General features: G+C 43.9%; 2 protein-coding genes across 2 annotated transcripts; one reads left to right on the forward strand and one right to left on the reverse strand.

The window, feature by feature from the left end:
• Positions 1-9,898: 9,898 nt before the first annotated feature.
• On the forward strand, positions 9,899-32,837 carry ASB2 (ankyrin repeat and SOCS box containing 2). Its single transcript, XM_030483019.1, has 9 exons — positions 9,899-10,143; positions 11,728-11,832; positions 16,852-17,018; positions 17,680-17,835; positions 19,347-19,592; positions 21,523-21,694; positions 26,521-27,082; positions 30,879-31,032; positions 31,790-32,837. Exons 1-9 carry the CDS (start codon positions 9,899-9,901, stop codon positions 31,924-31,926), a joined length of 1,944 nt encoding a protein of 647 aa, XP_030338879.1. The 3' UTR covers positions 31,927-32,837.
• A 5,307-nt stretch (positions 32,838-38,144) lies between these two features.
• On the reverse strand, positions 38,145-39,611 carry FAM181A (family with sequence similarity 181 member A). Its single transcript, XM_030484144.1, has 2 exons — positions 39,556-39,611; positions 38,145-39,230 (listed from the first exon to the last, which is right to left on the reverse strand). The coding sequence occupies exon 2, from the start codon at positions 39,157-39,159 to the stop codon at positions 38,290-38,292; it is 870 nt and encodes a 289-aa protein (XP_030340004.1). The 5' UTR covers positions 39,160-39,230; positions 39,556-39,611; the 3' UTR covers positions 38,145-38,289.
• Positions 39,612-71,837: the final 32,226 nt, after the last annotated feature.

Raw genomic sequence — 71,837 nt, forward strand, 5'->3', positions numbered from 1 at the left:
ATCCTGGATACTAGGTAATCCCCTTTGTGCTCGTGTCATATTTCCAAAGGAGAGAGGACTCCATTTTGACTGTTTCTGAAAGGTAAACATTTTCTGTGAGGAGCCACTGTGCAGAGGTGGAAGTCTTACACTGAGCTGCAGTCCACCCTGATTTGGGGTGTGAGTCAGCAGCCGTTAGTGGGACGAATTCCTCCTGAAAGAGGAATTATGTTCTTAGTAGAGAGATCTCAAAACACCTACATCTGTCCAGCACTGAACTACTTGGGCAGCAGAGTCAGCAAGAAATAATGTATATTGTATTCCTTATCCCCGGGCACGTGTGACATCCTGCACCTTTTCCCATACAAGTGCCTCTGGCTCCTTGCCTCTCTCAGAGTACTGTGGCCAAAGTAATCATTAGTTCTTGCAAAGGAAATTGAAACCATCTTCTCCTGTGGGAGTTTCTGTCTTCTTGTTGTTTGAACATGGGTTTTGTAGCAGGAGGCACAGGAGAGTTGGTTTTGGTTCTGGTGTTTGTGTTTAATCTTGGGACTGTCTGATGGGAGCAGAATATGATGGCAAAAGTACAGAGATGTGTGCCATAGGTCTGTGCTCTCAGTGAAATATGCCACAAAACATCTTGCTGTCTTTCTGAAGTGAAGAAGTTCAGACAACATACAACTAACAAGAGAAGAGTTACAGGTAATGGGTGTGCACAAAGCAGTACGCTGTTCTGTGGCAGAGTATTATGAGGATTTTCTGTTCAGGGACTGTTATTGTCACAACTAATCAGTATTTTCTTTCTTTCAGAACAGACATCCTTGAGCTAAGTGTTTAGATGCAGTAGAGTAGTCATCACTGATAGTTATATAGGCTATGGACAAAAATATAGTTCATGCTAATGTCCATTCTCACCTGTGTTTCATCATGTGAGGGCATATTTATGACAGCTTTACACAGAGAGTAAGTCTGTAACAAGCTTGTCAGTCTCCCAGGTGCACAAATGAATTTAGTTTTTTCACCAGCCTCAGTTGTCTGATTCAATTGTGTAGCCTAGTAGAGCTGAAGGGCCTGTTAATTCAACTAATGGAGGTAGAGACTCTGAACAAATCCAAAATGAAGGAAATGTTAAATATTCTTTCCTAAAATGACTTCTGCTGGCTATTTTGAGGGAGCAGGAAGCATAAAGTGAATCTTGCTGTTCATTTCACCATCTGTTGTTTTCACATGGTTGTCCTTCTTTGTATTCTCTCATATTCAAGTATCTTTTATTATGACCTGTTTGTGAGACCCTAGCTGACTCCCCATTAGCATGAGTTGGCTATTTCCATAATTTTCTATTTAAAGAGAAAGCAAACAGATCTAATATGCAGTGTCTGAGTTTGAAATCTGTCCCAGAAAATGGTGTAAATTTATGTATTTATTTTTGCAGGTGACATTTTGTAATCTCTTGGAATGTCTTGGAGTTAAGCTGAAAATGCAGATCTATAACTGTGCGTGCCTCAGGGGAAATATTAGCAAATCTGAAGCAATGCTAATAAATCATAATGATTGTTATTTTTATGCTTTGGATGTGTTGTAATAAAGACACAACATTGTTTTATTGGGGAAAAAAAATCAATTCCCAAATGTATGATTTCATTCCTGTATAGCAATATTTCTGTACTTAATACTTCAAACTTCTATGAGGTCTTCCTTTGAGTATTTCACAGATACTAATTAAATAAGGTCTTATTCAGCAATATCTATCCATATAAGTAGTATTGTTGGCTTCCCATCTGCAAGGAATGTTGGACTCTTCTCTGAAGTTAATGCATTTGATTATTTCCACTTCGCTAATGCAGAAAATGAGACACAGAAGAGTTAAATGATTTACTTCAGACAAAAGGGAGAGTTAATGGTATCTGGGAATAGATCTTCTGGAGTCCTGTGCTTTTGCTGGAAAATGGTAAACAGCATTCATAGGGACTCCAAATACATCAAAGAGGTGCACAGTGCTTTGCAAGGAAGCCCATGAATGTGGGAGGGAAGAGACTTGCAGTGTGCTTGATGTGAATGGCATGGGCAACCACCTGCAACGTTCATAGCCATGGGACCTTGAGTCCCAGTATCTTTTTTCTAATCAAAAAGTCCATCCTGGAAGACATAGGCACCCTTGCGTGAATCTGTATCACAGTTTTATTTTGGTGTTTTTCCTTGAGTTCAGTGGGACATCAAGCATGCCATGAGAGTGCCAAGGGTGTGGATCCAAAAAGAGTCTGACAAAAGGCAAGCAGAAGGGTTAAATGTGGGAGTATTCACTCCTGGTTTTAAGCCAAGCCTGATTACAATCTTAAAGTAATATCAGGAAAAAAAGTGCTGGGTGCTGTTTAAAAGTCAGAGATGGTTGGCTGACACGTTGTCAAGGGCATAAGAGCTTCACACCCTCTTGGTGACAACATCCAGGGCTTCTTTGCCTGCTGCAGCAACTGTTGAATGTCCTTAACTTTGGACAAAACATCATCCCTAGGACTAGTTATGAGGGGCAGATGGTTTTGCAGGCAGCAGGGAAAGGGGATGAGCCATGTACTGCCCATCCTGTCATGCCAAAGCAAGTTGGATCAAGGAGCAAGCATGGAGAGGGAATGATGCTGGTACTGAAAGACCCTACAAGCAAGGCACGTGAGTTGGAAGGGATCATGTATTAGTGGATGATATAGTCTTCCTAAATTGGTTCCCTTCAAGATTGCTCTTGCTAAGCCTTATGGGTGTTTAGGCACTGACAGGGTGAGTACAGCTAGCCTGAGGCTTGACAAGGTACTTGGAAAGGAAACCAGACCCATTGCAATCTAGGACTTATTCTCTTTATATGCAATGTTTTGCCACAGGACTCAGTGAAACAGGAGCTGAGGGAAAAAACACAGGCATCATTTTGGTACTGTAATGTAGTTCTTCTTCATTCATTATAATAGCTGGATGAATATATAGAAACCTTCCTGAAGTGAAAATTATGCCCATGTTTCAGCTAATCCAAGTGTCAGTTCTCCTGTATGTGCTTGTTTTCTTATAGCTCATCCCTGGATGAGTGCTATCTCTTCCTTGGCCAGCTCGCCCTCTGCTAGATGTGGGGAAGATGGCTACCATTTCACATTTACGGCCTGAAGGAGTTTGAGAGAGGGTCTGTAATTCACATTTACATGGTACAAGAGCAGTAGTAAGCCCTTACAAATACTATTTGGAACAGGTTTACAGCTGCTTTTGTCATCTCTTGGAATCCCGAAGTCTCAAACTTGCAGACTTAAAAATATACAAACCACTAAAACATCCGTAAATACCCATGTAATGTTTGGCTATTTTGTTTAACAATCAGCAGCTAAAAGAAAAGTAAATGGAGCTCCCTTCTCCCCAAGTAAATAAAACTCTCCAGGACAACATATTTTACTTCAAAATCATATGGCTTTTTTTTTTTCTTTCTTTAGGTTTCAGAAACATGTCCATATATGGTCTACTTGTCAGGGACAATAAATAATGATGTAATAGAAAGGTCAACTTTGTGTCATTTAGCTACAGGATGCTTGATGAAGTGAAGTTCTTCAGATAATGCAACAAAGAAGAACTTTAGGATGGGTAAAAGTTTCTGTCATGCATCTTCAAACAGGAAATCTGAGATTCAGAACAACTTATATTTTGGCTTGTATTTGCTGATCATGGGGTGATCCAGAAATAAACTCCAGGCTTCAAAGCAAGACTGTTTCAAAGCTGTCCTGCAGTTGATCAAAACACCCAGGCAAAGCAGAGAGATGAAGACCAGCAAGGATATTCTGAATTAAGACTTAACGAAGGAGATAACCCATTTCAACAGTACTATTACCCTTTTATTTCAGAACAAAAAGGTAATGCGAATATGCATGTTTTGAACTTCTTTAGCATTTTTCACCTGTCAGTTTGCTATTTCTATGCAAATATTTATTTGTATAGCAGTTTGTAACCTAACACCCTAACACCGTGCAACCATCTTGGGAGTTTTTGTGGTTTGCCTTTGGTTTGGGTTTTTTTTTGGTTTTGGTTTTGTTTTTTCAAATAAGCCATAAACCATTCACTGGTTGTTAAGCAGAACTGTAGCTCTGCCATTTCCTTATTTTTCTTTTACTTGCAGGTGATGCTTATATCTTTGTCCTTAGAATAGCCTGCTCAGAAATCATTGCTGTAGTTACAACATGCTATGGTACAATGTAGTGTGCAAGGCACAGTGTGAAGGAAAAACGTAACACCAGCAAACGATATCTTTCATTTATAATTTTCCGTTTGGTACGACATGAAGCTAATATTGCATTGATTGCTGTGTGAATTAATGCTTTCTGAGAAGCAATAAAAGCTTGCTGGTGTATGCATTTCCAGTAAAGAATTCACACAAAATCATGATTTAATGGCATCATAACATATGTCAGACTGATAGGTGACCTGTTTTGACAGCTGGGGCTGGACAAGGGGATTTGTTTGTTTGGAGGATTCCTTCGGGAAGCCTGGCTTTGCTCCTTCAGCACTGGGCTAGAACTTGAGCAGTTTGCATAAGCTGTCATTACAAAGTATGTTTGCCTGCTGCCGTAGCCAGACAGCAAGAGGTGTCATTCTTCTGATGCCTCAGCTCTGGCAGATCTGATGGGCACGGAAATCTCTCTGTTTTTAAAAAATCATTTGCTTCCCAGTAGTAGTTATGCAACGTAATATCATTGAAGAATAGCAAAGATTTATCTGGAAACCGATGTAAAAACCAGCAAAAATGTGAGTTCTTTAAGTGCTGTAATTTGGTCTAGTTTCCATTGCCAGCAGAAGATCTGGCCTGAAAAGTGCCACTGTAAGAGCTAAAGTGGAGGCTTGGTTTACTGTGAAGACTTCTAGCCATGTTTACCTACCCCTGTGCATGCTCCTGCTGCTTTCAGAAGTAACGGCAAACACATAGAAAAGCAAACATGTATTTGCAGAAGCTGAGGCTCAAGTATTCCTTCCAACAGGCAAATCGAGTAAGCTGCTCCTCTCTCTTTTGCAGCCTCCAAAGACTTGGTTTTGGTTTTAGAAATGTGGTTTATCACACTCTGAGCCATAAATACTGAGGTCCTGTATTGAGTTACAAGCTGTCTGGGGTAAACTCAGAGCAAAGGCAGGCAAAGTCTCTGGCTCTGCTCCCTTAATGACCTTGTCACTCACCTGCCACCTGCCTCTGACAGCAATAAGTAATTCTGCTAATTCTGCTGCCTGGGTTATATTGAAGGAGGACAGGCAGCCTTGCTAAGCTTTTCTTTAAGGAAGTGCTATCAATGGGGACCAGTTGTTTCAGATGCTAATGGCACTGAATAGTGCGGTTCTGCATGTTCAAAGCCAGCTGTAATCCTTGCTGTTTACTTATGTTGCATCAGGGATCAGCGGCCCATTGTCCCACTGTGTGTTGACGGAGATTGTAGTCCAAATATAATAGCAACCTAGTTGTGTTTGTCTGTAGCTTTTGCCATGATGTGAGTGGTTACTACTAGTCACCCGGGTGAGTGGTACCTTTGGTTTCAGAGCTCTGCCAGGTACATGCTCTGCCCTGCTCAGTTAACACAGGGCAGAGCATTGCAGCTTGGCCTTGGCACAAGTATTTCTAACCCTATCTTCTGGTCACTATATGCTGCCAAGTTTCCCCTTATGACAGAGGTCTGGTTTCTACATTTAAATAAACAAACTCTGACTGAAATCAGGATGGTAAAATTAAGATCAGGCCCTATGTGGAAATGACGGTAAATTTAGATCCAGAAGATCCTGTCAGACTGAGCTATTACATGGCAGCATAGGCAGCAGTATCCTAAGACGTGTCTCTGCCAAGAGAGATCACTAGTGAAGTGATTCAGAACTGAAGGCAAAGCAATCTCTAAGGATAATAAGGGCACTATACCCACAGTTTTAAAAATCAGGTTCTCTTACAGCAGATGTGATGCTGTGTGCTACCTGTGTGTGAGGATGGGCTACCACACAAATGCAGGGGACAGCCAACATTAAAACCTCTCTGAAAAACCTGAAGTTACAGTGAATAGTATTCCAGCCTTAAACTTATAAATCTGATTCCAAAACTTTAAACCTGCAGTAAGCAGGCTTAGAGCAAGCAAACAGATTCAAGCTGCACTTAGAAAGACCACTTTGGCCAGACCTGACTTATCCAAACTGGTTCCTAACAACATTGATTTTTTTTTCACACCTTGATTACAGAAGGTGGAAAATATTTAACTTACAGCTATTAGTCTAGTGGGCTTTCATAAAGCCATGGTTGGCAGCTCACCACTGTCCTCAGATGCGGTAATCTTAGCCCTGCTGTGTCAGCTGAGCCAGGGTAGGTCCGGGCGGCTGCAGCAGTGCCAGGCGATGCCACCGAGCTCAGCTGCAGTGAAAGAAGGTTAAACTGAATGAGGCTGTGTTGCATCAGGCTCCAGCTGACGGCATGCTCTCAGCCTGTCACCGCAGCTCCGCTGGCTCACCCTGGCTTGCTACAGAGATAACTCGAACCAGTGCCTCAGCCCTGTGGCTCTGCAGCTTCAAACAGAAGCATCTCCAGGTGGAAGGGGAGGGTGGTGGCTTTGCTCTGCTCCACTGGGGCCATCACACAGCGAGCTGTAGGGGAGGAGGAACACATCGTACCTCCTGCCAAACTCACCCACACCACACAGCTCTGTCTGAGCAAGGGGAGACAGGCAGTGGGATGAAGGAATGGCTTCAAACCCAACTAGAACAGCCTCTGCAAAGGTTCAGGGCAGCCAAGGCTGTCCCTGGATGTCAGGATGGGCTCAAAAGCTCCTGCAGGCCCAGGATGTGACCCTCACACCTTCATTGGGGTTGTGCCAGCTAGATGAGCAGAACTGAGAGCTTCCTCTGTTCTAGGCCCTACAAATTTTCTTCCTGCAGGATGATTCAGTGGTGGGAGCTGCAGCCAACAGTGTTGTTTCTGCATTCTGTGGGACTCCTGTCAAAATATTTAGCTTAGCAAGAATCACCAACACACAGGGGAGCTTCTCCCTTTTCTCTCTGAGTGGGTGGGACCCAGTTAACCCATACAAAGAATAAGAGGGTGAAATACGAGTGATCCTCAAACTCTAAATCTTCCTTTTCCCTCCATGTACCTTAACGAAGTTTGAAACAAAAGGAGGAGGGAGGAAAAGATGTCCATAAATGGCCTTTATACCCAGATTTGTTGGGGATTTAGTGAGGCAGCTAACCAGGTACCTCCTCTGTGCCAGCGTGGAGTTGTGCTGGCAGTGGTCTCAGGCCTGACTGCCCACAAAGGGACTCTGACACCAGCTCAGAAGCATGGTGAGGCTGGACCCACTGCCTGCTCTGCCTCCTGTGCCGTCAGGATGCCAACAGTGGGTCTGGGGAGGATCAAGAGGAGGGATCTGTGTCCCAGGGTGCACAGGTACAGGCTGCCCTCAGAGACGAGCAGTCTCGTCTCTACTCTTACCTCCTCCAAAGAGTCATTGTGCATCACCTCCATTAGGAGCTTACAATCAGATCCTGCCCTCTCCACTGACTGCTCAGTTTAGTGTCTGAGTCACCACTGGGGCCAGGTCCCTACGCTGAGGCTGGATGCTGCAGACAAGCTCTCTGACTCCAGCCCGTGGATTTCACACATCTGCAGCGCACCAGCTTCTAAGTGAGTACGTGGGCTGACAGACATTGTACGGCCCAGCAAGCCAGAGCTGTGCAAGCCAAGCACCAGCAAGAGCTGCTGGGACAACAAAGCTGTGTCATGGTTCGTGGCCAGACGCTGGCTGGAGCACAGCCAAGGACAGGTACTGGAGCAGCTGGGGTGTGGGGCAGGCAGCAGCTCCATGCAGGAGGTATCAGTAGTTTGGTGCCTGGGCTTGGTTCCCTGGGACAACAAGGGTCACAGCAGGGCACACCAGCTCTGACTGGAGAAGGGAACCAACAGCAGTCAGAAGAGGCCTGACTGAAATTAAAGAAGAGAAAACCCAACAAAATTGTGTTGCACTATTTACAGCAATGGAAGGTTTTATTTTGGCAGTTTTCATGGCTGTAAAATACAACCTTTGTTGTTAAAAGTCATAATGTCAATCTGAAATCCTCTGGGCTTCTCTTTACCCTGAACTCTTCCCACTTTTGGGGAGTGCTTGGAGCCTGAGGTGGCTGTTGATGTGAGAGATACCACCATTTTTGAAGGGGAAAGCTGAAATCCAAGATCTTAGGTTACTTATGCCTTGATTCAAGCTCTGCAATTTCTTAAAACTGTATTAGTTGTTTGTGGGTTTTTTTAATTATTGTTAAAGAAACAAACATGAGTGTCGTGACATACATAGATATTGCCATTTGGGGAACTGCTATTTCCTCTAGGTCAGGATGTGCACGCAGCAGCGAGGACTGCTAGAGTAGGGTGATTTCCTGCATGAGACTTGTGGCACGCTGGACCCCGCTGCCATCGAAGTGGGTGCAAGCCCCTAGGAAGCCAGGCTGCCCTGAGCACTGAGTGAACCAGGGCAGAGTACCAGCCTGCTCCAGAGAGCCCCTGCACAGGGAAGGGGAGCTGCAGGCTTCACTCTGTCAGCGGTGCTGGTGTGGTGCGAGGCAGGTCCTGAGCAGCAGGAAGCTGGGTGGCTGTGCCATCCTCATGCATGTGGCTCTGCCTGCCCATGGGTGGGCAGGGGCAGGGGCTGATAGCCCCAGGGAGGGCAGGCAGCTTTGTCAGCAGCCCCACTGGTGCCCGCTCTCCTCTCTGCACCTGGGAAGATGCCTCCACAGTCCCCCTCTGCTGGCTGCCTGTCCTCCCCTCTCCTGTCCATGCCCTCCTGGGCAGCTTGCACCCATTGTTCATTATTTTACAGAGTTCTTGCTCAGCGCTCATAAAAAGCAAACCTACTCCTCCCTGGCTGTCATCCTTTTAACAGAGGCAAGCTTTTCCATCTCCTATCATGAAATAAGACTTTGGCTCTTGAACTCTGGTGACCAGAGTGCTCTCTGGCATCCGAATGAGATCCTACTACAGCACCATGCAGTTCATGGCATTAGTACTTCCCTGTTAGTGCTGGAAATACTGCAGCATTTTGGGTTGTCTTTGCTTTGACTCCATGCTGTGGTGATGGTTCACAGTCATTCTGTAATTGCTGAATATGCCCTGATGTTTCCCCCTTCTCTCATTTCCAGATCTCAACCACCAGTTTTTAGAAGAGAGTCTGACTATTAAGATCATGACCTTGAACTTTGTTCTGTGCAAAGCAAAAAATCAGAAGTGAAACTGATCAGTGTGATCTTGCTGAGTGAAACAAAGTCACTTCAAAGAATAGATTTGCATGTTGCTCGAGAGATCTCCAGATAAGGTGGAAAAAATTACTCCATTAAGTCTGTTTGCACTTTGTGGAGAACCTGCCCTTGCAGAAAACCAGCAGACACACAAACCTCTTCCCTTAATTTTCTGCAATTAAAACAAGAAATAATCAAAATACAACAAACAAAGTCCACAAATACCTGCAAATCAAAACCAACAAACAAACAAATAAACAAAACAACAAAAAGAGATGTCCATTGGCATTCTCCTAAATAAAATAATTTCAAAGCTGTATCTCTTAAATCTGATGGGGATTTCCTTAACCTATTTTTCTCTTTAGCCATCGTAACCAGAATAAGTGGGTAAAAACCTGCCTTGCTGGTAGCAGCTCCCTTCCCTTTTTTAAGCTGAGCCAGTTACTTGTATGTGATAGAAAGGAGTTAGTTCATTAAGTTTTGCAGTTAAGTGCAGATTTTAGCTGATAATGTTGTTTCCCTGGTGAAGGACTTCTGAAGGGTTTTCTGGTCAGTCTAATCAAGAGGCAGAGCTGAACAAAAGCACAAGATGGTTGAGTTTCTTTCACTTTCCACATTTTGATGATCATAATTTCCTTTTACAGGAAAGCAAAATAAATAAAAAATGGCTACAACGGCAGCAAACACTCAAAGACAAACGATAGGCTGCGAGGAATACAGCCTGTACAGCAGCCTCAGTGAAGACGAGCTCATAAAGATGGCCATCCAGCAGAGCTTGGGAGAGGACCCTGTGTGTCAGCCAGATGCCCAGAGCCACCAGAAGTCGATGGTGGCACGTCCTAGCGAGGCGGCTGCCCCTAGCCACTCCAGCGGCCACAACCCGAACTACCACATCTACCCTTGGCAAAGGTGAGTGAGCACCTGCCCGAGCTGCGCCATCCCAACAAACACCCTGCCCAGCGAGAGAAAACAGCTTCCCCTGTCAAAACACGTGCTTTCTAATTAGCTTTACTGAGCGGCTGCTCTGCTAGTCTGTCATTAGTTTGAAAGCCAGAGTCTGCTATAAATACAATGAGGTCAACACTGTACGCCCTCACAGTGAAATGAGAATTTTCTTGATGTTGTCTGTTTGAAGCAACAAATAAAATAAAATAAGAAAAGGAACACTGCTACAGGCTTTCCTGAATGACAGCCCTGCTGAAACCAGTGGCTCCTTTCCCCCACAGGGGCACACTGTACACCAAGATTAAGTTTTTCCAGAGAGGGAGCACAGCACTTGTTATGGGAAAACATAGGAGAGAGGCCAAAAATAGGTATATAAAAGAGTGTGAGCTGGCTACCTTCTAGCCACTGCAGTCGTTAAAGGGTGTCGTTCTTTTAGACCAGAGTCTGACCTCAAGCACACCACTCAGCCAAGAGCCACTCCAGACACCAAAGTGTGGTGGCATCCTTCTCCCCTGCAATGCTGGGCTGTGGGTTGCAGAGACTTGCTGACAGTTTCAAACTCAGACATTGTTCTCCTTTCATTTTTTAAAAGGCATATTTCCCAAGGGGGGAGGGAAGAGGTTACAAAGTCACCCCAAAACCAAGGAAAAATGTATTTTTAAACTGATTTTTTTAATAAGCTGGGGGTAACTGAAGTTTTGTTCCTCCTTTCACGTAACTCCACCATCCTCTCTTGCCTCAGTCATTACCACCTGTGATTGGTTGGTTTCCAAGGCTGGGAAACAGGACAATTTGATGAGTAGTAAATGTGTTTCGTAGCTGCAGAATCAAGATGCTGTACAGCAGGCAGTCCTTCTCCCATCAAAGGTCATGACTTCTCTATGTTGTTACCATTCGCTTGTGCTGTCACCTTTGCCACGGGGACCCAATGCAGAGGAAATAAGGGCTTCCATGGCCATTTGGTCCTGTCTTTCTTGGGAGCCCTTTGACACCTGCTATTTTGGCAAAAGGCAGCATCTGCTCTTCTGTGCATCAGTCTGTCCTGCCTTTGCCTCAGCCCAGCAGCTTATGACCTCCAACTGGAGGGAAAACCTCTGCAGCTTGTAGCTCCATATCTGTAGTGGTGTTGAACTCTTCTGCCATAGGAATGCCAAGCTAGAAACAGACCTGTCACACGGGGACCCTGGATCCTCTTCCACCCCCACCTCCAACCTGCTTGCGTGGTGCTTCAGACGTGATGAATGTCACCTCACCTCGCCTTGTGCCTGCTTCCTGTGTGGTGGTGGTAGGGTTAACCTCGCTGTTGTCTTATATGGTCATTTGAATCCCCTGATGCTTCCTCAGAGGGCCAAAAATAAACTCAAGCCGAGTGAGCAGCTGAATCCAGCACGGAGCAAGCCGTGGCCATCTGCTTTTGTTCAAAGCCCCGACCGGCAGGCTTTCTTGCTCCGTCTCTGTGGATGTGTGTCTCTGTTTCTGCCTCAACATGACCTGTTTCTCCTATTCAGAGTATTTCTCTTTATTTCATTCATGCCATCGCCACTCCAGACTGGCAGCCCAGCCAAGGGGCCGTGCTCAGCCATCCAGCTCGGGGGCAGCCTGGGGGGTCAGGCGAAGGTACGACGGCAGCCTCTTCAGCACATCCCAGCCAATGTAAGTGCCTCTCTCTCCCTCTCCTACCTTCCCTCACAGTCAAAACAAGCTGTTTCTACCCACTCTCCCCCTATGCCAGCTCTTCTGGGTGGTGATGGTGTCTGGTGGGGGGAAATGGAGGTGTTCAGCTGGAGAATGTCTTGCTGATACCTGCACTGCACTCTCACTGCCTTCCCACTCCTCCTTCTGACCTCCCAGCTGCCCTGGATCATGGTCAGGCTCTTACTGGTGACCCACCTCAAACCTCCCTTGTCTTCTCCCTATTCATCCCTCACCATTCCTACAGTGCACATGTTCTGGGGACTCTGGGTCATTTGATAGCTCTGAGGTGACAGGGACAGCAGGGAAGGCATGCCTGTGCTGTGGTTTGTTTATATAGGCTGGCTCCCATATCAACAGAGTAGCTGAGGCAGGCAGGTGCCTATAGTTACTATATTAGTATTAAGTTTATAGTTCAAATATGAGGAAAGAGTGGGGGAAACAAATATTTTATTGCAGTATATAAACAGGGTGAGAAAGTCCAGTCCTTCGAAGTAGTTATTTTGTAAATGCCATGCCTGTTCCCAGCAATACCTGCACTGTTCTGCCACACTAAGGAAGGCTACTAGGAAGACATACCACATCTTACCTACCCAGAGAGGAAACCAGCATGAGTGACTTTGATCCTTCTGGCCAAGTTTTTCTGTTGGCCGAGACCATAGATAAGCTTAGGTGAAAACAAACATGGATGAGGAAAGCAGACAGGCAAGGGGGGTGGCCTAAGCTCTGCCCCAGTGTCTGCATGCAAGGGAAATGTTTGGACCGTGATGGATTTATTACAGCTTTCTGCAGGGCAGAGCAGATGCATGCACCTACCTTTAGCTATCAGATGGAGAGAGGAAAGTGTGGTAGGCAGCACTACCCTGAGTACTGCAGAAGACTCTTCTCTGCCTTTTTTATCTACCCAGTTCAAATTCACTTTATTTTATCCATCTTACAAGTCCCTCCCTGGATGCATGGTTGCAGTAACTACCCCTCCACCACTCTTACTTTCATCCCTCACCTACAGTACTCCCACCTCAGCCTGCACTGTGGCTGATCCAGGCTCTGTTCCTGGCTCTCCACTGACCTTCCTTGACATTGGAAAAACCTCATTCTGCTGGAACATGAAGTCTTCCTCATCCCTGCCACCTAGCAGCTCTCCTTGGCCGTACTGAAATCACATCCTCTGATTAAGTGCTCTGCACATCTTGCATGCCTCTGCTGCTCTGGGCGCAAAGACCAGAGAGCAGGCTCTTTTTTCTGCCTCATAGCTCAATAGAGTTCAAGCCACAAGAAGGCTTGAATAGGGCTGGTAAGCTGGCCCTCCTCTTCTACCAGGTGAGAGCAAAATGTGGCTGGGAAGCCACATGAGAGCATGATGGCATGACTGTTTTATAGCCCTGGTCTCAGAGCCAGGCAGGGATGATAGCTGGCTTCACCTGCGGAGATGACGTTCCTTCATGCTGCCTGCATCTCACCAGGCTGCCAGGAAGAGAAGGAGCTTGCTTAACCTTTCTGTGGTCCACTGAACACATTCTGCAGCATTCTGAACTGACCCCGCCATACATCTCACCTGCATGAATATTTATTATCTTGGCTACTGGCCTTTGAAATGCAGTAATTCTTTTGAGTCACCTCTAAGATTAAGATTTCATCAGATCTTCAGGCTTCTTCTATAGTTAATACTCTCTTTTTTTTCTATATCCGATGAAATCTAAGCAGCAGAATGTGTTGGTTTTTTTACAACAGCCAACTATGAACCAGGCAGAAAACAAGGATTTCACATGGAGATTCACTAAACTTTCTGTACTGATCTGGAATTTTCTTGGCTAAGGCACGTATAGCTTGGTCCAGCAAACCCCCTCATCTTACTCAGGAATCATTTAAGGTCAAGGAGCCTGGCAGAAGTTTGCTTCATTCAACATCCAAGGGCTTAAGTGGATAGTAACTGATTCTTCACACATTTTTTACCCTACCACACATCTGAGGTACGCTCTGCTTTCACTGAGGCCTCAGCTAACACAATTCACCTTGCACTTGCTGTGTGCCAGCCCCACGCACAGACTCCTGCCATGGCCCATCTGGCGTGCGGTAACTCATAAAGTGCTGGTAACTATTATGTGCCCAAATCCTGAGGTCTCTGCACTGCCCTGCATGTGTAACATGAACCTTTGTACAGAACAGCAGATGGCTTCAGCAGTCTTGTGCCAGAGGCTTTTAAAAACAAAGTTCTCCCACCTCCACCTCCTCTTGCAGCCAAGCATGCCAATTGTTGCTGTTAACTGACTTCAACAAAATGCTCGATTTCAAGTGCATGTATAAAAATCTATTATCTATACAAAACTAGTAATTTTAGGTTTAGTCCCCAGGGTACTCTAAACAATGTGGAGATACAGCAGCATCTCTGGGATCTCCACGTGTTATCAGAAGGTCGGTTGATTCCCCCTGGGTGGGCTGTGGACAGGAAAGCAGTTGCCTGCTTTAGCGATCTCATCAAGCAAAACACTTGCCTTTGTGTCCCACAGCTCCCCCTATTCCACTGTTGCTATTTTTGTGAATCTGATTTTGAGGTCACTGCTTCCATCTGTAGATAGGGAGCAAGTGGCACCAGATGCTTTTTCACCTGGGAAATGGTGTCTTTCCCACACCTTGGCACACGTGTTGTGCTCACCTGTTCTGCTCCAGGCCCTGAGTTTATCCTCAGAGAAGCAGCTTCACTTCTTTCAGTGCTAATATCAGTTTATGGCAGAGATTGGGTACCTCTGGGCAAGCTGAAATGAATGACACCTGCGTGAGTTTCAGGCTGTTCGTCTCTCCAGCCCCTGCAAGGCAATGAAATCCAGTGCTGCTCCTGTAACTTGCACTAAATGCAGAGGCTGTGCCAATGATGTGCTTTTTGAGGACTCCTCTGCTGAGCTGCCCACATTATTCTGTCTCTGATCTCACTCTGTTGTGTCATTTTAGACCTTCTGTCACAACCAGAGTTTCTGGTTGTTCTCATTGTCAATGCCCTGCGTGACCTTCATTACATACTGTATTCCTACCCAGGCGATGCCAATAGTCTCTCTGAGACACACACCTCCCTCTCCCATCTCTCTGCCTTCAAGGCTGCAAGATTTTCTCTTTAGAGTTAGTTCAAACCACAAACTCTCCCATGTTTTCAACATCCTCTTGTTCTCAGCCTCTGAAAAGATAGCCCATGTTAAGTTTCCGCAAGTCCCCATTAGAACTTAAAAAAATGCTTCTTCCTTGTGGTTTTTGCAGTCCTGGAGCTTAGCTGTTTGGTGCCTCAGAATAAGGAAGAAGTGGCTGCCTTCTCCCAGCACAGCTCAGCAGGAGCACAAGCAGATGCTAGTGCTGGAAGGCACAACCACCACTGTGCTCAGAGCTGCTGTCTGCCACTGCCACGGGCAAGGATCCTGCCTGCATTGGCTGCAGGGTACCAGCTCCCTGCCTCAGTTGTGCTGCCAGTTGTCTCAGTTGGGGCTCAAAGAGGGAGACAGGTCCTGCAGGCACTGCTGATCAGGGGTACAGTGACTGTCAGGCAGCAGCTCTCACTGTTTTTGTGCAGAAGGATTGGTGTGCGCAGGTCGGCCCTGCTCTGCAATTGCTCTTATACAGCTTGGAGAAATGGGTTGCTGCCCAGCCTCTGCAGAATGTTTGCTTGGCAAAGGCAATGCTTGTCAGAGCAAAGCTCACTTGTAGGCTGCTCCTTGTGTCTCACTTCTGGGTGGTATGGAGCACACTTCATGCTTTGTGTAGATTTTCACAGTGAGACTCTTCTTGAAAGCTTCAGAATTAGGTGGCACCAAAAAAAAGACGACTTTGATGTTATTTTTGTTTTCTCTGGTAGACATTGAAATACTAATTTACTTTTCAGCAATTCTACACATTTCAATGACTTTCTGCTCAGAAGAGGCTTTAAAGTATTCCCTCCTCAATATTTTTTCATAACTTTTACTCCTTGTGCCTAGAAGTCACTTGACCCTCTGGAGCCTGACAATGATTTGCTGGGTTCAAATGGACAGGAACGTGAACCGCTTCAGGGTTTGGCACCAGGTTCCAGCTGCAGTTCCAGAGGCCCCTGTCTGTTGCAGTTACTGGGGGAATTTCTAACTTGGCTAAGAGGCTTCCAAGAATGGTCTTGTCAATAGAGCTAATGGGTCTTCTCCCAAACAGGCTTTTAAGGAGCAGATTTTCAGAAATGTCCAGCACCTAACTATATCTTACTGGGACATCAAAGACACATTTTTTAAGGTCTATAATGTCTGAAGTAGTTATAATTTCTGAAAATGGGCATGGGTGGTTTTATTTTTTTAATCTTCCCTGGCAGAAGAAAGGAAAGCCCAGACCAGTACCCTAATGTTCACACAGTCTACCCAGACCTCTCCTTCCCTCATAACTGGACTGGCTAACTTCTGAAAACAGGCTGACAGAAGAGAAATAGGAAGTATCTTCAAAATACAAGAATAAGATTTATCAAGAATTTCTGCTTTGAGGCTGAGCCACCTGCAAATCAAATTTAAAATTTCCTTCAGGGATGAGCAGGGGCAATTCTCTTCAAAGCTGATCTTACTTAAGAGATCACATATGGGAACACCTTGCCACATGGGATAGCAAATGGCAGGGTGATGTAATTATCACAGCCATAGACACGCATGGCAGTGTACAGAGCAAATGCAGAGCTAGCAGCCCCCAACTCCAAATATCTAAAATATAAGTGTTTGTGTCAGAGGTTAGCCACACATAGATTTCCCCTACACTCTGAGGACAGAGATCACCACCTCCAGTGGTTCTTCTGAACTGTTGTGAATGGCCAAATTAGAGAAGGCAAATTTTACCTCTACAGTTCCTGTAGCAAGACACCTTAGGGCAACAAATACTTATTGTGTACCCTGTCGATGTCCAGTATTTTGGCCAAATGATACAGTGATGCTGCTGCCAAAAGCTTCTCAGTAATGAAGGAACTAGTAATCAAGTTTTAATCTTGTTTTAAAGAGAACTTGATCCTGTAGTGGCAGCAATCAAGGATGGAGATGAAAAAGCAGTAAGCAACATGATGAAATCAGGAAAAGACCTTTCTGAACCTAATAAGGATGGCTGGATACCCCTTCATGAAGCTGCATACTATGGCCAAGTGGGTTGCCTGAGCTTGTTGCAAAAAGGTCAGTGAAGTTAAAACTAATTAATTATAAAAGGGAAAACAAGTATATGAATTAACTAAAAAGCAGAATTAACAGCAGCCCAATCCTGATCTGGGACTGTGTGAAGTTTTCTTCCAGCCTTTCTGAGTGTATATTCATTTCACTTTCTTTTTGAGAATAGGTTTCCAGACTGAAGCCTCTCAAGTTAGAATCTTCAGGAGAAAGTGATAACTGGATAGATCTTGCCAAGCTCTGGGCTTCTCACAGTAGAGCCTTTTAGCTGAGCTCTTGGCTGTTGTGAGCTGCTCGGCTGCCACAGCTGACAGCAATTACCCCACTTCCCACTAACTGGAGATCCAGCCCAGCACTTCTGTGCTGGTGCTTGAAGGTTATTAGCTACTGTAGTTTGTTTTCAAACTGCTACTGAAGAGCAGTTACTCAACAACTTTCTGTATCACTAGTGGCCATAGCTAAACATTTTAACCTAAACTGGTGACTGATTTAGATACTTAATCAGAGTTATAGTAGCTTTATAGTATATTCTTAACTTTTCTCATGGAAAAGGAAAAGAAATAAACAACAAAAAACCACTAAAAACTCCAAGGATTTTGTAAAGTGATGATGCTGCAGGTACTTGTGCATTACACGCCACAATGACTTTGGGCTTGCCGTTTCTCCACAGCATACCCCACCACAATCGACCAGCGCACCCTCAATGAGGAGACAGCTCTCTACCTGGCCACCAGCCGGGGCAACCTGGACTGCTTGCTTACCCTGCTGCAGGCTGGGGCCGAGCCCGACATCTCCAACAAGGCCAGAGAAACGCCACTCTACAAAGGTGAGTGGCTGCTTTTCCAGGGATGCTGGTCTCTTCTGGCACCACCAAGGCAGAGCTGCAAGATACCTTGTGATGTGGGGCTGAAACTCAGCAATTAGCTCCCATTTTCTACCTCCCTTCAGTAGTCCTCTGTCTCCTATGTCTGATACCCTATGCCACGGCCTTTCTTCTTATTCACATCAGAGACAGGATCAGTGACTGCCCTGCAGAGTGCAGGCTGTGATGTGCTGCTGAGGGTGGGGCGTGAGATGCTTACGGGCCCTAAGCACAGAGTGTCTGCACAATGTCCCAGATGTATGGAAAGCTGGATGGTATAGAAATATGTATGCTTTTCTAAACAGTAGGACCTAAGTTGCTGTTAGATGTGGGAGTACAGTAACTGTAGATATGCCAGTGATTCTGTGTGGGCCGGGCCAGACTGTGTGCTACAGGAGATGCATAAAGCTATAAATAATTCAGTGAGGTAGTTGGTGTTTGACATGGACATATTACTTTGCTGTTGGTCAGAAAGAATACTTTCCTTAGCTGAACAGCATTACATCCATGATATCACAAAGATTCAGAGAAGGAGATGATCTCCCACACCTTCATGTTCATCCCCCTTTGACCGACTGCTCATGTCATGACTATTTTTAGCACTCTAAAACACTAAAATCACATATTACTGATTAAAACAGTAGTTTGGCCTCCAATTTTGGATACTTGTCATTAGAGCTGCTCAGGTTAAAATGCTTTCATTTTAAAATTCTGTCTTATAGTCTGCTGAAGGAAAGCTGTTCAACTATGCATTAAACACATAGTAGTGGTAGTAGTAGTAGTACTTAGTAATAATAAAAGCAATAATATGAAAGCACCCTTTAGCCACAGAAGAACTTACTAAGAATGTGCTAGTCTTAATGCAAAATCTTCTGGTCTATGATCATAACTAATTGTCATAACAAATTAGTCATCCCTAGTATGTACGCAAATTAAATTCTGCAGAGCTGTGCATAGGTAATTACAGAAGTGTCTAATCATGTAGTTGTTTTCAGTGCATGTGACTCCTGTGTATGGGAGAGGAAGACATGGAGGTATCCCAAAGGAAGAATCAAAACCAAAACATGGGTCTTCTGTGAGAAAAAGATACTATTATTTCAATGAAAAAAAGCCCCACAATTGCTATGGAATGTGCTAGCCTCTCTTTCTATAAATTGTACAACAAAAGCTAATTGGGGTTTGAAAACGTGGCTGCTTGTTCTAGGTACCTTTGTTTTGGGGTCCCACTGTAAAGGTGTGTAGGAAACCTCATGATTTGGGATTCAAAAAGCAATGGAGCAAATTGGTAGAATAAACCCAAATATGATATTATTAATTATCAAGAAAATATCTTTAGTCAGGATGGTCTTTGGTCTTACTCACTATGGCCTAGTTGTATTATACTGCCTTATCACTGTGGTACATGAAATGGGTACCACAGTATCCAGAATCTTTTCAAAAGCCTGTCCTAATCACTTCCCTTTTTTCCAAAACAGCTTGTGAGCGCAAGAATGCAGAGGCTGCAAGACTCCTGGTACAGTACAATGCTGACACCAACCATCGTTGCAATCGAGGATGGACTGCTCTCCATGAGGCTGTCTCCCGAAATGACCTGGAGATTATTGATATACTTGTGAAAGGGGGTGCCAAGATTGAGTCCGCAAATGCCTATGGGATCACTTCTTTATTCGTGGCAGCTGAGAGTGGGCAGTTGGAAGCTTTGAGATACCTAGCAAAATGTGGTGAATACAGTTTGCCATTACATGCTTTTACTCATTTAATTCTTAATATTTCAAAGATCCCATAATTCTCCCCATCTCAGTTTTTCTGTCTCTGGAGTCTGCAGAGGTGCTGAAACCCTGTTGCTCCAGGTGGCTGAATTGTGTAGAAGCTTTCAGAAAGCATGGTCTAAGTACATGCACTTCTTCAGCATTCTTTCAAGGTCAGCTAATTTGGGAAGTAATATAGGGCTCTATAATTGCAATATCTGACAGCTTTCAAAACCCATATTGCTGCACACATGCAGCCTAAAACCCAATCAGTCATAAAAGACAACTATACCTGGTAATAGAGGGCAGAAGTTGAATATTAGCCAACCCCATCTGCTCATGAAGATATGCAGTGATGGGCAAGGTTAGCTCTCCTCCACTAATGAATCCTGCTGAAAATAGATTAAGTACTATTGTACAGTTAATGGATTAACACTAAGGAGAAGCAGACAAACTGTCCCCATGTGTATATGTTCAAATATCTAAACAGAGTGAATTTGAATCTAGTTTACTACTACTCTGAGGCATATTTTATTTTCACTGTGGACTAATGTCTTGAATGTAGGTAAGAGTTGTGTCGTGCACTTGTGAAACAAGAGCTAAGCAGCGATGAAGAAAAACTTCTGAAGCAGTTAGTATGGCTAAGAAAGATAATGAGAATTGGGGAACAAAAGATGTGTTCTGCTGTCCAGCTAGCATTGTCAAGTCAGTTTTATATGACTAGTTAGTCCATCATACTGCATACAGTTTTAGAAACTAAGGCAGATTGTAATTTGAGTTTCAGCTTAAATTGCTATTAGGATTTCCTTAAAGTTCAATTTTGAGAAAAATACACAGGAGAAAATCCAATAAAACTGTCCAATTTTTTGAAGCCCTGAAAAGCTCCTCAGAGAATCCCAGGAATGGTATCACTGTATTTTTTTGTGATGAGCAATGTTCATCATAAAAAGGATTTATTTTTAATTTCTTTTTCGTTAGGAATGTAGTCCTGTGTTATGTTTTGCCACAGCAATTTCCCTGATGTTTCCAGCTACGACATCTTCAAAGGACCAAACACAACACATGTTTCAGTTTGGGGTGAGAGCACAGGGAAATGTTCTTTTTGGCAGGGAGCTTTCATGGTCAAATGGGAGACTTATTGGGAGACTTATTAGCATCCTTACTGGAGTTTAGAAGCAAAACTCCAGTGAACTGTCATTCCTATTTAGGATATACATAAGGCAGCCTTCCTGAGGATACGATGGTACAGTATATTACAGTTGAAACCCAGGATTTCATGCCTTAAATATCTAGCACAGAAAAAGCTAGATTCCAAATTGTTTGTGGCCAAGAATTATTAGGTCTTGGTTTGTAGTTGTATCATGTTTATTAAGAGAAGCACACAGTAGAGCTCAAGAAAAAATGACCCCAAAACCCCTAGAATCATAGGGTTGGAAGGGACCGTAAAGCTCATCTAGTTCCAGCCCCCCTACCATGGGCAGGGACACCTTCCACTAGACAAGGTTGCTCAAAGCCCTGTCCAGCCTTGCCTTGAACACTGCCAGGGATGAGGCATCCACAACATCTTGGGGCAATCTGTTCCAGTGCCTCACCACCCTCATCATAAAGAATTTCTTCCCAATGCTGAATGGAGCTTGGATTCATGACTGGGAGATAATAGTTTCCACCCAGGGTTAAGCTTTCCCTCATAAAATGCGCATCATACTAAAAGCCATTGGAAAACTATGGTAGAACTTTATATAACTGATATGACTGTATCACCTCTGATGACCTCATTCACATCTCCTTCCACCACACTTAGTAGCTTCAGTGTCATGGAGATTTACATGTTCATTCAAAGCATGTTACTTCCATTTGATTTTGACCTTTTTGTTTTACTAAGATTTTTTTCTTTTCTTCCTAGGTGCTGATATAAATACTCAAGCCAGTGATAATGCCTCTGCTCTTTATGAAGCTTGTAAAAATGGACACGTACCTATTGTGGAGTTTCTTTTGTCCCAAGGAGCAGATGCTAACAAAGCCAATAAGGATGGCCTGTTACCTCTTCACATAGCAGCGAAAAAAGGGATTTGCAAGTAAGTTTTAGTTCATTTCATAGATTTTTTAGACAAGAATCCAAAGTCCTTATGAAAAGAAGAATGTAATGTCCCACATCTAATTCTGAGCATCGCAAGCAAGGGAGCTGCCAATTGAGAACTGGGCTTTCTGCTTGAAGAGCTCAGGTTCAAAATTATAAACTGATGAGTGTGATTGTGTGTTGGGATTGGGTGAACAAGAATGTGAGGTGCAAGATTCATGTAGCTTTGCCAAGATACCACCTGTTACAGCTAAATAACATCATGTATCTTGGAAGGGGATTAAACCAAGCTCCACAAAATATGCTTGAGATGGAATAAAAAAGCATCTGGAGGGGCAGGGTTAGTCTTCAATAGCTACTGCAGAATAGTTTGCAATCATTTTCCTACATGAGCCCACTGTGATTCTTCTGCACAAGCAGAACATGTTGCATTCATCTCTGTTGTGTTCAGGTTTTATTAACAGTAATTCAGAGGCTGACAGCAGGAAGCGGTTAAGTGAATCTCTAGGGCATTAGTGAGACTGTTGCTAGAATATGGTGTCCAGCTCTGGTATCCTCCGTTTCAGAAACCTTTCAGTAAATTGGAAAGGCTTCAGAAAAGAAGTACAAGAATTACTAATGATCTGGAAAATAGTCTTTATTACTGAGTTCTTAAGTGACTCTTAAATGCGTAAAAAGATCCAGTGGTTTGTTTCTGAAATGAAATGTGTTTGAGGTAGAGCTGAGCACATTCTTTAAACAGTGAGAAAAGTAACCAATTGAAAAAATAACTGTGAATTGGGTAGATTTACCACTCCACTGAGGTACAGGTGTTTATAGGAGGGGGAGAAACAATACAGCCCGTGATAAAGAGTATCAATTTAGAAGATGCTGTTTAGGGATGGGATTGTTGCACTGTCATGTAAATAGTGTTTACCTGGCTCTTTCAAGACCTGGGACATTGCAGCATGCTTCTGAGCCTCAACGCCTGAGCATTTACTTCTGATCTTAGAGCAAGTTTAACTCCTGCCTTTAATCCCTCCCTGCTGGAAGGGTGAGTCACCCACAGTTATTTTTGCAAAACACGGTCACATCTTGAGGTGATAGACCTTTTTGGTGACTGTAGTCAACTCTTCTGACTATAACAGTTTCTATCAAAATCCCTTCAATAATAAACAAAGGAAAAAGTATATCCTGCTGCAAAGACTGTTTCTGGATAGTAAAGCTATCTTTGTAAACAACTGCTAGAGCAGATTCTTATATATTTCACAATGTCTGAGGAATGAAAACTTTTGACAGCATTACACCTTCCTATAGCATCTTTTATCCTAACATTTAGGTCTGTTTCGGAATCCCAATATAGCTTCTTAAATCACTTTAATAGACATGAGGATATTAATTTTCTGTAGTTGGAGTAAGCCTACTTCTTTGTGCAGGCTGTGTATTCTAGAGGGCAGCCCAGTGTGAATTTATGTAATGGGTTTATATGCTTAGAGCATGTACATGAATTCCATCCATAGACGAATGCAGGCATGATTCTTCTCTCGGGGTTGAGTTACAAGGACATTTTCTTGAAAACAAACACATTTGAGAAGAGAAATGTGCCAGAGACAGAACCCAGCTCCAGTTGCTCACTTCCAAAAAAGTTCATCTGAAAGTACAGTAAGTTGATCTGAATCCAATTTGTATATAGAGTCCGGACCAGCTCTCTGAATCTTTTCCTCCCCTCAATAGTGCGACATCCTGACCTGAAAAGAAATTTACGTGGAAACTCTGCAACCTAAGTCCATCCCCATGTTATGAAAGAAAGAGCCTGATTCAGACCTCACATCTATTATTCCCAAAACCCAGCAGCATAAATGAGATCAGAATTCAGTCCAAACTCTGAGTTCTTTCAGTTGTAAAAGACTGAGCACAGATTTTTGTCCATAACTGCTGCAAACTAAGTGCAAAAGAAAGAAAAAAGAAAAAAATCTTCTCTTATAAATATTTATCTAAATGACAAAGCTTTAGCCTAATTGGCTGATCATTCTTAATTCTTTTGGTATTCAGTAAAATAACACCCTTCACAGTGACCTCTGTATTCCTTCAGATTTAATACGTAATTCTGCAGGAATTCCATGCTTCAACTTTTTGCCAGAACACGAAGGCTCCTACCATCAAAAAGACAAGAGTGTGGTCCCAAGGCTCAACTGTCAACTCTTGTTGCTTGGTGTTTGTTTATTTTAAATGACACCTTGTCAATACTGACCTCAAATTCATAAGGGTCATCTCATCAGCTGTAGGACAATCGCAAGCAGTCAGTTTAACTCCTTACCCCTCAGAACTGAGATGCTGAGAAGGGAAGACTTTGTGAAGTGTGGGTGGATTTATTAAATAAATACAAGTCATTAAACTCTTGACACACTCATACTAAGAATGCTCTACCTCCTTCTCTATATAACTTCTAACAAATAGAAATCGCAGAAGCAGTTGTCAGAGATAAGGAGAAACTCAGCACTTGTTTGAACCTGTACATGAAGCTCAGCCCTGTGACAGACCTGGGATGTGGTCTGGCTTGTCTGGCCTTGGCTGCCTTCACTTGAGCTGCCTTCTCCCTCTAGTGAGACCAGAAAGACTGCAGAGGTGGAGGCACCATATTACTGAATCAACCCACTTTGGAGGATGAGGAATAGAAACAGGTTCAAGCTACGAGATTAAACTCTGTTACAAATTTGATGCTTTCTGCTTTTCCTCCCAAAATAAATGTGTGGTACAGGGAGTGTACTGAGGTCTGGGACACTGCAGCATTTGGATGCAGAGCTTCAGTGTGGCACCCTTGCAGTGAGGTTCAGGTCCCCCTTGCAGACAGAAATGATGCAGTGCCTCTTTAACTCAGATGTGAAGAGCTGGCTGAAGCACGTATGCTGGAGGGAAAGAACAAAACAGACCCTTAAATCTTCAAATCAGTTGATCATGGGATGACTAATGCTGGTACTTGGCATGGTGTCCTCACAGTGCTCTGTGCCCTTTTTGTTATTATGGCTCTTACAGAACATTTGCTAATGGTGGGAAGTTGCCAGCTCACCAGCACCCAAACCTTCTGCTGCCTGGTGAGCATCACAGTGCTGGAAGATTAGTGAAGCTGCTGGGGGGGGGGGGGGCAGGGCAGAGGAAAGTGCTTAATTTCCCAAGATATTTAGATATTTACATATTTTTAAAAGCCATTTTGTTTAAAAATGGATGTAGAAGTAACTTGGAGACATCGACAGTCCATCATGTAAATAGGAACATAATCCTGTAAAGCGTTACGCATCTTCAACTCATGTTTCAGCTTCTGGGGGCATTGAAGGCTCAGTCTTTCACAGGATCATTTCACAGGATCACAGGATCATCACAGACAAAGGTTTTTCTGAGACTAGCACTTATATTTCGCTTGTTCATTATGTAAATGTGTGTTTGAGGTCCCAGTGTTGGGACCAGCCATTGCAGCAGTCAAGCTGACGATATGGAGCATTTTAAAGGCGACATGGTAGAAAAATGAGCTTTGCATGTTTGTGTTTGAAGAACTGTTGATTGCTAGAGGAGTGTGCATGGGATGAAGAAGAGGAGGAGAAGGTGTGCTTAGCTTGTTAGCTTGCTCCCACAAGTTCCTTTTTAGATATCTCTGTCTCCACAGGCATTATATAGGTAGCACTGGCATCTCCTGACACAGTTAGCAACACTCAGGTTGCATGGTGCCCAGTCTCTTTCTGGAAGGTGACTTGCCTGTATTTACAAAATTAACCTAGTGTGCTGGCTAAACCACCCAACTTTATGAGCAGGAAATGAGGGTTTAACCCATGGGACAATGATCATGGATTTGCAACTGTGGGGCTCCTGTACATCATCTATTTCAATTCACATTACATAATGCGAGCAGCTTGATTTATTTTACCGTGTTTAAGGCCACATCACGCTTTCCAATAATGATCCCTGATTACTGGGGTTTAGGACTTGGCTGTACATTTTTTCTCCCTGGGCTAAAGCATGGAAACCAGCCTGCAAAATATTTTTATTTCTTTTTCTCCCCTTTCCTAATTGTCTTTTTGGCTCCCTGTGATCTGGGATGGCCATTGATAGCCCCATGGATTTGCCTCAGCCAAAAGCCACATGGCAAGGGCATCCAGGATAGGGATCAATCCAGGGTAATAACCAAATTGTAAAATCGGGTGGTGAGGCCTGGGTACCAAATATGTAGTCTATCCTAGCGTGCTCCTGCAGAGGAAGGTTTGGTTTCACCCCCTTTCTGGTCTCAAGCTTCTTGCTGTGGCTGTGACCCATGAGGCCTGCCAGTGGTTTGTGTTGGCACACTTCTCTGCCGAGCAATATAGCAATCCCAATAGAGGTGGGAGATACAGCCTGTCTGCTTGCACCTTGGGCCACAGGCCGTGCCTGTTTCTCCAGTCCTACCCACAGCATGGTGATGAAAGTACAGAACGTCTGGGGGATCCTGGTCTGGTGCCTGCCATTAGGGCTGTGGCACCTAAGAGAGGTTACAACAGCATAGGTAAGTGCCAGCATGTATTCTTTTCCATCATAACTACCCCTGTAGCTGCCATTACCTCATAGAAACTGGGTGACAATTTCAAAAACACTTGTTCCTCCATGAAAGAGGGGGTCACACAACTCACATTTTTGGCAAGGTAGGAGCACAGAGTGCTGTTGACAGGTTTCAAGTTCACACCCTGGTTTCTCTCAGAGAGAGTTGTTCCTGTGCCCAAATTAGCAGGCTTTCTCCTATGGAGAGCTACAATTTGCTGTGTGGTTGTAGATGCCCTGGATCACCTAGAGCTCACTGCTGTCCACTGACTCTCCACCCGGCAGGATTGTCTCCATGCTGATCCCGGTGACCAGCCGCACCCGCATCAAGCGTAGTGGCATCAGTCCCTTGCACTTAGCAGCTGAACGCAACAATGACGACATCTTGGAAGAGCTGATCGATGCTGGCTATGATGTTAACACTGCTCTGTCCAATGAACGGTCCTGCCTTTATGAGGACAGACGCACCACCCCCCTCTATTTTGCTGTTTTTAACAACAACATCTACGCAACAGAGCTCCTGCTGCAAGCTGGAGCCAACCCCAATGTAGACCTCATTAACCCATTGCTCATCTCCATCCGCCATGGCTGCCTGAAGACCATGAAACTGCTCCTTGACCATGGAGCAAACATCGATGCCTATATATCAAGCCACCCCACCACATTTCCAGCCACCATCATGTTTTCAATGAAGTACCTTTCTGTGCTGAAGTATCTCCTGGATCTGGGCTGTGATGCAGGTTCCTGTTTTGAGTGTCAGTATGGAAATGGCCCACACCCCGCATTAAATTACAGACGGGACACACTTAACGATCCTCAGGTGTCCAAGGAGCCAACTGTAGTACAGGTAAGCACTGCCTAGTCTACCTACAGTACTTCTGAGGGTGTCTCCTACTCATGTATCTTGACAACTCTAATGTATTTTTTCTCCCATCTTTCCTGTGAGAGAAGATGCCTTTATTCCTGCTTTATTTACAGAAAAAAAGGCTCAAGAAGAGTCTGTGAACATTTCAAGTCCAAGTTTGATGACAGCAGGATGGTAGGCAACAGCCATTGTGGCCCTAGCTTGAATTTGCAGTGAATTATAGCCATCTTGACAGCCTTGCTGTCAGATCTACAATAATTTTTTTCCTCTGGACCTGAAGTGCCAGAAGTGACAGGCAATGTCATATGGGCAGTAGCATATGGGTGGTAGCATATGGGTGGTAGCATATGGGTGGTAGCATATGGGCAGTCTACTTGCTTCTTGGTTTATTTGCCCTGTAAGATTTGTTTCGTCTGATATGGAATTTAAGCTCCTGGCTAAATTGAAATTGGTAGTGCTTCACTTTATGTGGGTAAACTAGTGAATGTAAATAATTGTAATTTCCAAGTCTACTGGATAGGCAGCCTTGGAGAGAGAGCATAAATTGTTATATTAGCTATGTGACTGTGCGTTATATTTGAAGTTTTCAAAAGAGGTTAGGAGATTTAGATCCATGATTTCAAAGCCAGTTACAGATTTTAAATACCCAAGTTTTACACATGTATCTTTGCAATCCTTTCCAAAGTGCAGCTGGGCTTATCTTCCATTGGCCTGGAATTGGATTCTCAATACCCTAAAGGATTTTGTATAATCTAAGATTACACTTTTTTCCTGATCTCTGTATGTTGACTTCTTCCAATATATCTCAAACAAAATCTGACCTTCCAATAAAAATTTGCTACCCTTCAACATGCAACACGATGAAGAAATCTCAGCACCTCAGTCTTTCTATTTTGCAAAGAATTAGAGAAGAAATAAATCAGCTTCTATCTAGTTTAAGTATAGTTTTGAGGGATTCAGAAGAAAGTGTCATTTGGCCCAAAGAGATAGTCACCAATAAATGCTCCTCAGTGGTGGATAGAATGAAAGAATACATTAAAAATCCTAGGAAATCTTGACCTTTTTATCACTCTTGCTTCCAAAAGACTTTACTCTGCAGTAACATGTCTGGGAAACAAATAAACAAAAAGAAATCTTAGAAAGAAGATTGTAAGAGTCCATCAAAATAATCTCTTATCCTGAAGAGCTGACTTCTCCTTGAGAGTGTATATCACAGCAAAATTGCTTTGGATACCACATTTTTGTCACAGAAAAATTGATAAAATATATCACTCTAGTTCTTGAACCATTATATGGTAGCATGTAAAGGGAATGGAAGGCTGGAATTCCAAGGCAAAGAGAGAGGGTTTGTCTATAGCACTCTATCGTATCCTACGCGCTCAAAAATAGTTCTGTGTTTACTTATTTAAGCAGAACATTTCCTCTGGATTTCACCTAAAACTAATGTTAGTGCCTAACAAAATATTAGGTTACTCACAGTCATCATCTCAAAGGTCAGACTACAGGAGGCAGAGGTAGCAAAAGCTGTATAAAATTACATATGTGCCTAGAGAGAGATTGGTCAGGGACAAATGCATACAAAGAAAAAGCAATCCCTTCCCTCCAATATTATTTTAAATTTGCTTCCGATTGTTAGGAATTTGGCTAATAAAAGTAAGGCTTCATTACATAGTTGTGATATGGCTTGTATTCTGAAGTATAGAGAATCTTAGGAAACTATAGACTTCTCCACACAAAAGATGTGCATTCTTTTTTATTTTCTTATATAAGATTACATAAGGATAATAAATCTGAATGATTAGTCTTTGTACAACAAAGACTATAAGCTACTGGAAGTGGATTTGAAAAATGTGTAACTATAAATCACTACCGTTGCTACTAAATTAACGTGTCCTGGAGAAAGTGAACCCAGAAAAACGGTTGCTGACTCACTTCACGTTTCCAGAATTGCAGTGTCAAATCCGTGGAAATGGGGAGTGAAGTATCTTACTGCCGCGAGAGGGCATTCAGGGGCCTACCGAGACTGCAGGCTCTGAGTCACTTTGTCCCTGAGTCAATCCCACTGCCTGTAGTTGCAGGTTTGAATTATTTTTCTTTGTTTAGCTATGCTTCTTTTCCTGCAAACGTTTTGGAACATTTTTATTCCAGAAAATGTTTTTGTAAAGTGAGCTTGTCAACAGGGAAGAGAGAAAAAGACAGGCAAGGTCTCTGGCAGAGGCAAGAAGAGAGAAGTAAGATCCAGTGGTTTATTGCCTTACACGTGTGTCCTCATTTAAACTCTGACAAAGTGGAGTTACTGTTTGGAGGTAGTAGTGCAGATCCCCAGTTTGCATGTCCTATGGGTAACCACATGTCAATGGCACATGCATTGGAGAATTACAGCCCGATATACTAAACCAAACTTCCTATAAGTGGTCCAGGTAGGAAACTGGGTTGTCTGCTGGGGTCCTCCTGACATTACTGTATCTAATTTTCCTGGGAAAAACTACATGGTGATGCCCAGTGAAAAAAAAAAGTCAAAGGAGTAGTAAACACCTCTGTGAATGTTCTTACCTTCAATAAAATTGCCTTATAATTTTCTGCAGCTTTATTGTTTCCTAGGTGAGTTAATATAATTTTATTTCTGAATAACAATATCCACAAAAAAGTTTAATGCATTTTGAGTTAGGGCTTACACATATATAATCAAATTTGATCTAGTTACAGGAGCTTAAACTGAAAGAAGTTTAAGCTGGTGCATTTTCTTTCTTGTTTAGAGTGGGCTTGGAGGGTGCTTGCAGACAGTCTCAGTGACTAAGCTGATGGATGGTGCTTAAGCCACCATCATTCATTTGGGTTTGTCCATGTGTCTGCTTTCTTATCCACACAGAATGATTTAATTAATGTTAAACTTTCTGGCTGCTCACATGCTGATACATCCACAGATATCTTCATCATATGCAGCACTCTAACAGAGATGGATGAAGCTGTCTGGTATAATATACATATTTAGATAAAAGCAGGAAAAGAAGTCACTACTTTTTTTAAATGAGACTGCTTAAAATCAGGTCTTTAAGTCTGTTCTTTAGTATCTCCATAAGCAGCCCTCCATGCAACAGCTCTGAGTACACTGCAGCTCACACTGGGAGCAACAGAAAATTTGCCTGATCCAGGACTGAGTAACGAAGATGCCTCTATATTAGACCCAGGATAGGCCCATGAGCAAGTAAAAATGCCAGGGATTCATCTATGCAGTTTCCCCAGACTTGTTTCTAGTAAGGTGCTTGGTACCCAAAAGCTGCAGATACTAGTGGGTTCGCAAGAAGCAGGAGGTGCTGTGCTCTGCCAAATTTCTGTCTTTTCCTAAGCCTCCTTTGCACAAGTTGCCCCACAGAGCCCCTCTTAAGAAGGGAAAGGGAGCCAGCAGGCTGGGTTACAGTGCTCTAGGCTAAATGGACCTCTCAGCAGCTTCCTCACTGTCTTGGCACAAAACTTCTCTGCCCTCCCATTTCTCCAGAAGTAGGACATGTGGACCCCGTAAACAATTCAGTATCCTTTCCATGCTCCAGAGCTAGGATTTCACCAGGGATTTATGTTCTGCTGTGGTTGCAAAGAGGCAATTCTAACCTCAGCTGCAAAACAAGAGGCTTTAGTTAGAGTTTTCTGAAGGGGAATTGATAATTGCCCTCTTAACTTAATAGGGTGGGACCACCAAAGACATTGGTGCTGTTGCTATCTTGCAATTTCCACAGGTGCATTCATGTCCCATTAACAGTAGTCAATCTATTTTTCCTTGAAGTTTTGTGAAATGGTGTCTACTCCAGAGATTAGTCGCTGGGCCGGACCGATCATCGATGTTCTTCTGGATTATGTGGGTAATGTGCAGCTCTGTTCCCGGCTCAAGGAGCATATTGACAGCTATGAGGACTGGGCTGTCATTAAAGAAAAAGCAGGTATGGTCACCCAGTAGAAAATCTGGCACAAATAGTCCTGGTTTTGGATTCAAACCCTCAGTCACCATCTCCAATTAGTATTCACCCCTTAAACTTGATAGGATTTCTCTATTGGACTAGATGACATTTTGGACCAGGTATGAGGCACCAGGAATTGTTGGGATGTCACCGACTCTGTGATGTTAAATGTACACCAGTGGTGGATCTGACTCTCTGGGAATGAGCATTGCCAGTGCAGGAGGGCCATGTAGCTGCATCTGGGGTGCAGTCAGATCAGGACAGCTGGGCAGCATGAGCATCTCCACAGCAACCCAGAAGACAACAGTGGCCTTTAAAGACTACTAATATTCTGCTCTCCTAAATATATTTTCCCTCAGGATCCAAAGTCTTTCATAGACATTATCAGAATTAGTTTTCTGGCACCAAGCTAAATTTGGTACTTATTACAGTTATTTTCAGTGGAAAGGCTGAGTACTGGGAAGCAAATTGTTTAGATCCTCCTAGAAAGGACAATTGGTAAGGCTGAGATGAGATATAGCATGCCATTCTCCAGCCCCACTTCCTTCCCTATGTCATGCCTCAGAATAGATGAGCTGCCACCAATGCAAGTTATATCATCCCTCCATTACAGAAAAAGCCCCCTTTTTTTCATTCCTTCTTCTCCCATTTTGCTCTTGCCACTGACCTGGCTAAGCCAAGCTGTCCCTCTCAAGCTTAAACCTGTTTAGCTCATGTTTCTGACCTGCCTGTCTTTCAGAGCCCCCAAGACCTCTTTCCCATCTTTGCCGCATTAAGGTACGAAGCCTGGTTGGAAGAAATCGCATTAAACTTCTTGACACCTTGCCTCTCCCGGACAGACTGATTCGATACTTACAGCATAATTACACACAGTGACCCAAGGCACACTGGACACACAGCAGCTTCCCGCCATGACACCCAGCATCATCAGCATGGCAAGGGCACGCATCGTGCATGGTGGGGAGGAATTGCTGGTGGCTTGGTCAAGCGCCCTCCAATGACTAATCCAAGAAAAATACACTTCTGAAGCATGAGTGAGAAGAAAATGGAGGAGACAGGGAGCTAAACACAGGACTATTGTTAGGTTTTCCAAAAGAAAACACATGATTCACCTCAAAGCTTGGTCTGCAAAGAACGAGAAATGAAAGCCAGCACTGAAAACCGAGCAGTGCCAGAGCAAGTATCAGTGAGGAATTCAAAGGTATCCTGGGGTTGTGGTGGAGATTAGCATCCCTGCTGTAATCAAAATTCAGAAATTGTCAAGAGTAAACGTATTTGGGAAAGCAAACACATTTCCTTCACCAACAGATTTTTATTTTAGTTTCTATTCTACTGTTTGGATTTCTGCTAAGTGTGCTGGTTGCTAATTCTCTGATACTTTGACACCATCTTGCTAACACTTTTGCTTTCATTTTTTGGACCTTTCTTACTGAGTACTTAATTTCTGAACATTCAAATCTCAGAACTTTTTAATAGACTAAAATCCAGAAATGCTGATTCCTGTAAAAGTCAAGGAAAGGTTTCATTAAAGAAAGATGTAAGAACTGTATTTGCACATAGTGAATACAGTTAATTTTGCATTACATTTGCAGTAAGAAAAAAGTGAAATTCTGCTTGAGAGCATTTTCTAGACTGGGGATTGGAAACAATTCTGAGTTCTTGGTGTTGTTTCTTTTGGGGGGAGGGTGGGGTGTAAATTAGAAGTGGCTGCACCGTAAACAGTAGCTTTACTTTGTCATGGAGCTGGTGTCAGGACAGAACAGAGCCCTACGGGAGCAGGAACAGAAATGGTGTGAAGGAGAGAGGTGAGGTATGTAGGGAGATGCAACACTGATAAACCAACTTTATCTATCTGTTCCTTCTCTAGGAGATCTTGTCCCTACAAAACTCAGCCTCTGTTACTCCTTGGACCTCTGTAGCTGTAACAATACCATCACTGGAAGAAAGAGAGATTATTTCAAAATAATGGAAGTCAGACTGAGATTTATGAAAACAAATACCCAGAATTAGGCTTCCAAATCCTTATCCAGGTGCCTAAACAATGTCAAGTTGTTTGCACCAGGTGTAGTTCCACTTAAGCCAATAGGACCGCATTTGGTGTCAGATATTACTGAAGCAGAATAAAAGTCTTAGGATTTAGCCCTGAATTTCCTAACTTTAGAGGTTTGAAGTATCTATCAGCTCCCTTTGACATTGAAAGTTATCTTAGCTTCTTTGAAAATTAGGTCACCTATTTGCAGCTCAGATCCACAACTGATTTATGGCAGCTTAACAAGTTACCATCTATCAGCTGAACCACTATAATTGTCCGTGAAATTCTTTTATTGAAGTTTTTAAGAAGTCACATTCCCTCACAGCTGGGGAGGCCGAGGAGCCCATGAAAGGTTATTGGCAGTGACTACAGCTCAATTGACAGGTGTGACTTGCTGAACTGATTTGATGAGTGCCTTATTTTTAACTAGGCACCTAAATAAGGATGGAAGAACCTAAATTTGGAACTGCGTCTTTGCAGATTTTATGCTAGACACACACTCGTTCTTACCTTACGTGATAAAGGAGCTGTACACCATGGTTTGTTTGGATTCCCCACCAGAAACCTGACAGATCTGGTTTTGTTTGTTGGCCTGCATGCCATCCATGGAATCAGATAGAAATGTAAGTAGGGAAAATGCATTGCACTGAGTTTTATTTGTGTGGAGTTTTATACCTTAACACAGGACTAAAAGTGTGTTGCACACATACAAGTCTGGGCACACGAGTTCAGATTCTGTGATGGTTTTGTGTGAAATGTGTTCAGCACTTGTAGGACAGGATGTGAGCAGAAGAACTGGTAACAGCTATGGGCACTCTGTCCGTAGCTGTCCCCTTCCCAAATGCAAAGGAAGTTGAAAAATGAACAGAGTTTCAATTCACACTGAACAGTGATCTTCTTGCAAAGCTTTGGAAAGTCAGGTGAGATTCTCTCACTGCTGAAATTTCGTCAAGTGGCTTCTGTTACTACCAGTTTAAGATCTATCCCCTTGTCTCCTGCAGCGTGAACAGGGAATTGCTTCAGGTTGAAAAAATACTGGGTGGAGGGAAAGGGTTGGAGAATAGGAAATCTTTAGACCAGTTTTGCCAGTAAAGGCCCTGTAGGGCCTTTAGAAAGGGCCTAATAGAAAATTGCTTGTGGAGTTTGTGCACCTCTCACTTTATGCGGCTTGAGCAGTGAAGGTCTGTGTCTTGCTCATATTGGTATAAATCAGAAGAAAATTCCTTGAAATTAAATAAGCATAAAAGAATCATAGAGGGTGATGGATATAGACACAGCTTGTGAAGACCATTTACTTAAGTGCTTGTTTAGTGTTCAATGACAGCCCTGGAGACAGCTGGCTAGTAGAAGGATTCAGTCACCAAGTGCGTGTATAACCACAGGAGTGGGATTTCATAACCTATCCCAAACTGGAAATTTCCCCTGAGCCAACACTGTTACGTACACAAAAGTCTTGCGGGTTGCAATTTCTTTTTCTGTCCTTGGGAAAGTTGAAACTGGGTTTGAGTGGAGCAAATATGGAAAGTCCATTTCTTATTTCAACTAAGGGACTTCCATCTCTATTGGGAGACCCATGTCCTGGTTGCTTTCAACCATCTGTCCTGAGCAGGAGGTTCACTGAGCTGGAGAGCACTGGTCTGATGGGTATGTACCACAACTGCAGGAAGGTAAAAGTGCACACTGCGCGCAGAAACTGAGGACAGAAGAGTCTGTTAGAGGGGGAATCTGGTAATTACAATGTTACTGAGTCATTTCTGCTTGATCTTCACACAGCTAGTTTACATTTATTTGCACTGAAATGGAGCCTGCTACCTCTCCACTCCAGTCATTGACACAATATTTTGTGCGCAATACTGAATCTGCACAAACTCAATGTGCATTTAATGCATCTATCCACAAGTTACTGTGAAAAGACAAATACCCCAAAACCCAAACAAACCAGGCTTTGTAAGCAGATCAGTAGTTCTAGTGCAAGGAAAAGTAGCTTGTTTTTACTGACTGTGATAGATAGACTCCTTCAGAGATGATGACTTTATGTGAAATGTTCTACGAATATTTCATGACCAGGTTAAACTGTACTTTTTTTACTGCAACATGTGCAATTCACTTGATGTTCTTGTGCACTTTTTGATTTTTTATTTCATTTTGTATGAAAGCTTTTTCATTTACCTCTCCCCTCTCATTATTTATATAAGGTATTGTGGTTTTAATAGTTTAAATTTGCATTGTTGTAGTAAATAACAACTTTCGAATGTTATGTTTCCATCTTTCAAACAAAGTATGAATAAACAAGTAGATTCTGAAGGGCTATAAGCTGTGCTGAATAGCGACATTGAACGACCAAACACAAAAATAGCCAGGAAAAGTCTGAATCAATCCAAGCTTGGACAATTAATAATTTTCATGTTAATCTCAGGGATGAGAGAACAGTAAGTATTGCTAGAGAGCAGACAGAGTTGCTATTCTTTGCAAACCTTTTGGAAAATCTCACACATCCCCATTCAATGATTTTCAATATACTTAACAATTGTCTTCCGTTCATTTATGTTTTACTTCATTGCTGCTTCAGTTCAGAGCCCCAGCAAGGGCCACTGCCTGCCCTGGGCTGGGAAGGGAAGTTCCATGTCACAAAGGATTTTAAGGATTTTAAAAAGTAACATCATTTTAAATCTGAGGATAAGTGCATAAATATCTCTGTGTCAGAGGTCATTTGGAACAGTCTGGTTCAATCCTCCATCATAACTTAAAAACATGCTATTCTACTACATGGAAAATGTACAGCAACATACATTCAAATAAAAGACAGGTTAAAAGAAGAAAAAGATAACAAAGAATTTAATAACCAAAAGGTAGAAATTTGATTTTAACTCTCTTATTTATCTGGATTTCTTCAGAAATAAAATTTCTACAGAGGCTATCCACTTCGCCAAGTATTTTAATTTTGATAGAAACCCATATTCTGGTGCGATATGCAGCACTTTCAAATTTCCCTTCTGAACTCAAGCAGGAACAGTTGTCCACAGCAATCAGTGCAATACTTATGGTTCTTTACATGAATTTCTCTGGTCACCCAGAGAAATCCAGATCAGGAAATCCAGATCAATGCCAAGAAAGCTCCTTTGCGTTGACAGCATTGAGACAGAGTTCAGCATCTGGCTTCATCTGGATTTTAACAGGGACACAGGGCTATTGGCGTGAGAAAGCGCCCCTATTTCCATGTCAAAAAATTCCTTGTCTACAATTCTGCAAATTCAGAGCCATAGTTCTCCTCCCTTTAACTTCAATGGGATACTGCCTCTGGTTTCTGTTAGAAAATCTTGTTGAGAGGGACAGAGTTTCTTCATGGATTTTTTTTTTTTTTTTTTGCTCCAAACAGACAAAAAGGGAAAGACATCTAAGTGTATCCGTATCTTTATTTCTGGATCAAGAACTCATCTGATGTCCTTAACCCTTAGATCAGCTCTTTGGTACCTTGTATGTAGTTGCAGATAGATATGTGCTGCCATTTCCTGCTCTCTCTCCTATAGGAGTCTATACAAGCTTGGTACATATATTAAGTGCTGGTGGTAGGCAGAAAGCGATGAAAGCCATATCCATTTCTGCTTTTTGCCTGCTGGACTAATACATTACAGCCATTGTTTCTGTAAGTAAACATTGCTGGGATATACTGTGAGGTCTGGGAAAAGAATGAGCTACTTTTAGCGTGAGAACAGTTCATATCCTCACAGAAGTTGCAACCTGGTTATATAACATCAAGCCCCATCAGAAGATCTAAAATAATACTCTACAATTGCTTAAGATGATAAATTTTTCATTGTTGCAATGCACTCAAAGGAAGTGTTGCCTGTTTTTTCCCCTTACAGAGATACCAAGGGTCATAGGGAGCTATGCTAGCCAGAGACCAAGCCAACTGAGGCCATTTTTTATTGAATCATGGAAGAAGTTCCCATTAGCTTCAACAAGAGCAGGCCCTGGGAGATCACATGTGTCCATTCTCCCCCCCTCCCCCCCCCCCGCAATACACTTCTCTTGACCTCAGTGATTTACCCCAGTATAACTGAATAGATACATAGGGCTGCAATATTAAACCTTTCAGATCTCGTTTCGTGCCTTAGCACCACTTACTCCAGAGTTTAAGAGAAATCTAAGTTTTAAAAAATCCCCTATTAACTTCTCTAATGCCAATTTGTTAAAATAATTGGGAAAATACTGGGCAAATCATTTGTAGACAGGTCTTGTGATAGCATCGTAAAATCAGGCAAAATAAAAGATGTCTGTGAGCCAGAAATCAAGGCAGTGTATTCTGTACACTTTTTTCTTCTATCATATTTTATGGGTTTGTATTCAAGTAATACAATTTCTCATTTGTTCTGTTGATGCAGAACAATTCCTGATGTGGAAATTCAGCCTGCTTCCATTTGCACCAGCTTAACACTAGCTAATTTCCCAGCCCCATAAGAATTGATTTTGATTTATATCACTCTGAATAGGCAGAGATTTCAGCCCTCATATCTATCCACCAGTTGCAAATCAAACCTGTGCCCTACCCAGTGGGGCAAAAATAAGCAGACTGCATTTGCAGAATCTCCAAAATAAAATTACCTCCTTTCTTCCTATATTTTTTTCTTTTAATTCTCTCAGTATTTACATGCAAGAAGAGCTTAAATCAATTCAGAAGTGTGGTTTCTACATTAAATACCATCCTTCCAGTCTCTTGCATGCAAAAGGAAGTGACCTGAATATCTTGACTTCTCTGGAATTACTTTAAAGGACGAAAACTCTTTGAATGGGTTTAATTCATTTCATTTCCCTGCTGTTGCTGCAGGGCAAACCTGGAAAGATCTTCCCACATGGAGGAGATCTCCTAGGTGTTACAAGTGTGGCTATGAATGGCCCGCAGCCCTGCTCGCCGTAGCTCAGACAATGCCCATCAATGAAAGAGCCCTGGTCTGCCTTATGCTCCATGCCACCAGCTTCGTAAGGCTTATTCCTGATTTACACCTGTATACTGAGAGGAGAGTGGAGCCTGAGTAGCTTTCCAACAATTACTAACTCACTCCAGCCAGCCCATGAGGAAGAGGGTGTGATTGCCGGCCTCTTTCCCCCCGCCGCTCCACGCTGCCAGCAGCTCACGCCTGGTGCCTAACCGGGCGTTTCAATCCACTCTCAGGAGCTGTGGTGTTCAGCATGACTCCAACACCCCCCAGCTAAAGATAGCTGAAAACATTGAAGATCGGCGGGGGAACGGCAGGCTTGGTGGGGATGGGTTTCAAAACCACAGGCCTGTAGAGTTTCTGTCCCATGCCATCGGCCTCCTTGCAGAAGTGCGGCACCTCCGCCGGCAGTGCGGCCACGGTCTTCCTCCACAGCCCCAGCCCCAGGAAGGGCGATGGCGACAGTGTGCCCGGGGGCTGGTACACCCCGGGCCCAGGGCAGGGGAAGGGGCAGCAGGTCCAGGCACCCACCCGGCCTGAGAGGACCCCAACAGGGTCTTTCTCCCCAGCATGTGGGGCAGGCTCGGGGGAGCTCTCTGGGACAGCAGTGTCTGGGCTCCATTTGCTTTTCTTCCCCTCAGAAGGAGGAGGGTCTCTGGGGGCCAGGAGCCCTTCGGGGCTGGTGGGATAGGCCCTGGCCGGCAGGCTCTGTGCCGGCCGTGGCTCTTCCCAGAAGGAGGCAGGGAGCTGTCGCTTCCTCATGGGCACCTGGTCTGGTCTGGCGGCTTCGGGGTTTTGCTCCTGCAAAACCCGTTCCTCGGCGAGGCTCTCCTCCACCCCTGCTGTCTGCAGCACCTTCTCGGCTGCAGCCCGGCCATGGGGGCTGGGGTCAGGTGCCTCAGGCAGGGGTCCACGGCCCCGGTCCTCTGCCCCCCTGCGCCAGCCGCACTCGGGGGGTTTGCTGGGGTGGCACCTTGGGATCCGTGAGTACTTCTGAGAAAATCGCTTGAGCTGCTTCTGCAAGTATTTCCTGTGGTCAACTGACCGGCGACAGGGAGCCGATTTATCCAGAGCTGCTTTGATGTCGCTGGAGGCCAGGTTGACGAAGTTCAGTAGGGTTTTCACCTCACTGTCTGATGCCATCTCACTGGATGTGCCGTGCAGAGTTTCCCATGAAAAGTTTGTAATTCACCTTCAGGCAAACCTTGGCAAACCTGTGAAACACGATGGGCAGTCTTAAGAGCGGGAAAACCTTGGTTCAAATAGCACCAAACAAATGAAGGGAGGGTGGGGGGACATGTCAAGCTTCTCAGCCACACAAAGTTGTCCATCAGCTTGCCTACATGCCAGCAAGCTCCCACCGGAGCCTCCTTGTGCCTGCAGCCCACCACCCCACACCACTGCCCCAGCCACACACCAGCATGGGGTCTAGCTCACGAATGCCTTCCAGCCCGGTGCCTAATCTTGTTAGATAGCGCTTAGGTGGAAAGAAGCTGGGCGGCCACTCCCGCCTCCCTGTAAGCAAGTGCGGACACTCACCCGGCGCGCGGCGGCTTTTCTCACCGATGCTGGCAGCTGCGGTGTCGCTGCGGAGAAGAGCCCCTTCCCCTTCCCCGCTAATCTCGTTAGGCAGGTTACACACTGCCAACCTCAGCGGAGGCAGCCAGGGCCTGCCAGTGTTTGGACGCAGTTTAGCAAGCACTTGAGCAAGCTGAATGAATATCGACTCCGGCGAGTTCGGGGCTCTCCCAGGCCAATCAGAAGCCACTTTGCCAAATACAAAGCATCCCAATCAGGCATCAGCCTCCCCTCCTCGCATTCTTTGCCATCACAAATTGTCACCATGGGGACAGCCACAGAAAGACAGCTAATAAATACAATCATTTCCCTGCGATTTCTACCATTCTCCCTATCCTCTTCACCCCTACCGAGGCCTTTCTTTTTAAAAAGTGACACAATCCAAAGTGAAAATGCTAAGGATGAGTTAGGAAAGTTTAGACACCCTTTTCTCTGCACTCCCCAAAGCTGTCTGGGGGCTGATACTAACCATGCTTCATTGGCACAGGACAATGTAATATGGGGGACCAGGCTAGCCTACTTTTAACCGTTCCCCATCACAGCCCCCTTTTTTTTTTTTTTTCTTTAAGGGGAGGATGATGTCAGAAAAAGGTAGGGAAGGAACAAATCTCTAAAGAGATGTGCAGATATCCATGGAAAGGGAGCTTGAGCGCTCAAGAATCTTGTCTTTATGTTTGCCCCCTCAATTGAGTTACACAAAAGCTGAATTACCCATTCAAACTACCCGGACAAAAGGATGGAGTTGGATAGTACTCTTGCATCTGTAGTCAAACAGTTAGAGACTTAAATCGAGTCGTCATGATGGAGAAAGAGTTAGACAAAGCCCATAGAATTGCCATCAGCAAACATTTTCCTGTGTCATATTAGTGGGTCTCCATGACTCCCCCTGGCCTAGGGACAATAGCACAAGTTTGCACACTCGACTACTGTCACCCTGCCAACGCTGGCAAGGAGCAGAAACAGGACAATCCTTTAAGGGGAAAGCATGCCCGCTGCAGGGAAGGTAAGAAGAGAGGGAAGAAAAGGCGTGTGAAATGCTAATTGAGCTGCTTCCTTTACTGATCCAGAGTTATGTGAGCCCTCCGCCTTCTTGCAGGCTTGTCCCTAAGGGGTGGCAATAACTTAATAGCATAGTAAAACTAAGAGCTGGAGGAAGAGCAGAGCAGAAGGGCTGCCCTCGGTGTGGACCAGACACACTGACTGCCTGCGTGCCAGCCTGGGACCTGCTGCCTCCCATGGCCAGAGCGGTGCTACTCCTGCTCTCCAGACTGCAGCACCCTGGGGATGGGGCAAGTGGAGAGGGGTACAGACCTGTGCATGCACCGTCAGGGTGATGCTGGACCAAACACGCATCCTGGAGAAAGCAAGGATTGAAGTCCAAGCCATTTTGCAACTCAAATCTACCTTACCGATGTGAGGCATCAAAGGCCTGAGCACTGAGGGTTGAAACCAGCTACATTTTATGGTTATTTTGCTGTATTTATATTACTCTAATTTTCCTTGAAGAAGGACAAGATCCAGGCTGTGCCATTGTACCAAACTCTGGGCAAAGGCCTTAGGGATGACTCTTCAGTGTCCCTGTACTGGTGCACCCAGTGCTGCCATCCCTCTTCTCATAGTTTCTCCCAGCCTGGCCTGAGCCACATGTGCTGGTGCCTAGCCTCAGGTGTTTCAGATCTAGGAAGACCCTGGGGCCAGGACATCCTGCAGCAGAATGTGCTGCAGAGCCTTTGACACCACGGTGGGCTGTAACACAGTGGCTGATTTGCTACCACACACATGCCATTCTCTTCCCAGTTTCTATTTCAGAAGCAGTTCACTCCCTAGGAGACCTGGGGCAGCTAGCCCCATCTGCATTCTCTATCATCTACCTCACACCAGCATGCAGATTTCTGTGCAAGCTTCTCCTTTTGGGTCACTTGGGGAAGGTGGGGTGGCAATTTCCAGCCACCTGCTTGAACATCTATTTCAGGATGCGCTAGAGGGGGTCTGGCCTTTCTGTAACCCAACACAGATCCTTCCGAGCAGCTGAGGCTAAAGGAGAGGTTTTGTCTAGCTCATTGAAAGAGATGCACACCAAAAGAGCACATCTCTCTTTGCAGGAACAAACTGCCTCCTGTGCTTGAGCTTTTGAACCCAACCTGGACACCACATCACACAGCGCAGTCTCCCAATAGAGTTAGTTGGTTGTCCAAGGTGGTGAGAGGGAAAGCAGAGAGACATGGGACAGGTGCCTGGGACCAAAGAATTGTCTCAGGATGTTAATGAACTGTGTCCCCAAAGGCCTGGGAAACTCATGCCATGAATATATATATATATATCTCCAGTCATAGGGGCTCAAGATCCATGGGCTGTGCTCTGAGTCTGAGGGCTAGGGGATCAGTTAGACTGAGCAGAGAGGATGTGGCTTGCCTGCTTGCCAGAAGATAAGTGAAACCTGGCACCCCTCCAACACACGCATTGCAGAAACCCTCTCCAATCCCCCAGACTCCAGCCTTGCCTGTCTCCTCCTGGAAGAGCACTCACCAAGGACATGGCTCCTGGGTACCACGTGGCAGTGGTAGAGGGGCTCCCCACACCTCGCTGTGCTCGCTGCTCCAGCAGACCATTCCCCTGCAGCTGGGTAACGGTGGGGAGCCATAGGGGAATGAACAGACAAGCAGTATTTGAAAACCAGAGCAACCCACCCTTTCAAGGTCAGACTCAGGTTGAGCTGCACAGGGTTTTCTCTAAGAGGCCACCGGAGCCCTTTTGTTCCTCACTGCTCTCGCCATGTTCATCCCAATGTACATGTGAAAGGAACAATTAACAATAGGGCACTCCTCTCCGAGGATCCAATGCACTTTGAAGTGTCCACCAACCAAAGGCTCAAGAATGATACATCATTTTCCACTGTGAACGTGTCAAACTAGTACAGCAATTGAAAAAATGTCTCCACATGGCTTCCCAGCATGCAGACAGGGACCAGCTGGAGAGCCACTTCATATCCGACATGTCACCCTCTGACAGCTGTCTTCTTGGGAATTTTTGGTATGTAAAGTTTTCTAACTAACTCCTGCTTTTTTAAGCAAAGCACAAGAATAAATCCATTCACTTCAAAGTTGCAGACAGGCCCCTCCTAAACATGCAGTATTCAAGACTGGATAAACAAGAGAAAAAGGATTTTCTTACATAAAAATATCTGGGAAGTATTTTTAAAGTGTCACTCATTGAAACTGATGTCAATCTTTAGACACTTCCACACCAAAACATCCCACAGCTTATTTTGAGGCTGAGGGGGCCATTCAGCAAAGGTATTCCAGCACCAGACTGACCTGGACTGTGCAAGCAGACCCACTAATCACAATGCACACCATTAACTGGGGAAGGGATCCCTCCACTGTAAGTGCCCTGAGTAGTTCAAATAGCATGAACACCCAAATCACTGCTGTTATTTCAATCATCTGTAAAACAAAGAGCAGCTCAATGAACAGCCGAGTGATACAGAGATGGTACAGAAATCACTGTTTTGACATTAGTTTACTCAAAATTATTTTTCCTCCCCTAAAATGGAGCTTTTTGTCCATCCTAGCCCAAGCAACAGGTGTTGTCACAGGGTTCATCCTGCTGTCAAGACAACAACTGCGTATTTGCATGGTACACTTTCTGGGCAGGCCTGGACTGAAATCAGCTCTCAGTGGCTTCTTGCCCTCCCTGATTTGGGATATCTGTTTGTCTGAGGTGCACATCTGTATGGTAAACACTGTTATCCCCATCTCTTCCTCATGGGTGTTAAAACTAGGCGATCTCCACTAATCTAAAAACAAAACCAAAAAAAACCAAAAAACCCAACACAGAACCCTTTAGATTTTTACTGGAAAAACAAGACTTATCAACAATGGTCAAAAGATTTTCTTTAGAAATTCCATAGAGGTTTTACTTGTTTGTGGGAGAGGAGAGGAGAGGAGAGGAGAGGAGAGGAGAGGAGAGGAGAGGAGAGGAGAGGAGAGGAGAGGAGAGGAGAGGAGAGGAGAGGAGAGGAGAGGAGAGGAGAGGAGAGAAAAACCAAATTGCCAATGTATTGTGGAAAATTTCAACTATTTTTCCCCATTTGGGTCACAATCCTGCAACTCCTTGTTGAGCCTAATGAATACACACTTTGAAGGAAAGAAAATGGAGTTCCAATTCCTTTGAAACAAGATAAGAAAATAAGCTGGAAAATTCCCAGATGGGCCATCTGTGAATCATTCCTTTTCTTTGCCCATTAAGGGCAGATAAAAGCAAAGATATTTCAGTTGCATTTTACCTTGTCACTCACCTGCTCTTTCCTAAGCCCCTGCTCTGCCTTCACACTCAGAAAAAGACCAAGGATTTTGAGAAGAGCCAGGAACCTGAAGGGAGGTGATGATGGCTCATGGTGAAACCAGAAGTATTGTCTCAGAGAAGAGAATCATTGGGATGGAGGAAGACCACTAAAACTCTTCCTCAGGGATCCTGATTTTTGATTTCTTGTTGACAGTGATTGAAGTGGAAGGATGTTAATCATGTACTGATGGCGTAAAAATGGAAGATGTTATTTAACATCATACTGCAAGAACTGGGTGACCTCAGGAGTGAATGCAATGGCAAAGGGAAGTATTGTAGTAACCATGCATGTAGGAGCCATGCACCTCAGGCACTGAAGCAGGACTTTCTGCCACAGGAAATATGTGTCTGGAAATGAGAAGGAAAAACAGGTGACAGGATGAAAATGAATCCCCCCCTACCAAGTCTGACCTTGAAAGGAAGGACGCTGATGCTGTTCAGGCCTCCAAACAGGTTGTCAGAGCCTGGCCTAGCCTGGGATGTGAGCCTGACTATCATAGGACCTGCAGGTTCATTTTAAAGGGAAAAAAAACCCTCTATGTTACCATAATAAATATTTCTTGGAATTAAATTAATCTGTGAGAAAACTGGTGTGGGAAAAGCCAGCACCTGGCTCCCAATCCAAGGACCTGAAAGGCATCTGGGACAGGCAAATGGTGACTATGGTTGCAGGTCTGTGGTCCTTGCTACCAGCCCCTAAGGGATGTCTGACAGTGTGTTCATAAGGGTGCAGTCAAAGCCCTCGGCATCCCTTCCCACACCCTAGCATGCAGGCACCACACACAGCAGCAGGGACATCTCACCCTGGCACTGACCCTCACACAACGTGGTCCTGCCCTTGAGCTGAGTCCTTTAAGCTCAGGCAGGGAAGAAGAAGGGAGCATATGCGATTTGTCCACAGACTCGTGCTGTCCAGTCATCCCCTTTACTCTCCCTCCTCATATCCTTGTTGAAGCCAACACCTCTGCTCCCAGGAGAAGAGCAACCTGGCACTCCCACCAGATGAAACTTTGACTCTTTCTGCCCCCCCCAACTTTTCTTTTTCCTCTTGACAGTCTGCTTTGACCTGAGTGACATCCTCTCTTTGCTTTCAATCCCCAATTTTCTGCACTTGGGGACAGACTTTGAGCAGGCACTAAGTGTTGAGGCCGCGCAGAAGCGGCAAGGGGGGGCCGCTGCTACCCCGCAGCCTGCCATTCAGGCAGATGGTGGAGGGGGCCGATATGAATAGCTCCTGTCAGTCTCATAGAGCGAACTTTACAATTGTGCTACGTGTTGGACTGCACATGACTAATGCCATTCTTCTGCAGGCTGCAGGCAGGACACAGCTGTTTCTTTAAGGAAAATTTTGTTTTTTCTGCACCGAAAAAAGCCACCCGTGGCAATATTGTATCCATGTACCCAATATTACACTCCATAATTAGGCGTGATCAAAGCCCATCCTGCCTTTCACTGCCTTTCTTTCTGGTGAATCAGATCATGTTTTAAAATGAGCCTGGCGTTGGTTTGGTCCTTCTGGAGATTTAAATCCTGCCTACCCACACAGCAGGTATGCACTGAGAAGCAGCAGGGCCAAATATAGGTTTCTTTACATAATTCTGCAGTAATTGTTTCAAGATCAGTGATGATTTCAGTGCCAAATGCTACCTGGAGCTTCTGTTTATGAGAAATAGTGCTGCAAAAAGGATTTAAACAATACAGATATGAATATGAGCATGTGAAAAGGAGAAGACCTCTTCAAAGCTGCAAAAGAAGAAATGCACAGTGCGCTCTGGACAGGGCGTGAGTCTGGATCTTGATCCTACGGTGCAGAAAAGCCAAGCCAGACTAGAAGGGTAGTGCTTCTCCTGCCCACGTCCTAGCCACACTCACAGCCCTGTTCCCTGCTCCTCTCTCTTGGACAGCGCTTCTCCGCATTGGTGTTTCTGCAGTGAAAACAGTGGGGGCCTCTCCAGCTGAGGTGCAGCCAGAAACACACTCCTATAACTCCTGCACCTGCATTTCCTCACCAGGGGTATGCTCCTGCCCCACTGCGGCCGGGCAGCTCTTGACGGTGCAATGAGGTGCAGGGAGCCCCAGGCAGTGCTGCCTTCAGCTGGCCCCTGAGGCCGTTCGGCCAGGAAGCTGCAGGCAGGCAGCTGTCTAGTAAGCCACTGGTGTGTGGTTATATCCCTAACATTTGCTTCCACCTGCCTCGATTTTTGCATTTCCAGACACGGCAACTGCCTACCAGCATTGCTGAAACTCAGAGCAGAGCAAGAGCTTTGGTTTGACTGGTGGGTGAGCATCAGCCCAGACCTGTGGGTGCATCCGCTCAGGCCAGGGGGAGTTCAGAGAGGCTGAGCTTTGCTTAAACCACCTTTGCCATCCCTCCTCCAAGGGTGAGCCAGGCAGTGTCTGAGCAAGAAAGGTGTCTTTGATCTCATTCCCCTCCTTGCATTAATGGGCCGCAGAGGCTGTAACATACTGCATATCCGTGGCATTGCAGTCCTAGCTCAGACCGTTCGTGCAGCACAAACTGCCCTCAGATCCACACTTGTTAGAGGTACTTCATACATAACGTTGATATAGAGAATAAAAACTAACCCTCACAACTATTTTAGTTTCTCTCTGTTGAGAAACAAAGTTAGAAATAATATGGGTCATTACTGTCAAACAAAAAAAAATCCCTTCTATAAGGACAGCTGTAAATAGCTGACAAACTACACCCCTTTTTTGGAGCAGCTCTTCAAACTCTTTTGGTGATCTGCAATATGGGAGCTACCACGGAGCTCTTCCAGTCCCAAGTGTCCCTTCTGAAGGGATGCTAGGAGGAAGGCTCAGTGTCCAACCTAGCTGGGCTGAATTATCCATGAAGGAGGCCTAGCAAAAACCCTGGGGAGACCTCTAAATCTTCTCTACACTGTCTGTTATCTTGACTCATAACTGTAGCACTATTCATAGGTTGGGGAATTCAGCCACCTTTGCTGTAGGCAGCAGTTTCTTGAGGAAGTAGGGCCTCTACCAAGTTCAGTGTCATCCCGCCATCCCAATTTTGGAAATATCCTTCTCTGAAGTTGTCTTTATGCTTTGAAGGAGTGTGGAAAGGTGACAAGGGCTGCAGCTGTGGCTGAGGGTCACGCCAGGAGCCCCTAGAAATGTCGCTGGGAGGTGAGTGGTGGGAAATATATTTAAAGCAGCATGCTGCACTTGCCAAGCCACCTGGGGACGAGGAGCCTTGCAGGGTCCACTTTTCTGTAAGGTGAGTGGAGGGAGAAACTTCCCCAGAAGGGGCAATGGTTATCATACAGGCTGGAGCAACAGCCACTTGTCTGCAGTGCTGGCTGTTGCCATGCTTTCTGCCCTGACAGTGCTCAAACATGTGCCCTCGTGCTGACCACCTTGGGGCTAAGCCAATATGCCCCTCAGCGTGATGCATTTGGTTCACAGGCTGTGCCAACACAGGTACGTGACCATCACCTTGGGAAAATGCCTGTCCACCACATCCCTCTGCTCCAGCCACCTCTGTCCATGTGCCTTACTGTGGGGTGCTCTGACAATATTTGTACGATGGAGCCGCAGAGCAGGAAGGAGGACACTCGCGTACCGATAACCCACATGCACGTGAGGGCAGGATCATGGCGTTCCGGGAAGAGAAGGTCGGCACTGACTCCCAGTCCCGGTTCACGTGCCGGCGCCGACGGCACCGCTGCGAGGCCGGGCCCGGGCCGTAACGCGGCACTGCCGCTAGAGCGCGCTGCGGGGCCCGGCGGGACGGCCCCTCTCTCGCGGCGCGGCACCGCTCATTGAACGGTTCTCAGATCGGCGAGGCCATTGCGGGCAAACAAATGAGCCCCTGCGCTCAGGACACCCTGCCCTGAACGAGCAAAAGGTTCAAAGGTACCCGAGCAAAGCCCTGAGCAGCCTCAAAGCACCCTCAGTTCAATGGTGCCCGAGTGCACTCAGCACTTTCCAGGTGCTCGAGTCCAGCTCTCCAGGACCAATCCTGCATTTATAAAGCATCAGGAAGAGTTTCAGAGGAAAATGGGATATGCAGTACATATTGCCACGAGGAAATTTAACAACTCACAAAGCCAATATTAAGCACAGCATCAGTGATGAGAGTCAGTCTCTGCTGGAGCTCAGGTGTTCACTACAGAAGTTCTGGGCTTGTTACTCCCACTGAAGCCAAATTTGAGTTGGACATGGATTTCTACAGGTGCCAAATTAGGTTGTCCCACGGGTTTTCTGTTAAGAAAACAAGAGCTGGGTACTTGAAGCAGATGAGCACTTTGCTTGTCCGGGATGTCACAGTGTTTGTGTCCACTGGGATCCTATATGTGGGTGTTGATGGGAGGCAGCAGGGTTTGGTATGTGCTCCTGCAGAATGTAAAGGACTTAGAACTTGATACCAATATGCTGAAGTAAAGAAAAAAAAAAAAGAAAGAATGTTTATTGGCCCTAACACAGTCTCTTCAGCCATCTTTTGCAGAGACAATGCTGATAAAGAAACAAAATTAATATTTTGTTTATGACAAATAGCAATAAGAATGTTTTGTCCAAGTTGGGTGGCCAAACAAATTTTTGCAAATCTGATGCCAAGTCTATCATTTGTCTTCTTTTCTTCCTGCCCCCAGCAGATCTGGTACATAGGAAAGTCTGTCACTGTTGCACAAGCTAGACCTGTGCATCAAGCTGCCATGCATGTGCAGAGATCTACATGAAAGGCAGTGGTATTAGGGAGCCCAGCCTGATCCATCATGGGGACCACAGAAGCTAGTTCAGATAAATGATGCTTTAAAGTAGCACTTTGCTCACAAAATTCTATAATCAGTGGCTAATGGTGAATGAGAAGTATTTGTAGCTGTTTCTAATAGTAGCATAGTGTCTATTACTTGCAGTGCAATTTGCACCTTAGCAACAAAATCTAATAGGCTTTTATATCTGATGAGGCTTTTGTATTATGCTTCAAATACTTAGGCAGAATTTGTATTATTTTCTTCATGAAGTATATTGTGGACCCAGCTGCAAGGACAGCAGAAAGTGGTAAAAGAAATACTTTGCCTCAGCTGTGGCAATCCTCAACTTAGTAATTGCTGTTTGCTCTAGCACAGAGCGATGACAAAAAGTAAACTAGAAGAGACCGGTGGATTACCAGTTTGCCAGCCTGGCTGAAGCAAAGCTCCGCATCTGCTTATCAGAGAAAGACTCGTAGACCATAAAGCTGCCTGCACTGAAAGTAAGTGGGAAAAGGAAAGGTCAAAACACAGGTTGTTGTCCTGCTGAAGTCACCTTCCCCACTACAAGTATAACCTTATGTGTGTTGCTATAGATCCCAGTTCAGGGGAACACATGAGCACAAGCTTATGTGCAGCTCTACAGATGTCAATACTGAACTAGAGAGATCTTTCATCTCATTCACTAGAGCATTTGTTATCTGAAGGAATGGGAAAATACATCCTGGTTATGATTGTGCAGTGTGAGGCAAGAAGAGGGTGTACCACACCTGTGCGAAAACAAAGTACCATTTCATTCCACCTACTATTTACAAGTTTGTTTGTAACTATTCTGCATGCATAGCAATTTTGTTTTGGTGCTCACAAAAGGAAGTCTGCAGCTCAGAAAGATCTAGTTGTAACGCTTTTTTAGAAGAAACAGGAGTTTGATCTGAGGGGAGGTAACATAATTCGAAGTGTCATCCATCATGAAAAAATATGTTATTTTGTTGAGAAGAATTTGTTTACATTGCTGTTGTATTATAGTCCCAGTCACAGCATCTTTTCTTACACCAGAATATATTGTACTGAGCCCATCAAAACAAATGCCCCAGTCCAGTTCTGAAAACAGTATGCTTACCTCTGAATCCTCTCTCCAGTGTGGCTGGAAGCCATTCATTTCAGTGCACTTGAGTGTGTGTATGTGCTTGCAGATCTGGGGCCCAGGAGAAAATTCCAGCCAGAGACAGACACATAAAATTACATTCTTTCTTGTTTGCTGGTTTGCAGATCCCACCAAGGGTTCAGATGTGCTAGTTCAGTGGCACAGTGTCTGCATCCAGGGCTGACTATGGGGTCTAAAGCAGAAAAAAAGTAGGCAGCTGTGAAGGGCAACACACAGCTGGCTGCAGCCACATGTGGGCCTGGCAGCAGTAGCAGTCAAGCTCCATGTTTGTGGGGCAGTACAAATTCAATTTTGCTCAGCTTGCTGCTGAATCTCCAGCTGCTGTGCCTGGTTTGCAAACAGCGGGGAGGCATGTTTCTGCTTCAGCTAGAAAACACTGCGATAGGGCTGTTTCTGCTGTCCCATTTTATTCACACATTTGATACATAGACAAAAGCCAAGGATTTTGAGATTTCCCAGGAGGGAGACAAATACCCATCCTCAGCCCCATGAGCCTTCAGATACTGCGATGAAGCTTTTGGTAGGAAAACTTTGGTTGCTTTCTGCTCCAAACAGCTCAGCTTTGATAAATGCAGCAGGATTGATCTGTGCTGTGCATCCCTTAAATGAGTTACGATGTATAATCCTCCCTGGAACAGAACATTTACATTCCACTGACCTAGTTGAAAAAATACATTAATTTTAATTTATGTAAAATTCTCCCAATAGAAGTGTGAGAGGAGAGATGCTTTGTCTTATTTGCAGTCTTTGCCTGCTTGGAGCTAGAAGTGAAGTCCAACTTTTTAATCAGGGTTTTTGAAAATGCGGAGGCTTCTCAATGGGTGGCTTGTTCATGTAAATCCAGGTACAGCTTCATTACCTCCCATTTTAGCTCACAGGATCACAAATAAAAAATGTGCCATCAACCTGCCCCTAGGGCAGTGGGACACAGGAAGCAGTTTAACACAAGAGAGAAAGCAAAGATTTCACCCAGACACCTCATTTCAAGTTCCCCTGTTGCACACCTCCGTGGAGGCTGATGCCATAGCACGGGGATTGAGGAACTTTGTTGCTGAGGGAGGAGGTTAGTGATGCATCTTCCAACATCAGCTGGCCCGAAGAGCCCAGAGAGCATCGTTAGCCCACAGCCCAGCCCCAGTGCTGCAGCGCGCATAAAGGAAAAATGGCCAATAACCTTTGTGAGAGTTGGTTGTGCAGCCCAAAGTTTGGCTGTGGATCACTCCATCTGTCTCAGTGAGTCAAACACCACAGGTATCTATACAAAAGAGACTGAGTGTGGTTTTGTATTGCTTCAGCATGGAAAAACAGATGGAAAGATGTCTCATGTTAGAATTCCCTTTAGTTAGAATGACTAAGGGTCTCGACTCAGCAATGGTGTCCCTACTGCAGCCAGCCAGCCTTGTTTTCACATGGGAGGTTGTCAGAGCAAGGAAGTGGTAGGAATCATTATTGTTTGCTCAGCAGGCTCTTTGGTTGCTACCAACATTACTATAGCCAGTGGGACATAAAGACGATTAAGGAGGTTTTCGTAAAACAGCCTAGGATCGGGGGAGCACGATGATGTCCAAGTCATCTTTTTGTTCCTGTCTTAACTCCTGAATAAAGAGTAAATTTGGTGCAGGCGAGCATGGGGTCCTTGCCCTATCCTTGGAGGCTCAAACCCAGCCTGCCTTACTCATGCTGGCATCCCAGCTGTGACTGAGGGGACTCCTCTTTCTCTCCCCAAAGCAGGAGCTCCATGAGCCTGAGCAACACCACAGCTCTCCACAGGAGCCTGTGTGCAACCTGAGGGGAGATGTTCAGACCCAGATTCTGCCATGAGTCCTGGTCTCAGAAACATCATATGCAGCCTATGCTCACACAATATTGCTTCACATCATGTTGTCTCGTGCAGTCCTTGACAAAAGTTGCTGTGTAAACACAGGAACCAGAACTTCAGCAAGCAAGAGATTAAAAAAAAACCCCAAACCCACAACATAAAAAAAAAAAAAAAAAAAAAGAAGCATACAACAACTGTGTAATTCTTACCTCTCCATATCATACATACCATGTAGTACTCCTGCTGTTTACGGTCTCACACCACTCTCTGGTTCAAAATAATTTCTGTTAGAACTCCAGGAATAAGAAAAAATTCCCTTGTAGGTGCAAGTAAGCATCTGTGTCTAATGGAGATATCGCAGGGATGAATTTGATTGCAAATGTATAAGGGCAGGAGCCACCATGCTTTCAGGAGGCCAGTGCCCACCTGACATGATATTCTTTCTTGGCTGCTGGTATCTTTAGCTTACAGTAAAGCTCATTTCAGATGGAAAGTATTGTAGATGTTTTGCTCATTACCAATGGAAATGCAGTGATGTGCTCTCAGTAAGGCTCTGAATGTGCTTATCTCCAGCTGTTTAAGGACATGTTCATATTGCTGAAGAAGGGCAATCCCTACACTAGACTGCAGCTGCTGAGACAGATGTAGTATCATAAAATGCAGACACTGATTTATGGCAATAGAGAAATTTTTCTTTTTTCCCAGCCAAAAAGCAGTCATTTTGCACTCTACCTTATGCAACATGAAAAAGCTATTATGGAAAGTAACCTTTCCCTGTTTTCTGATAAATGGGTACCAGGAACATCAGGGGTACAGTATCAGGCATTATAAATAATGAAAGGCAAGGAAAGGAGGAGGAATATTGTCCACAAAAAGAAGTACCCCATCAGCTCCCTGAACATTTCCAAGGATTTATTTGGCAATGAAACCAGCAATATTCACTTCAAATATTAGAACCCAATTGCCAGCTTTTCAGGCCTGGGTAACTCACAAGCTGTCAGATCTTCTTCCAAACACACAAACACCGCCACAGATTTGTCTTTTTCTGCAGCTGGACTATGGCAGAGTCTTAAAGCAAATGTTCAGGGAGAGATAAATGGCTATGTAATGATATAATGTTAGCTAAGAAGATAGAAAAGATAAATAAATAAGAAATAACAAAACAATGTACATCTCTGTACAATTTAAGATTTGGAGGACTGTGGAAGAACAGAAGGAATTTTATCAACCATTCTTCCAGGTATGGAAGTGTTGAGAAGAGAGCAGAGTCGATCACTAGCCTGAGTAGCTAAGGCACGGTAAAAGCAGTCCGCAGGTGGAAATATCCTTTCAGCAGAATCTTTATTTTCCATGGGATATCTTTGGGAATTTGATTTATTCATAGTTTGTAGGGATTTGCTAGTACTAGCCTAGTTTGTTTGAATCAGCAACATGTTGAAGACTGTCATTCTGCATTGTCACTCAAAGGGCTAAGCTGACAAAAGGATTTCTGACAGAAAAGACTTCCAAGATTTTGAACACACCTGGTATTTTGTGCAATCTAGTGGCTGTTGCATCAAGATACTCACTAAGAAAAGCAGCATAGACATGAGTGTTCCACCTCTGTCACCGGGTGGGATTGTTTCAAATAGGGGCCCTGCTCCAGATCGTGTTCCCTGTGCAGGGTCTCTACCAGTGTGAGCAACTTGGCACATCAAACTGGAGGTGCTGGTAAATGTATTTGGAATGAATAAGAGATAGATCTATCAGGAGTCTGCAAGTCTTATTATATCAACTGAATTGGCGTGGTGGGATCCCGGAACACATAGGAAGAAAAGCTGTTCCTGAACTATTTTTATTGCTTAACATTTATGTGCCACCTCTAGGACAGGCTTGGTTGAATTCTACCAAGGATTTCTGGCATGGTAGCCTCACTGTCTTGGTGCAGATGCATTAGTTTTTTCCTTCTTCTCTTGCTCTTTTTATGTTTATGCAAGCACACTGGTTGGAAAAAACTTGAGACTAAAATAAAGCTCCTTTTCTTTCCAAGAATTAGTCATTAACTGTCCAGTTATTATTTTCTGGACCGTTTAGGTAACCCATGTTCCAGCTAATGGGTAATTATTGTCAGTTCAGCTGTGTCACATTGTGTCATTTTTGTTTCTTGATTAGGTGAATGAGACCTTTAAATGGGATGTAGCGAGTAATGAATACCCAGTTCATACAGTAGAGGAACTCTTGGTTTTGTGTGTGACTGACTATGCAAACAAGATTACATCCAGGCCAGTGCAGCCAGCCACCATGGGGTGAGTGCAGCACACCAGCTGCATGGGGGAAAAGTGGAATTTGAAAATGTCATTGCAGACCTCGTCCAAACGCTCTGAATGAAACATCCTCCTTTTACAAAGCTTTTGGAGGAGGAAAACTAACTGGCCCTACAAAATGATCAGCACTATTACCTGTGGTTTGTTACTTTCTTAGCAGTGACTTTTTAAAACCTTTAAAATACGTTGTCACCACTGGACTGAGTCTACTTTTGTTGCCTGCATGCCTTTCCCAGGAATATCTGTTACCAAAAAACAAGTAAAAATAAAGAAAACCACAGAAAAACAATTTTAAATTTAACAAATTGAACAATTGAAAACTGAACAAATTCAGAAGTTTGGGTGGTTGGTTGGTTTTATTTTTTCTAAAATTTCTTTTGCGTTTTAATGCACAAGCATGCCTATCAACAACTCAGCATTATTTTAGCAACTGTAGTACACAGAAACCTTAACATACCAGGACCTCATTGTCCTTTGCTTTAGTCTTTTGTACGGACTGAGCTTCAGTCACGAAAATCTATTTCTCCCACAATTAGAAAGGAGAGAGGGAAATTTTCTAGACATACCTGAAAAAGTAAGTAGGGTATGGATCAGGAACAGGGATCCAGCAGCATATGGGGGCTTTCACAAATATTTACAAATGCTCTTTGCAGTGTTCAGGCAGCCCTAATCACCAGTACAAAAGCTGTATCAGCCTGGTGTTTAGCAACTGTGGTGAGCATTAAGAGTCTGAATGCTTGTTCACTCTGGAGAGATTGCTTGGTAGTGGGCATACTGATTTGCAGGCAGAAGATTTAGATAATACATTTCCAGGAAGGCTTGTAGAAAAAATAAGTTTTGATTGCTGTGTATTTGACATGAAAGAAGGCAGCACTTTGGTTGCATCTGCATTTTACACTTCAGAAGCTGAATAGCTTTCCCTTAAAAACTACCGTTTGCCAGACTTCACGCTGTTCTGCTTCAGGCTGATGTAAGAAAGGCAGGAGGGTGTAGAAAATAATTTTATCAGTGCAACCGATACAGTTGGAAAAAGCAGGTAAGCTTTTGAACACACAGATCGTACTTTAGGTCTGGAAAAGGCATCAAGCTTTGACCTGAGTTTAATTTAGTTGTGATAATCAATGAAACAACAGTGCTGCCTGACTACGTGCAAAGGCTGGTTGGTACCCATGGAGCAGGTGAATGGAGTGAGAGGATATGTTATGAAGTGCTGCAGCCCAGAAAGAAACAGCTAACCCCAGAGCAGCTTTGTGAGAGGAAGAGAGGAGATTATTATATATCACAAAATGTGTATTTGCTGAGTTGGTAATACCTGCTCTCCAGCAGAGAGATTTTTATAGGTAGGTGAGCTAACCTGTTAAGTACGCATTATCTGTCAGTGACAAGGAAAATGGAACAGATCCTTCACAGTGTTACATCAAGCAGATTATATTAAGTGCATCTGGTCAATGAAATACATCCAAGCTGTCTGACATGTCTCTCAAATGCCAAGATGTTTATTCAAAACAAGATTGTGGGGCAGAATGAAAGACCAGTGGGAATGTATGTGGCTGATATTGATTCAGTTAGGAGCTTGCTATAAAGCTAAACACAATAAGCTTCCAGTGAATTCAGCTGTCTGTCTCTGTGTCCCAGGCCTTCAGTGCTGCTGTCCATTAGCAAGTCTTTTACCTTGGGGAGAGTTGCTAAAAAGGCTTGGACTGCTCTGGGTCAGGGCTCCAGGTCCCTCCTCCTGATCCTCCTCTGCTCTTCTGCACCAGACTGCCTTCTGTATGGATCCTTCTCTTTATATTTCTGTTTGTCATCGATTGATATTATTTCTATCATTATCTTGCTACCAGCTCTTATTTAGAAGTAGAGGAAAATAGAATCTTTCACCCATATGTTTATCTTGCTAATGGGAATTATCTGAATAGAAAATGAGCACAAGCAACACTCATTTACCATGAAAAAAGCAAGCTGGAAAGCATCAGATGCAATGAATGAACTCGTCTTGCTAATGGCTGACTGGTCTTGTTATTAATATAGATATAATAATGTTAAGCTTCTCTATTAAGTCAGCAGACCGGGGCTATTGGTTACACTTCATTTCAAAGAAACAGGCTCATTTTTCAATTACATTGTAATTCACAGTGTCTTTAAGTGCCTGGAAAATGCAAGAAGTTCAGGAACATCTCACTGAGGATGCTGCAAGGATTCACTAAAACAAAAAATTCAGTACAGAAAGACCACATTTGCTGGCTAGTGATACACTCCTTCCCTGTTCCCAGATGCACGGAAGGAAGTGATTACACCCATGCAGATTGGGAACCTAAGTCCATAATGGATAAAGTTCAAAGTAAGCAAAGATCATCCTGAGGACATGATTAAAGTTGTCTGCTTAAAACCCTCTGCCAGCATACTCCAAACTCTGAGTTACCTGCGCATGCTCAGCAGTCACATACTGGTGTGCAGCTTCAATTTTGGAGTGCCTGGTGGGGTGAGGTTAGAGCATCTTTATCTCTTCCTTGTGCTTCTGTGCCCCTGGTGCAAGCACTAGGTCCATTTTCAGTCCTTACTTATTGCTGGGGTATAGACCAGCTGTAGTCCATCCTGGGGCTGCTGGCCATCCAGGAGGAGCAGGGCAGCAGCACCCTCATGTCCCTCGAGTGTCTGAGTGTGCTGGGAAATAGTGTTACCCCAAGAATGCTCTTGGAGAGTAATGAAAGCAAAATACAGCCCCTGCTGTTTGTATCTGGATCACTATACACACACACCGTACATACCTGAGCCCCCAGCCTTGCCCAGGTCTCAGCAGCACTATTGCCTTTTCTTGCTGTGCACACAGCTGCAGGGATTGGCTTTCAAGTACAGCTTGTCTCATGATGCCTGTTCAGGAGGGAAGCAGAATCTTCTTCCTTCTCAGCGTCCTTGTTTTCGTCTGTTCAATTTAGTGATGTTTTGACATCTAGGAGCTGGGAATCCCAGAGAATGCTGTATTCTCTCAGCTGGAAATCTTGTGCAAAGCAGACAGTTAATGGTTGTCCAGGAGGGTGAAGCATGACAGTGGAGGGAACAGTTGGCTCCAACTTAAGCAGCAAAGACAAATGCAGTGGTGGTTGGCAGGAAGAGAGCATTTCCCTTGCCAGCACCCTCCCTTTGCCATTGCTTGGGGCACCAGACCACACATGAGGCCTTGCTGGGCCTCCTCAGACCTCTTGGATATGCGTATTATCAGGGTATTAGGGATGCCTTCCTCTCACTATCGCTGGCAGAGGAGCTTGGCCCAGATCCTCACAGCTACTGCCTTACCCTCATTTAATTTCAGTAGCTGTAGCTTCCCATGTACTTTTCCTCTTTTCTCTCAGCTGAAACCTGGGCCACACTAAACTGCTGCAAACCCCTTAGATGCCTTTGGGGTCCCAGCCTCTGGGCACAGCTGAGTGCTTCACCTACTCTTTGCAAGATGTAAAACAGTACTAATAATACAACTAATAATATCTGAGGAGACAGTGTGTGCTTTCTCACAGTGTGGCAGGGGAGGCAAATCCACCCATTTTTCTGCTTTTGAAGTCTCCTGTACATGGCTGCACATTGCCTGCTCCTCCAAGACACACATTAACCTCTGAGAGGGGAGAAATTGCTTTTGCCTCAGATCCAGGAAACAACAAAGATCTCTTCCCTAGTTCCCACTGAGATAAACCCTCCTCCAAGGGCCTGTTGGAGGTACGAAGCAATACGAAATGGCCCCATGGTGGTACAGAACAGAAGAGCTCTGCTAATTGAGACAAGGTGCCCTGTGGAAGGTCCAAGCACTCAGTCCAAGGAGCAAAAGGCAACCACCTATTCTCTAATTCCCTTTTTCTGAGTCTCCTGAGTCCCACCCCAGTTGCACAAGTAGGCTTTATCCTTATACTTATGCCTGTATCTCCAAGACAGCCAAGTCCTTTCTAAAGCTAAAGCTGTGGTTACTCCCCCACAGTGCAGAAGGAAGAGACCAAACTTTGAGAAACTGTTGGACAAGGCACAAGTTGAAACCTGAAATTGATCCAGTTGCACAGCATGTCCATCGAGCATTTATTCTTTGCAAACATTCACTGCAAGTACAAAAATTAAATACCTGCTCTACACTATTTGGGAAACCCAAGTGGTGGGTCTTTGTCAACCCTTGGCTGCTGATCAAAAGTAGTTCAGTTTCTCTCTAACACTTTCTTGCTCACTTTGTATTGCACTAGTGAGACAGCTCATCTCCTGCCAGCATGGCAGTAGTGAGTTACTACTCACATTGTGAGTAGGGACAGGGCCCGAGGTATGTCCCTTATTCCCCCATCTCTTTTTGTCTTTCATCTCCAGTGATGGGTACTGCACTGCGGACATGAGCACACCTTTGCCTGGTGTCCAGCTCAGCAGGACTTACGGTAAGAGACCTGGTCCCAGGCAGTGCAGGCTGCTGGTCTGCCAGTGACTCCCTTTCATTAGGGTTTATGGGGGTGCCTATGATAACACTGAGTATCTCTGACACTCAGAGCAAAGCACTAGCTGCAGAGAACAGCTAATGACATTTCACCTCCCTGATGAGGAAGAAGCAGCCTTTTGAATTTGAGAGTGACTGATATTCATGACCTTTTCCTCTTAGAAGTGAAGGACTGTCTTTAAAACATGCTCTGCCTGCGTCTGGGGATGTGCAGCAAGATGAGCTGCTCTTGAAAACAGACTTGAAAGGACTTCACTTCCCAGGGTCTTGGACTGGGACCAAGAACTTACCCTGCAAAGGGAGAGGAGTTGGGGATTTTCTCGGTCAGGATTGGAAATAGCACATGAGGGATTACAGGTAGGCAGTTGCACTTTTTATCTTGCTCAGCTGTGCCAAACACCAGGGCACCCCACAACACAGGCTGGTGGTGGCAAGAGGGATGGCTGGCTGGAGGAGAGCTGCCAGAGCCCAAGTGCAGGTCCCACCTCAGGACTGCAGGGCAGGACCTGTCCCAGTGCCATCTGAGTGACAGTAGCATGTAGCTTGGTGTCCTCCCAGTGTGCCTTGTGCTGGCATTGTGTGGTGGGAAGTGTTTCACCCACTGAGAGAGTTCGAGAGCTAATGCTGGCACCAGCTTGTCCCGCTAAGAGACTTGAAACCCCCATAGCTGCCACGAGTGCTTGGGTAGATGAAGCCATGTTTTGCAGATCCATCTATCTTTTGCAGTCTGCAACATGTGTCCTGCATGAGGAGCATGTGTGCTTGGAGCAGAAAATGCTTCCTTAGCACAGATGAAAAATCAGATGAAGATAAAACTTATCTCCATGCACAAACTTATAAAGACAACATGCACAACTGAGCAAGGGGGTGGAGATTTTTAATCACAGCTACAGGGCTCTTTCTTAGTTTCCTCCATACCTGTAAGTAAACAAATATCTGGCAGACTGGGGTCTGATTCCGGTACCTTGTCGGAAATTGCAATGCCAGGATTATTGCCTGGAGCTTTATCAAAATTACAGCATGATACAATTCTTGATTAAATGAAGAATTAAATGATTAAAAAACAACAAACAAAAAATAGAACCTAAGAGCCAGAGATGATCATAGCAATCTTATGATCAGAGTGAAACTTTTAAGCTTAAAAATGATGATGCTATAGGAAGGTTGGTAATTTCTGTGCAACATAAAAATGTCTGCTCATTGTTACAGCATTATTCTAATCATTATCACTAGTAATGCCTAAACCAATGCAGAGTTTGTTTCCTGTCTACATAGTGGAGGGGAAGTCCTGAGAATTGCAGACCCACAGCTGAGAGTTAAATTAGGCTGAAGATATTTTTACAGCTTTTGGCTTCTTCTAGTGTACCTCCTTTTGTGTGGATGTTCTTTTCAAAGCCGCAGCTCTGCAGCTGTAAGTAGTCACTGGGAAAAATCCAAGGAAACTTTCTCAAATACATGCATTAGCAACTAGTCCTGAGGCTCATTTGAGGCTGTTGTACCTACTTAGGCAGTGTTTGAAGAGCTTTCAAATCATAATGAATTCATGCACCCTACTTAATTTAAATACATGGAGATGCCATTTTTCAGTGCATAATCCTGAGCTCTCCCATTTTATTTTGCCCACCAACCAAGAAAGTACCCAGGATCAGTCTGACCCCTTTCACACTGCCATTACGAGAGAATAAAAAATCCTACTTTGATGAACTCCCACAGGGATGACACCTCAGGATGGACTGTTTGGTGCAGTGAGCAGCACCCAAGGGATTAATCCTGGGACCGTGGTGCCCAGCCAGGGGGGAGCACAGCAGAGGGGCAGCATGTGGCTCTGCCTGGGAGCCCGCCACCTCAGCCTGGGCTGCAGCTACACAGAGGTCCCAGCCCTGCAGCAGGGCGGGGGGCTTTCTGAGCTAGCTTATCCCTTGGTTCATCCATCCACCGACCTTTGCAAACAGAGGAAGGGATGACAGGCTGTTTAATGCAAATAATATAGATAATATAAGGGCTTTTCAGAAGATGGGGGTTATGGTGAGGACTTTTGCAAGCATGGAGGAGAGTGTGTATATTGAAAGACACATCAGTTGCTGAGATTCACAGCAAATAATGGTTCTTACTTCCAGCAGGCTTTCCATTTAGATACTTTTTAATTTAAATACGTTTTTCAACTCCACCACCTCCTTGTCCCAGTGGTGGGCCTTAACATGCTCCCATACAGCTTTTGGGCATGCACTGCTCTATGGTTACCTGGCAAGAAAACTGTTCCTGCCTGTGCAGAAGAGCCTTATGTGAAGGCAGAAAGTTACACACCATGTACACATTCTGTGCTTGCTTTTACCTAGACCCAAGCTTTTTATCTCCCTTTAGTTAATACAAGGGCAGCTCCACATGGGGTGATGTGCACTTCTGGCTTGCAACACAGGGCTCTCTGCAATACAAAACTTGTCTCCTTCATGGCAGCCTATAAAGGTGCATGAAGTTTCCTGTGCCAGTGGCCAGGGCTTGGTTTGGCATAAGAAGCTCTAAACACTAGTTATATGACCCCAGAGATCTTCCCTCCTCCTTTCATGTTTGAACCTGTCCCAGTCCAGACCTCTCCTCAGTAGGGAAAGTACTAAAAAAAATGAAACACAAGGAGAAGAAATGCCTCATCCAGAGGAGCTGCAGATGGCCATGGTGTATAGCAGAGAGCTGTTTGCAGATGTAGAGTGAGCCCTGGACTGGGATAACACTGCTCCCATCACTGGCAGGGAGTGGTAGGTGTTGATAGCACATAGTCCACCTTCAGTCCCAAGTGCCAAGCTCCTTTCCTCCAAGACACTTTTGATGTTCAAAGTGCCCCTCACCAGTTTTTATTGCTGTCACAGCTCCAGCCACTTCATACCCACTATTGCCTCTGCACATCTGCCAGATGCCAGCTCCAGTACACCAGCACAGCACAGCCCATGGCCACTTCCTCTCCAGGACCTTGTCTCCAGGATTCTAGCCCTGCTCCTGCCTCAGACACACTTGCCAGCAGAACTCTGTTCTGTTCTGGGAAAAGCGGAAAAGCCTGCTGCTGTGCCAAAGGTACCTGAGCAGGTCTAGCAGGCACCTCACTAGGTTTTTGTGGCTCCCCTCTGTGCAGCAGCTAATCCACAATGTGGGTAAGTAGTTGTGGGTGATGGGGAGCTGGCAGTCCTGCCCTCTCCTGTGCCAAGGGGATCGTGGATGGTGAACTTGCTGGGAGAGGTGGCTCTAGAGCAGCGCCAGCAGGGCCTGTGCACACTGCTTTCAGTGGCACCACTTCCAGTCACACACAGCCTGTGGCTCCTTTGCAAGAGTAAGCACAGTGGATGCAGCCTGGCATATGAATCACTGAATACACCTTCCCATGTAATTTTATCGGCCATAAATCCTGAGTCACAACTAGATGTGCCAAGTATTGAGTTCTGAGCGGGCCCACAGACAGCGTCTACACCTGGAAGACCCAGGCTTTGGAGCATTTTAAACACAGTCTCTAAGACATGTCGTCCATAGCTTGGTCTTTTACCCTCAGCAACCTGCTTGAAGGGGTTTTCTCAAGCACAGCAGATCTCCTGCCCTACATGTGCCCTATTGGTCTTCTTTTGACATAGCAGCATCCAAGCCTTCCCAGTGTCTTTCAATACCCTTTTTCACATCACCAGGATGGAGGATGGGAAGAACACATTGACCAAAACATGTGCATCTCTCAGACTCAGGCAGACTAAAGTCACCATGCACTTCAGAAGCCACGGTCCCTTTCACAGGTGGACGGATGCAGATGAAGCCTTGCCCATGCAGTTGAGGCTGACACCTGCCCTGTGATGTGAAGGAGGAACAAAGCCAGGAGATCTCCTGTATCAGCGGCACTAGGAGCTGGCAAAGCAGCAGCAAAGCTGGTTTGCTCAGAGGTCCATGTGGTGGTAAACTTGCTCCCAGCAAGCTGGTTAAAGTAGCCTTGGGTACCCCTGCACCACAGGGCAGGCATGCCAGGATCCTTCAGCTTCTTTTGAAAGTGTAGTGGCCTCTCTCAACTTTTCCATCAGTTGATGGTCTGGTTGCTTCCTGTCTAAAGGAGAAAATCCTTTCACAGCCCCCTGCTCCCCTCCCTGCCACTGTGCCTCACCTATAATTAAATAATAATGGATAAATGGAACATGGCATGATGGTAAGTGCTTAAAAGATTTATCTTTGTGTCTTAATTTAAGACATTTTAGTATCAGCTAGCAGTTTCCAGCCATGATGGCAATTTATTTAAATGATTTATGTGGAAAAACAAGACATTCCACAGTACCTCTAAGATGGCTCCTGGAGTGTGGCTGTTGCTGGCTAATGCTGCCTCTGTGAGCCAAGATACTCATTTACACCTTGTACTTCACATCTCCGTGGGGGGGTGATTACCCCTGATAACAACACCCCTTGCCAGGGATTTTAAGCCTTTCTGCTTGAAGAAATATGAAGCTGCATGGCATAATTTAAAAAACAGAGTGCACAAGAACAACATGGGAAAGAATTATTTCAACGGTGCTCAACACAGCAAAATGAAATTACAAGAAAAGAAACAAACCCCAGAAAGAGATTTCCCCGAAGTAAAACCAAAACGTATTTAGGGACTTTAGAACAGAAACTGGGGAGAGGGAGCCTGGTTAATCCATGTGAATATTCAGACACTAGATGCTACCCCATTAAAACTTTCATAAGCATTGACTGAGAGCAGCTGCAGAAAGTATCTCTTTTTCCGTGAAACAGTGGTGAGCCATTCTACAAAAACAACCAACCAATTTAAAGAATCGCCATTGCCTTTAGAACTGCTTGGTTTATTCATTTGCAGAGAAGTATTACAAGTTAAACAAGACTGCAGTATACTAAAGGCTGACTTGTCCCATTTTTTTAAGCCTTTCACTCCTGCCTATATTATTCATATTAGCTCTTGCAAGAAAGGAAAGCTCTCAACAAGCTCTAAATTCCCTTGAAGGGCTCTGTGACTGCAGTTATGCTGCAGTGTTACTTGAGACAAGTCAGCAAAGGACCATCAAAGCACAGAAGACGAAGTACTAAGACAGCAGAGGGACCTGACGTCTCAGGACCATTCTGCTCATAATATCTTAGTGTGCACCATACACATGAATGAGCAAGAAACCCCTGCACCCTGTGTCTAGCTAAGCTCATGCCTAATAAAGAAGTCAGGATTTGCCTGCAATTTATGGTAGTGACAGGCGATACCTGCCATCAGGCATTGGTATTTTTCTTAATGACCTCTTCTGCATGAGTGATTATCCCTATTCTAGAAATAGAGAGGATGACCACTAAGAGGTGAAGTGATTCATACAAATTATCTCAGCTATTATGGAAAGAAACAACAAATGAAAACCACACCATTTAATTCCCAGGCTCAGTGTGCCCATGAGTCTTTGCTCTCTGTTGGTGTTTCTTCTAAGTACAGGAAAAGGGAAGGTGGTTGAGGTAGGAAGCCCTACATTCCTTTTTTCATATGTTCCTTTTAATAAGAAGGAAGGTTTATCCTGGAAAGAAAACTTTATCCTTGATTATTGCTCAAAAAAGTAAGATAAAAAACTGTAAGCATATACATTTGTTTTAAGAAGTGGTGTGTTGTTCTCCAGTGCATGGAGAGAGCTGAGAGGGGAAAAAAAAGGGTGTTTCACTTTGTGCACAAAACTTCCATACAAGGCATGGAGGAAGACTTCTAATTTGGTCAGAGACAGAAAGTAAAACTGTACCTAGGCTCCTATGGCATGTTTGCTGCATAGGGAGCTGGCCAGACACCATAGCACCTTTGCTCTCTTCCATCTTCCCCCTACCCCCAAGATATTATATGGAGACATTTTCATTGTATGCTTGAGAAAGACATTTGTGACAACTTTCAAGTCTTCATATGCATCAATCATTCTTCTTGAGATAGGAGAGGGCTTTTGTTACTGATTTTGGGCTTTGTACTTAGAAGTTTTTATAAGGCAGTGTTAGATATATTAAAACCAGTTATATTTTTAGCACATGGGACCAAAATGTTGATCTGTGTGGTTGAAAGCCAATAATAAACCATTGAATGCAAATAAATACTTGTTGGGGAGGGAAAGGAAAAGGAAAAAGAAAAAAAAAAAAAGCCCATACATCACTGTCTGTACTTTCTTACATCCCCCAAGGAAATCCACAGATCCACTTAGTGGCCTCTTTTTCTTTCTCTCTGGATTCCAATTCTCCTCTCACAACTGTAAATACAGATTAGTTCCTTTGAAGTCAGAGGAGTCTGAGGCATTCAGACACATAAAATAGGAGAATAATTGGTCCTTCTATAAACAGAGACTCCCCATCTGGCTAGATCCTGATCCTGTTGATTTAGTGGGTATTACCCATTGAGTTTAACAAGAGCAGGAGGAGCCATTTCATTCAGTTAAATTACACTTGAAGCCAGATCTTCTACTGATTCCATGGAAGTTGCATTTGTCTGCAGTGCCAGAAAACTGGGGGTTTGATTTTGTGTGTGCTGGCATAATTCAGCAATACTCTGAATAAGCAGGTGAAGGCCAAGTTAGGTCCATTATTTGCAATGATAAATACCTGCGTTGTCATTAAAACAGCAATTACTGTTTTATAGCTTGAATTAGGCAAATCACTAGCAATAAAATATCATTAGGCCTCCAGCTGAAAGTCTGATAGCCGGTAGCCAGTTTGGAGTATTAATTGGTGCAATTAAAAGGTAAAGAATACTTAGATATCCTAAGCACAACTCTGGCCAGGCACCAGAATGAAGTCAATAGAAAGTGTAAATGGGTACTAAGCAGAAAAGGCAATGGGTCTTTCTATTAGCAGAGTATGTTGATTCAGATGCAGTAATAAAATGACAGCATCAAGAGGTTGGATAAAAACCTGAAGTTCTGAAAAGGAGTATCTTAGGTATCAGAAGGGTTTGTTGAGTCCTATATGTATCATATCCATCTGTAAAATCTACAATCTTTGCATTGTTGGGGTTTTTTAAGAAACACAAAGGCTTTTTTACCCTTTTGTGCAGAATTAATCTTTTGTCTTTAAAGACTATAGCTGGTGGAAACCTCAGTGATCTCCTGGAATATGGGCCGTAGAGAAGGTGCAGCATTTGAAATCAAAAACATGATTTATGGAGCTAAAGTGCTAATGCTTGCACGCATTGTGGTAATATTCTTACACAGTAATATTCTGACTTAATATTCTTTTAATACACCACAGCCTAGAGTTACAGCATTAACATTCTTTTAATACACCACAGCCTAGAGATACAGCACTTTCCTCTCACGATGCTATCTCCTGAGCACAGATAATACCTGAAATTAGGACTTTTAAACATGGCCTAAATGCCCTAGCATACTGTGTTTGCTTTAACCAAACCAGGCACAAAGTCAGGAATGAAGCAAGCTGGCATGTCAAGCTGAGATGGGGTGTTCCTGCTGGTGGAGTTAGGACTAATACGACCACTGAAGGAAAGCCCAACTAGAAGGCATATGGTAAATTCACACCAACAAAACCAGCATAAAAGAACTGCCATATCAGCACTGCCATATCATCCAGTTTGGAAGAAAACCATATAACCACAGATTTGATTGATCTTCTGCTGGGGAGTCAATGTAATAATCACCTTCAAAACCAGGTCTGTTGTCTGTAACAAAGAGACATATTGCTTAAGATAGCTTTGAGCAGTTCAATTATTCTTACCTATAACAAGATAAAAAAGTTTCTCAGGGTATTTTTTATTGCTTTCCTTCCCTTTGTAGCAATAGCAAGTGTGCTTGGCTTTAACAGGTCTTTTGATTCCCTGAGTTGAGGAAGTTGCCATTTCCAACAGTTGGGTCCAGGGTTTATCATATACCATGATGCTCTACAAGGACCTTTAGGAGCTGGCCACAGGCAGGCCAACATGAAAAAAGGTGGCAGACATCTGCAGAATGTCATCAGCTTCAGCTAGGTTATCAGCACATATTGCATAAAGCAGAACTTGCCCTTAATATTCTTTTGTTGTTCTCACATCAAAGGGCTAAATTATGCCCCCTAATATCTGTAAGAGGCTTCTCAGTTATCTTTCTGATGCAAATTATATCATTTCGCATTATCCACTGATTATCTGCAGTTTGAAAAGTACAGCAGATGTTGAGCAAAGCCTATATGTCAGTTTTCTCCTCTGAGAACAGCATCCAAGTAAGCAAAATTGAAACAGCCCCATGAAAAATTCAAGTTTAGCTGTAGCTCAAGGATGAAATCAGTCTGGGCTATAGAAAATTCATCAGGTATTTGATAAACTGGCATTAAAGGACTGGGTGTGCCCAGCTCAACACATGTACGTATACCCAGTCATCTTCAGCACATACATACTCTCCCCTTCCTAGATGTCTATATTTAATACTGAATCATTACATTTAAAGGCGCTTCAAGTCCATTAGATGACAGCCCAGTGTGAGATCTGCCCACAGCTCTCATTGCACAACATGGAATAAGTTGCATTTGATTGTGGCAACATGCCGACAATGCCAAGGTTAATGAATTAAAGATGTAAAACAAGGAATGCTTAATGAAGTCAAATTATGAGTGATTGTTTTACAAGGTGGCATTTAGTATTAAGAATAATCATTACAAAGTAAATCCTCTGCCCACCTCTGGCTGGGCTCTTGAGAGATGCACAGCATTTCAAAACAAAGTTGAGTTGAAAAAAAGCAAATACTCAAAAGGCCTGAAAAGCAACATCAGTCAAATGTGATATTACTGGTTTTAAGGACCAGTGACAGGAATGCGTGGGGGCAAAGAAGAAACAATATTGTGACTCTCTGCCTTGTAAATTTTATTACCATAATGTGGATAAACCATGTTTCTGGTTTTGCTTGTGTTAATCTCAGCAAACTGTCTCCTTTGCAAGTTCAAGCTTTTGTATTGTCTATATATATACCATAGCCTGGTACTGTAGTCTACAATTATTAATTAAATTGTGGTTCTGGACCATATCTTGTTATGTAGTCAGATACATAAAATTACGACAGAAGACCCCCTCCAGAAATCCACTCAGAGCACTTCCTCAAAATAACAACACTGCCAGATGGTTGAACATCCAAGACAGGAAGAAGAGGAGCCTTTCCACCCAGTCCCATCTATCCCTCTGAAAGTCTGAAATTTTGACAAACTTATGCAGTCCTTAACTTATGGAAGTCAGAGAAGATGTGGCTCTGTAGGGTTCTCCTTCCTCCTATGCTGAACAACCTACAAGGTTGTAATGGGACCACAACATACCTAAGACCACACACCAAAGGGCAGAGTATGAAAGGAACCTGCCAGAGCTGGAAGAATCAATGTTGGCTCTTTCTCTCTGCCAAAAAGACTATTGATCCTCTATTCTTGTTCCTGTAACTTGGCTGACAGGTTCATAGGACAGCAAGAACCTCAGCTAACAACAGTGCTGCTTCAGCCAGTCGTTCTTAATAACCCTGCCAAGGAAAGATTTATAGACAGGAGCTGAACAAGGCAAGAGGATATATATTTTTTTTTTAATGTATCACATCTCAGGACAGTTTGCTTGCTTACCAGTTATCTCATATTCTTTTCCACAAAGCTGCAAGAATACATTCTCTCTGGAGTGTTTGATGGGTAAGAATTGATACATGAAGCTGGAATAGGACAATATATATTAAGCTGGTTGCTCTGTGTGTTCCCTCACATACCAGCAGCTGTACAGTAGCATGGGTTCTCTAAACCATGACCCTCTAGACTGAAGACTAGCCCATTCCCCCTTGAAGTTAATTAAAAAACTCTTGTTCATCTGCATGGAGATTGTATGCATAAGACAGTCAAGATTTGGCCCTCAGTATGTCCTCTTTCCCTAAGGCCATCAGCTTATTTGGCCGTTATTGCCATGTGCACACATTCTTCTTTAAAATTAATAGCCAAGTCCTTCCACATGACCTCTCTGCTTTATCAGACATCTATACCATGACCTTCTGTTTCAGATACACTACAAAATCTGGCACAACACACTGGCAGATAAAGGCAGTACAATAAAAATTGGAACAAATGTGATTGGTTGCATGCTTACTGCTGTGGTAGAATGTATATCAAAGAAACAAATAAGCTGTGCTGAATATAGGATAGGTCTGATTTACTATACTTTCAATCCATACCTTAAATACCCTGCGGTTTTGATCAAGGTCTGTAATTCTCACCTTAATGCAGTCCCTTTTATCACTTTTCTTTATGTACCCTCTGTCCTCCAGAGAATATCTGGGTGGAAATACCAACCACCACAAAGCATCTTGCAGGCTGGCAATTTAGGCTTTACAAAGTTTTTATGGGAGCTATAAAGAAGACACCCAGCAAAAATAGGTTGATATCTGAGACAGCGTCTGCACATGCTTGATATGTGACTGACTGTGACAATCCCACAAAATGGAAATAGAGGTTTCTCAAACTTTGCTTATTGAGGTGGGGGAGAATGAAATGAGCTTCTTTCATTATGTTTTCTTTTCTCTTTTTGTAAGTCGCTTTCACCATGAGTGAAAGTCATGTCTATTTTGAAACTTCAGTCTTACCTATTTCGTGAGTAACATCAGGCAGGTAATGTTTGGAGGACTTACAGCCTCTTTCTTTGGTCTTCTGCAACATATATTCAACCTGGAACAAAAGGCCAGCATCCTTGACAGCAAAACATCACAATCTTGTAAAAAACTTTACCCCGCTCGGGTTCTGGCAATGCACTGAAAGGGGAGAGAGCTTTGAACTCAGGCTACAGAGATTGCCTGGTTAGTTTTAGTGCAAGGGTGAGGAAATCCCCTGGAGATAAAATATTGAAGGAGGGGAATTCAATCACTAAGGTGTTTTCCGGGCTGGATTAGGCTGAAATACATTCACAGAATAAGCTGACAGGTTTTCTCCAAGCAGGAACCAATTACAAAAGAACAGCCATTTGTTTCTGTATGTACAAATCTAATTTCTGGTTATTCTTCTGGATATACAATAGAGAAATCATCCTACTTTAACAGATAGGAATGAATCCTAAATTGTGTCTGACTCTCCCAGTACTAAGCAATTATTTCTCCCTTTTTTATACCCAGAAGCCTTAGGCCAGTGTATTAAATATATACACTGTATATATAAAATAACAATTTAATTATATATAATATTTACATATAAATATATAACTATTTATATATAAAATAACAAAAGTATATATAAAATAACAGAAGTATATATAAAATAACAATACCATTCTAAAAGATTTGACTGTCACTGCTGAGCAGTGGTTTCTGGCTAATAGGACACAGTTCACATTCAACCTTAAGAGGCCTGTGGTAGAAACTATTAAATACCCCAATTAGGAATGAGATGGAGCAGTCCCCTAGGGACCTTTGCTCTCTGATGTTCTCACTGCCACTGGAAGAATAAATAAATGCAAAGTCTGTCATCCTAGCTAATAACTCCCAGAGACAGAGGTTACAATTACGCAATGGGAGTTAGCCCATGTTTCAATGATGTTTTGCTATTAAATTTGCCTCTCTGAAAGGCTTTTTATGACTGTGAGAAAAAAAAGAGGTGGCAGACTCAAAGCATATGACCCAGCAGTCTGGGTTTTGTGACAGCCAGCACTAATCAAGCACAGAAGACTTTTTTTTTAATTATTTATTATGTACCAGTTCCTTTCCTTTGGAGGGGAATATGAATCAGAATTGAGCAGTCTACAGGGACTACAGATGCTCCTTGAGCAGGCAATGTCCTCAGCAAAGAGGAACCAGGGGAAGGACAAGGATTCAGCATTGCAGTGCCTCGTAGCAGCAGACATCGCATGGGGCATTTGAACCCATACTTCTTTCACTAGGATGTTCTTCATGATACAGTCTTGCCCTTCTGCAAATCACTGCTTTATGAACACTCAGATTAACACCTGATCTCTCATGATTAAGAAAAATAGATCTTTTGCATGCCTCAAATCTCATATTTAGATAAATATGAACAAAAAACAGTACTCCAGAGACTTTTTTTTTAGTGAAGCTAAATTTTGTATATATTTAGAGAAGACTAAATGTGCAGCAATTTGCCTCCAGAGATACAGAACATTCAAGGTGGAAATTTTGCTGATGGGAAAAGTCAGGAAAGGAAATTATATCTGGAGCCTGCAAGGCTGGGAAGGGCAACATGTTAAAAATGTTTAATGCTTTTGAGGGTTGTCTGTCTATGCACGAATCAAAGTCAACTAAGAAGGCAGCCAGCATTGAAGTCATTAGTGTCAATTACTAGTTCAAGGAATTAAGAAACAGCAATGGAAATTAATGATTTAGGGCTTTTATAATGCCACAAGAACAAGTAAGCTACAGTGCTGGTTAGAGTAGCCAGTATGATGGATACACTGGGAGGTTGGTTTAGGCAAGAATGGAGAAACTCTGGTTTTCTCACAAAGATTTTAATTCTTTACCTCCATCATATGTCTTCTATTAACTTACAAGTAAAAAAATTAACTGGATGTTTCTGTACAGACCAAGTTGCAGCAGAAATAAATAGAAAGGCAGTGTGCAGTGTGCAGATTCCCACTAGCTGCCCTGTGAGGGCTGATTTACAATCTCTTTGCAACACAGGAGCAACCTAAAAAGGCCAAATCTAAGGACCTGACCCTTGCTTGAAAAAAAATAATTAAAGATAAATGAAGTTATAACATTTCTCGAGCACCTTTTCCATTTACAACCTCAAAGTGTTTTACAAACATTAACTTAGTGCAGACCACAAGAGAGCTTCATTACTTTTCTGCTGCTCTCTGTTTTACAGGTGAAAAAACAATGCAGAGGTGGAATGTCTTTGTCAAGGTCACACACCACCTGTCTTGTAACCACCAACTTCTATGTTCCTGCTCATACCACTAGATCACACTGACAAGTTAGCGTGATAGTTCCCAGTGTGAAATGATCTCCTGGGAATGAAATGTGTAACCCATGACATATACAGCTTGCTTACATTTGCTTACCTTTAAAGTACATCTTTCAATGATATGTTTTCAAGTGAATAATTTGGATAGTTCATAACTTGTAACATTAAATCATGCCAAGGTGTTTTTTTTGAAGTAAAATCTAATGAAATGACTGTTAATTCCAAACAAGAAGTTGAGCCTGTGCTTCATTGAAGGGTTTATCTCTGCCAGATTTGCAGTCACACATATTAAAAATTGATCTAGTTATATATATATTGCTGTAGTTGAAGTTATCAAGGTTATAAATTCTGAACAGTTCCCAAGCTTGTGGTGAGTAATACCAATTTTAGTACAACAGTATTTAGAATAACCTTCCTTTTTGCCCTAAAATGCATTTTTCTCTGCAACTTGCTTCTTTAACCTCTGATGTTTTCCTCTTCACAAAACACAGACTTCTGTTCTACTTGTGTGTTTTAGAGATCACTGAGAAGTAGTACAATTTCTTTTTCTTTTCTTCAATGATTCATT

Source organism: Strigops habroptila, chromosome 4 (assembly GCF_004027225.2).
Source record: "Strigops habroptila isolate Jane chromosome 4, bStrHab1.2.pri, whole genome shotgun sequence".
Classification (NCBI taxonomy): domain Eukaryota; kingdom Metazoa; phylum Chordata; class Aves; order Psittaciformes; family Psittacidae; genus Strigops; species Strigops habroptila.

What these genes read in the sequence shown, in the direction of transcription:
- FAM181A (XM_030484144.1), bottom strand. Translation starts at nt 39,159, where the DNA reads ATGGCATCAGACAGTGAGGTGAAAACCCTACTGAACTTCGTCAACCTG.
- ASB2 (XM_030483019.1), top strand. Translation starts at nt 9,899, where the DNA reads ATGGCTACAACGGCAGCAAACACTCAAAGACAAACGATAGGCTGCGAG. An exon ending in GCGAAAAAAGGGATTTGCAA is followed by an intron (nt 21,695 to 26,520) that starts GTAAGTTTTAGT and finishes TCCACCCGGCAG; the next exon opens with GATTGTCTCCATGCTGATCC. An exon ending in TGTCATTAAAGAAAAAGCAG is followed by an intron (nt 31,033 to 31,789) that starts GTATGGTCACCC and finishes CCTGTCTTTCAG; the next exon opens with AGCCCCCAAGACCTCTTTCC.